Below are 72,089 nucleotides of genomic sequence, written 5' to 3' on the forward strand. Positions count from 1 at the left end.
ATGTGGTGCTGAGGGTCAAAGGGGACTTATCCACGTCCTAGGCTAGTGTTTTAACGTCAGTACAATCTGCCCAGCCTCAGAAGTCTAGATGTTTATTGAGTTCCAGAAGTTATTTTGATAAAGTAGTCTGAGAACTACACTTTGGGTATCTAATTATTACTGTTGGCTTGAACTTTTCTTTGTGCTTTGCATTTCATAAGAAGCTAAAGTTGATTAAAGAGGATGAACTATAATAAATAAACATACAACTCTCAATTTCAGAAATTATCATTTTACTAAAGAAAAAACTAAACATTTACAAGAGAAGATCAAAGGAAGCTGCATTTTTAAACCACATTCAGAAAGTTACCCAAGGCTAATGAATAAACATCATTAAACATCTTTGTACCATGTCAGTACCATTTGGATAAATCCAGTCAACCATCATACCAAAGGCTGAAATGTTTCGTACCTGAAAATCAATCCAGTGCTTTCTTGGTTCATAATTTGTCTATTAAAATATCAAATTGTGGCACTTTCAGAAAACACAACATTTTTTAATAACTTTGTAGGAATAACATTTTGTTAAGCAAAATATTAAAAAGATGACCTAGGTCAGCTGCCAGTCAATATTAATGTTAAATTTTCATAAGATTCATTAATTTATAATAATCTGTTCAAGCAACACTGTTTTAGATATGACTATAGAGTTCTGCCATTTAAAGTGATATTGCTATGACATAATTTTATTTTACATATATACAGATCATGTTATTGTATGTACATGTGAAGAAACTACCCCAGTCATTACATATTAATGGTAGTCTCTCCTGTGAAGGCAGAAAGTTCTTTTTTGACTTCTTGCCCACTGCAAGGAGCATAGGCTGCTATTTTTTTTTCAACAGTTCTCTGTATTCTGGCAAGTCAGAGCTCTCAAACTGTTGTCCTCATGGAACGATGAGTGATACGAAGTATCTGGACTGATAAGTAGTGTCTCTGGTTGAATATTTCAAATATTAACTATACCTTTGATTTCTGTGCTTCTACAAGACTATAGGACCCTTTCATGTTGGCTTTTCTTGCAAGATAAATGATCATTCCGATGGCAGGGATTATTAAAGAGGATGCACAATAGAGCACAAGGAGCTCCGGAGAAAAGTACTCCTTAATGTCTTTCCCTGGAAAATAACAAAATGGATGTGATTAATATCTTGTACAACAAATATAGCTTAATTATTTTTACATGTTTTATTTTTAAAGAGCAACTAGTTATATAAAAGATAAGTGAATCCAGTAATGACAAGAAGCAATGGGATCCTAAATGCTTATTTCTCTGAGTTATTTAGAAAGTGAGATAGTAGTTGCTATGGTCATGATGCAGCCGAAAATATAATTGTTGACATCCACAAACTTGGGCTGGAGCAACAGCACAGTGGGTAGGGCATTTGCCTTGCACGAAGCCAACCCGGGTTTGATTCCGCTGCCCCTCTTGGAGAGTCCGGCAAGCTACTGAGAGTATCTTGCCCGCACGGCAGAGCCTGGCAAGCTCCCTGTGGCGTATTCAATATGCCCAAACCAGTAACAATAAGTCTCACAATGGAGACGTTACTGTGCCCGCTTGAGCAAATCGATGAGCAATGGGATGACAGTGACAGTGAAACAGTGATCCACAAACTTGGATTCAAATAGATTCAGGTGCTATTGTACAACGGAAGGAAGAAATTTGTAAATGTATGTGGGGGACGGGGGTCACGCGAGTGTTGGACATCTAAAGGAGGCAGCACGGAAGGTAGGAGGGTATTTGCTTACAAGAGCAGAAACTAGAGAGGTGTGTTTGCTTTGGGAAAGGTAAATATATACTGAAGACCTGGACTCTGATCAACATGAACTGAAATAACTAGTTCTCCAAGAAAATTCTGGAAACATCTAGACTGATGATTATAGTAAAATACCATATATAATTGTAAATGAAGGAATTATTTCCAATGGATTTTTCAAAAATACATGGCAATGTTTACATTTTGCACCACTGAAGTAAGGAATCTTTATGTTATTTCTTTTCAAAATCTTATCATCACTTGGTAGACTGATACCATTTAGATAGTGTTATGTTTTAGCTTAAATGTTATTCAAAGGGTATGATGTTTTCTGGCCCAGATTGTCATCAACCTAAATTAGGAATTCTAATAAACATTTTATATCCCCTGTACATTCCTTTTATGGCTCCTATCACAACTTGTAATCAAACATTCATTTGTATGATTATTAACTTTGGTTTCCTCCTACAGATTGTTAATTAGATAAAGACATATCTACTTTCTATTTGATTCAACACTGAGAGCTAGTACCATGCTCACTGCTTAGAGTAGTTGGTCACTGTCATCCCGTTGCTCATCAATTTGCTCGAGCGGGCACCAGTAACGTCTCTCATTGAGAGACTTATTGTTACTGTTTTTGGCATATCCAATACGCACGGGTAGCTTGCCAGGCTCTGCCAAGCGGGATCAATACTCTTGGTAGCTTGCAGGGCTCTTCGAGAGGGGCGGAGGAATCAAACTCGGGTCGGTTGCGTGAAAGGCAAACGCCCAACCGCTGTGCTATATTACATACATTTTATTTTTGGCTTTTTGGGTCACACCCGGCAATGCACAGGGGTAACTCCTGACTTCCTGGCTTTGCACTCAGGAATTACTCCTGGAGATGTTTAGGGGAACATATAGGATGCTGGGAATCGAACCCGGGTTGGTACTCAAACAATATTTTTCTGAATATTAATGTACATTTTTATTTCTATATCCTTCCTTCTACTTCAGTCTTTGTAAGTTGGGTGAAGAAAACAATAGTAAACAAAACTTTTAAAATTCATCACTCTTACAAATTTGACAGTTGAAACACTATTTAATATATTAAACGTATAAAAAATGTATCTGAAGGAGATAATATGGCATTTATTCACCTCTATCCTTAAGTGTTTGTACCATTATATGACCTAGTGTAACTATTAAGTTTCTTCCTTTTTGTGGTTGCTATTGTGGAGGACACTCCAAGGTGTGGCGCTGAGGACCAAAAATTGGCCGTCATAGGTACAAGGCATCAAATGCTCTTCCATGTAAGCCATATATCTGGTGGCATATATATATATATTTTTTATTTTTTTATTTTTTTGGTTTTGGGGTCACACCTGGCGATGCACAGGGGTTACTCCTGGCTCTGCACTCAGGAATTACTCCTGGAGTTGCTCAGGGGACCATATGGGATGCTGGGATTTGAACCCGGGTCGGCCGCGTGCAAGGCAAACGCCCTACCCGCTATGCTATCACTCCAGCCCCTGGTGGCATATATTAAGTTTTTATTTGGCACATATAAATATATGCCACACTAAGTGGCATATAATTTGTCTTAGTATTAGAAGGAATGAATGCTTTGACTTTGATGATTATCGTATTTTTCTAAAAAGTTTTGATCAATGGTCAACCAAGTAGAAAAAAATATTCTGGGAAATAAACTTTTTTTCAAATAATTAAATTTAAAAAATATGATGCCTATTGCCTCATTTTCTAGTTTCTCTTGCTAATATGATGAGTGAAAATGACAAATATATATTTCACAAAGATGATGGAAAAGATAATGACATATGGGAAATAATTTTAATGGATAAGTCTTTATATGCCTTTTAATAATAATCATTAAGCACAAGTAGAACTATAAAAAATGTTACAAGTCTGGTTTCTTTGAGCTAAGACTAAGTAAAGCTGGCTGGGAAGCATCAAGGATTAAAGAAAATAGAAAGGTATGAATTTAAACCCACTCATAACAGAGATCAATCCAGAAATCAACCTCAAAGTCATTGGAAAAATTGGTAATATATACACTCCAGTATCATTTTGAGCAAGATGAAACTTAAAAAGATAAATTTTCCATTTTTTAAATTTTGTTCTATTTTTGATAGTCACTTCATTGGCTAGACCAATTCTTTTCAGGATGATCACTGCAGACAGATGACTGAAAATTTCATAGGCAATGATGATATTTCTCCCTTCTTTAATGTTTCTAGAGTAATGAGTTAGTATTATTGTGCTTTGTGGAGATAATAAAAACATGGTAAAATTTGCAATCTTTAGAAATATAACCAGATAAGTAAAAAATTTTATCTGTTTTCTGGTCTAAGTTCTACTTTTCTGTAAAATATTCAATAATTTCTTTTTAAATTTTAAATTTATCGTAGGCACAGTAGTCTACAATACTGTTAATGATTGGGTTTTATGCATAACACAATCTGTCACCACATGCTCCACTAGAGTGTCACCTCCCTCTACCACTGTCCCACAGTGCCCCCCTATTCTGGTCACTCCTAACCACCCTGCATCTAATTCCCTGTGGTAAACTTCCTCCTGGGGGTCCATTTTTTGTTTTTATCATCTTTGGACTGGAGTGATAACACAGCGGGTAGGGCGTTCTCCTTGCACACACCTGACCCAGGTTCGATTCCTCCGCCTCTCTCGGGAGAGCCAGGCAAGCTACCAAGAATATCTAGCCAGCACGGCAGAGCCCGGCAAGCTACCCATGGCATATTCGATATGCCAAAAACAGTAACAAGTCTCACAGTGGAGACATTACTGGTGCTCGCTCGAGCAAATCGATGAGCAACAGGATGACACTGACAGTGATCACTTTTGGGCATTTTTTTATACCTCTACTAAATTTCTTTATATCCCACATACAAGAGAGATCATTTTGTGGTTTCCCCTTCCTTCTGATTAACTTCACTCAACATGATACTTTCCAGATCTATCTACATAGCAGCAAGCTGAGGACTATCTTTTCTTATAGCTGAGTGGTCCATGGTGCATAGTATGTGTCATAAAATGCCAGAGGCTATTAAGAGTTGTCATGAGTTTACTGTTTACTATCAGTTAATTCAAAGTATGGCTTTAAATATACAATGGAAGCTCATTTACTTGCTAGGAGTGGAAAACTGGTTAATAAAAGTTGACATATTTGGTTTTTTCCAATACAATCAACAGATCCCATTATTTATATATTAGAGGAATTGGGAGACAAAGAAATTCTGAACTTTCTCTGAGGCCATTGCCCCCTGACTCTCTCCATCAGAATGAAGATTCTAAGGAACTTTAATTTTTAAAAGAAGATGGTCTAGAATTTCTTTTCTATTATTTAGCACCAAGATTGTCATTATTGATCATTCTCTGAAAAAAGTTAATCTAGAAAATATGCAGTCATTCCATGCTCAGAGACTAATTCTCATCTGGTCGGAAGGAAAAGGATAGACCTTTTTTTTTCTATGTATTAATCTTACTACTTTAGTTTCCTTATAATCCCTAAGGAAAAATTTCAAAATAATGTTTAAACACTAAACAAATGCAATACCTCAGAAATCAATGATGAATGATCAACTTAGAGAAAACAAGTGGGAATTCTGCACTCATCAAAGATTGATGTCAACTCTCTGGCTAAACTCATAGGATGGAACAGCTGTATATGATTATTTTAGGGAGTATTAAGAAATAGCAACAATAGCATAGAATTCAGTTCCATTTTGCCAACTTATTCACCCAACCCTAAGAATTTTTTACAGTCTGCCAAACCATAGGCTTATATTTAAAAATATGCCCCAAACAAGTTACCTTTAACATCAAGTGTTAGACTCCTTAACTGCAAGCCAACCTCATTTTTAGATTCACATTCGTACACTCCTGCATCTCCTAACTGGGCCTTGTGGATAGTGTATGCACCATCTTTAGACTTTAGCACAGTGTCTCCCGTCTCTGCTTTTTTCTTCAGGATGATCCAAGTTTTGGGAATATTTCCACATGTACAGGAGATAATTACTGTGTCTCCTTCCTTGACACTTTCAGAGGGAAAAGCTGTAAGTTGGATGTCTTTTGGAGCAACTGTAAAGGTAATTTAAAAAGCACTTCTGATTGAATGAAATATAAGCCCATCCTATATTAATTTTAATTCCATTAAAAATGGCTGTCTTAAAGTTATTTATGTTTAATATTTGCGTTAACTTTTTGAAGGACTAACTAAAGACCTTTACTATCAAACATTTACTAGATTGTTTTGACATATATATTATGTATATATTTGTTTTGTGGAGCCAAGAATGGAACCCCTGATCTCACACATGTAAGGCGTTTTCTGTACCATTTAGCCACATCCTCCATTCTCACACCCAAATGATCACATTTTTAAAGTGAGACAAGACACACCCTCATTTTTCTTGTGTTCCTTAGTATAGTTCTGTTCTAATCCTAACCAAAGAATTCAAATGTGGAATGTAACATTTTTTGGTTTTATGCAAAAATTTTTCCTTGAAGAACAAAGATCTTTACAGGATTCTGGGTTTAAATATGAATCCTCCCAGATCAAGAAAATTAAACTGTGTAGAGATGACTTTCCTACTATCATTATCAACCACGAATACCATTTACTAGGTATAAGAGCCTGGGCTAAGGACCTGACATACCACATTGCTCATTAATACACAGTCTTTGAAAAGAGGAACCACATCACCATTTTATGTGAGATTCGTGCTAAGTTCATCTATTTTGTGATATGACTGATGATTCTTCTCCAATTAGAGCTACAGTTTCATGATAGTCATCCTAAGTTCTTTCTTTAAGATAGTGGATGAATTTTCTAAGGTTCTTCCTTTAAAAACGTATAAATTATCATTGATAAAAGATAAAAAGAAATTTAGGAATACCTTTGTGGAAATAATAACAACAGGTAACAGAGAAATGATAGCTGCAGTGTTAGAAAAGAATTGGAACCTTCAAAGGAAAAGGACAGAGGAAAATCCAGATTGATCACTTCATGGTTTTGTGTTAAACTACTTAGAACTTCAACCTGTCAACTAGGAATTGTTCTGTTTTCGGTATTGGCTTTCCTTCCCAGAGAAAGTGGCTTGCATCTGACAATGCAATCTATTCTAGTGATTCTGTACTACTGAGTTAAGGAACCAGAGGGCAATGTCAAGACTGCTCTTAATCTCACAATTTACAAGACTTAAGTGTTTTCAAAGGATTGTAAGCAAATGCTACCAGTCCTCTGGTGAGATTAACATAACATTAGCAATCTAATTCCTCTAGAATTGGTTTGAATCCTAAAAAATATTCAAACACATATATTACTTCTTGCTATCTTTATTACATTGCCATAACCCCTGCCTTATATGTGTAGTGAACTCATGACGCAGTTTCTGAACGTAATATCCCAACTTGAAGTGAAAAAAATATTAGGCTAAGGCATTTGGGATGACTCAGAAGAAAGTACATTCCAGCATCTTTCCATGGATACATAGCATACCATCATGCACAATTCAAAGTCCTCAGTGTGCCTTTTAATAACAATTTTGCTTACCAAGAGGACATTCTTCAGAACCAATAACACAACCAAAATTATAATGGAATTAATAACTCATTAATCACAGCTGGCTCACCTTGGACAATTAATTCTACTTCTTTTCTGCTTATTCCAGCAGGGTTAAACCCTTCACACACATAAATACCAGAATCTTCCATTTTTGCAGAAATCAAGGTAACAGTTGTATTCTCTGAAAGAGGCTGCAGATTTCCATTACTTAGCTGCCTGCTCCACAGGACTTTTGGAACTGGAAATCCATCACTAGAGCAGGTCATATTCACAGAACTACCTTCTTCCAGGATGGAGGAGGGTCTCACCAATATGTTCATATCCTTGGGAGGAACTGAAAAGACAGGGACACTTACTAACTTGACCTCTACTACCCTGAGTTCTGAGAAGTTTTAGTAATATTTCAAAACTGGGCTGTGAATTCAGTGGGTTATAACAGTTCATACATTTTGATAATGGATGTCTCCAGCCCCATTTATATTAGGAGATGCAGAATGATAACAGAGTATAAGAACATCATCAATGCCTAATGAAACTGAGTCCTGCTTAAATCTGTTTGGTAGCTGTTGCTACCAAAGAATAGATGATCAAAAGGCACATGAAAAAATGCTCTTCATCACCAATCATCTGGGAGATGCAGATCAAAACAACTGTGAGATATCATCTCACACCACAGAGACTGACACACATCCAAAAGAACAAAAAACAACCAGTGTTGGCATGGATGAAGGGATAAAGGGACTCTCGTTCACTGCTGGTGGGAATACCAACTGTCCAGCTTTTTTGGGAAAACAATATGGATGTTTCTCAAAAAACTAGAAATTGAGCTCCCATCTGACCCAGTAATACCACTTCTGGGAATATATCCCAGAGATGCAAAAAGTACAGTAGAAATGACATCTGCACTTGTATGTTTATGGCAGCATTATTTACAATAGCCAGGATCGGGAGAAAACTCAAGTGCCCGAGAACGGATGACTGGTTAAAGAAACTTTGGTATATCTACACAATGGAATATGATGTAGCTGTTAGAAAAAAAATCATGAAATTTGCATATAAAAGTGGATCAACATGGAGAATATCATGTTAAGTGAAATGAGTCGGAAAGAGAGGGACAGACATAGAATGACTGCACTCATTTGTGGAATATAAAGTAACATAATAGAAGACTAACATCAAAGGACAGTAGAAATAAAGGTCAGGAGGATTGCCTCACAGCTTGGAAGATGATCTCATGTGCTGGGGGGAAATGTAGCTGGGATGAAGAAAGAAGCACGACGTAAATGATGGTTAGAGGGATTGCTTGGGATTATCGATGTGTGCTGAAAGTAGACCATGGACCACACATAATGGCCTCTTGATACCTGTATTGCAAACCATAACTCCCAAAAGGACAGACAGAGTAAGAGCGAATGTGTCTGCCACAGAGACAGGGTGTGGGAAAAGGTGGGGGTGGAGGGAGAGACACTGGGAACATTGGTGGTGGAGAGTGGGCACTGGTGGAGGGATGGGTACTTGAACATTGTTTGACTGAAATGCAATCATTAAAGTTTGTAAGTCTGTAACTGTATCTCACAGCGATTCATTAAAATAATAATAAAAAGAATAGATGACCAATAATAGTTTGCCTTGGAATTCATGGTACAATTAAATATGGCCACACATTATTTGACTCTCCTATGAAAAGATCAGTCTATTTTTTCACTCCTTGTAGCTGATCATGTGACTCATTTTAATCAGTGTAACAAGGAAGAAGAGGGAAATTCTCTGAACATAAGAGTCTGATTTTATCATTAACTTTCTCCAAAAAATGTGCTCTAGTGACTAAATGTAGGTTATATTTCATGTGGTAAGACACAGTACAAAAAAGGGGACTCCTGGGTATCCCAGAGAAGTCCTGAGAGGAAGGAGACTGGGATCTGGTATCTTTTCTTATCAGCCAACACTGTGAAGGCCCACTAGTGAGTTCATCTGATACCATATTTGAATATATGGACTGCCCACCTGACCCCTTCTCAAATAACCAATGTATGGAATTATAAAAGGTAGGTGCTTATTAAATGCTGGGATAATTTGTTTTTAAATTGTTCTTTCAAAATTTAAGGGAATTGCTCCCAAATTGTTTAACTATTAGCCTCATAATAACTATTGTCTATCACTTGGATAAAGAAATTCATACTAAGTTGTGTATCCATCAGGCATATACTTACCATTAACAGAAAGTGTGTGTGTACTTTGCCTTTGTTTGGGTTCAAATTCCATTTCATCAATCTGTAACTTAGCCAGACACACAAGAACTTTTCCAGTATCTTCCATGGAAGGAGTGAAGGTTATGTCCAAACTCTTGGTCTCTAAGGATTTCTTATCTATGTCTTCCAGAAAGTCTTTATTCTTTATAATATGCTCCCCCTTCAGTAGTTGAATCTCTAACCGATCCGAAGGATATACATTCTGAACCTTGCAGCTTACAGTGACTGGATTGCCAGTCACTAGTAGATCACTCAGTTCAATTTCTGGGTCACTAGGGAATGCTGCAAATAAGTGAAAGATGATGTTCGTAAGTGACATTTGACTTACAAATATAACTCGTTAGTCAATAAGAATTAATCTCTCAAATATAAAGGTTTCAGAATGATTACAGTAGTTCGCCTGAGTTAGAATGACTGCAGATCTAGAAATAACATTAAGTATAAATATTTATAATCATATATAATAATGCTTAAAATTAAAAATACTTAACTCATGAAGTCACCAAATAATAATATACTTCTTATTTTTGTCATCTTAATGATGCAGTCTTATTAACAGTTATAGCCTCATTGTTGCCAAGGAACCATCAACTTCCACCATCTCATTTAGTATCTATAGGCTTTAAATTTTTTAATACTTGCCACAATCTATTGTATATTTGCTATGGGCTTCTCCCTTAATATGCATTATCTTGGTCGTCAAAGACACAGCCTGGTTAAGTGATTTTATTTAAATTGTTTCCAGCCAGAAAAGCATGTACATGATATATTTTAAATATTTAATAAATATTAAATAATATTTAAATACTTTGATATTATTTATGTAACATTAAACATTATTTGATATAGTTAGGAAAACTTATGAAACTTAAAAAGACTGAAAGACTTTTATTATTCTTAATTATCTTATAGTTTGCTAAGCTGATATCTGAATTCCTATTTCTCTGAACTCAGAGTCCTGGCCTGGCTTTATAGAATCTCTTGATATAAAATAAAATATGCAAGGTGGTTCTCAATTTAATATTTCAATTTCCAATAGCCAACTTTAGGCAACAAGTTTTAAACATTTCTTATATAATACTTGTAGTTAAGAAAAATAGCCAAAAGAGATTTAGATTATCAAACATTATTTATAATCTATCTTGGGAAAATCAATAAAAATGAATCTAAAATAGTTATCAAGAGCCATGGTAAAATTTTTCCCATAGGTAAAGTGTTGAAGAGATATATCCACTGATATTTCCATATTGCAATAGTACTGATGATTTTCATTTCTGTTGGTGATGTGCCTACATCAGCAAATCCTAAACTCTGGGTAATGTGATAATACAACAGAATTGACCCTTTTTGAAAGAATGTCATATCCCTTAATAGATATACTCTAATTCATTTTGAACAAACTCCTGAGGAATAACACAAGTTTGGGCAAGTTTTTTGTGAAAAATCTCCACAATTGTTCTGCTGCGTAAAACTGAGCAAAGAAACCTTCTTAAAAATAAACTGGTGGGCTGGAGCAATAGCACAGCAGATAGAGCATTTGCCTTGCACGCAGCTGACCTGGGTTTGATTCCCAGCGTCCCGTATGGTCCCCTGAGCATGGCCAGGAGTAATTCCTGAGTGCAGAGCCAGGAGTAACCCCTGTGCATTGCTGGATGTGAAAGATAAATAAATAAATAAATAAATAAATAAACAAACTGGCGATTATTTACCATATTGTCTCCTTTATATGGTATAAACTGAGAAATATGAGCAATGTCAAACTCATCGATTTCAGGTTTTTAGGAATTCTAATAAGGTAAGAATAGCAGCAATAAAAGTGTACCATATGTATGTAGTGTAAATCAACATAAAGATTTCCTGGTTCTGATTTTTACCTAAGCTCCAGATTCTGATCATTCTTTATATACAAATCTAAGTCCCTATTCTCATTTTTTGTTTTGCTTACTCTTGTTCCCTGGCCTCATTTTTTCCCTACCCTCAACTGAATAATTCTGATCAGTTTTCCAGATATGCCTTCCAAGCAAAAGGCTCAGTTCTCATCTCCAATCCATAGACAAAAACTACTCCCAGCCTGATATCTGCATGGTTCTTGACCTTTTTCTTGCTCACTCGTCACCTCTGTGCATTCCATGCACACAAAGGCACATAGTCCAGATGGACAGCAAGAAGCAAGAAGTATGTTCAAATGTATGCTGAAAGAGTACTGACAAGATACCTAGTAAAGATTGGGGATGCCGGGTGTGTGTGTAACATATGCTTAAGATTGAGGACAATTAGGTTGCATCAGAGGTACTGGTTTAGAGATTTAGGATCTTTCCACTATGTTAAATTTCCTTTCTAAACACATGGATCTCATTGTATAACACTGACTTGCATTTTATCTCCCCTCACCCCGCAAAGGAATTGGGGTCAGCCGTTCTGCAAAGCACTTACAGTAGAGTTCAACCTGGGTTCCCTTTTCCAGCTTCTTTTGTCCACACGTCACGGTGCACAGGTAGGAATGTTCGTGCTGAAAGCCCACAGGGCTCAGGGTCAGCGTGGACTTGGTACCCTCACTCGTCACCCTTCCGCCCAGCGGGCTGTCCATTTGAGTCCTCCAGGAGAAAGACGGGGAGTCACAGCCTCTGGCCTCACATGTCAACGCCAGCGAGTCTCCAATCTGAGCCGCAATCTGGGACCCGGGGTAGATCTCCGTGGTGAATGGCTTCTCTGAGGGAAGGAAGGAGTAAGGCAGAGAGAAGATAGGGCTCTTTTCTTCTTTTACCACAGGTAGTCTTTTTGGCTTTCCCTGACCTCCTTTATCTGTGCCAGGCAGAAATTAGCCCTTTTTACCTTGTGATGCTCAGGAATGAAATTAACTCTTCTACAAATGAACTCTAGGCGGACCAGAGAGATAGTACAGCAGACAGAGTGTTTGCCTTGCACGTGGCTGACTTGCGTTTAATACCCAGAAGCCCATATGGTCCTGGAGCATGCTAGGGTGGTTCCTGAGTACAGAGCCAGGAGTAACCCCTGAGCACTGCTGGGTGTGGTCAAACAAACAGATGAACATACAAACTCAAGGGCTAGAGAGATAGTACAGAAGGTAGAGCATGTGCCTCGCACGCAGCCCACCCAGATTCTATACCAGGCACCCTCCAGGTCCTTCAAGCTCACCAAAAGTGAGCCCTGTGAGCAGAGCCAATAGTAATCCCTGAGTAATGTCAGGGCCAAACAAACAAATAAAACAAACAGAAATACAACCCCAAAACAAAACTAAAATATCACTGTATCATTGTATCACTGTCCTCCCGTTGTTCATCGATTTGCTCGAACAGGCGCCAGTAAGGTGGAGATTAGACATGGACATTCGTCCCTGTCATGTGCTAGTATAGCCTGATGGCATATTGGGGGCTCTTTCAGGGTCAGGGGAATGAGAACCGTCATTGTTACTGTTTTTGGCAAGCCACAGGTAGCTTGCCAGGCTCTGCCGTGTGGGATCCTTAAAGATAATGTACAGAAAATGTTTTGAGGTAGATATTTACATCTCCATTCTTGGCAGTCTAATGTAGTCATACTATATTTATCTAATGGAAGTTGTTGAAAAAATCATTTAAGCAAGGGATAAAGAAAATCAAATGGGTCGTTGTGTGGAGGATGGGCGAGTGGAAGAACAGAAGTGATCCCCGGAAGCTGTTAGTGTAGTCTAGATTTGAACTGCCAGGACTTAAAGAAATCAAAGGCAGAAATGTCGTGATACAAATAAAAACATGCATTTCTTCCTGTTGGTTTCTTGGCTGCGAGATACAAGACAGAGGGTGGAGTTAGCTGGCCACAAAGTCAGAGCTGGATTAGATCTCAGTGGCGGGGAGTGAGTGAACTGTGCTAACAGGAGAGGAAGCGTAGAGGAAGTAGGGGGAGAGCAGAAAGAAAACGAACTCAGAGTCGAGTACGAAGGGGAAGCAGACTTCATATTCAGCCCATATCGTCCTGGAGATGCTAGGAGTGGTTCCTGAGTGCAGAGCTAGGAGTAACCCCTGAGCACTGCTGGGTGTGATCAAACAAACAGACAAACATACAAACTCAAGGGCTAGAGAGATAGTACAGAAGGTAGAGCATGTGCCTTGCACACAGCTCACTCAGATTCCATACCAGGCACCCTCCAGGTCCTTCAAGCTCACCAGAAGTAAGCCCTGTGCGCAGAGCCAATAGTAATCTATAGTAATCTCATACAATATGAGAACCAGACTCCAAGATGTTGGGATTACAGAACCATCGCTATCATCTTGAAATCAAGCCCAGGAGTGGGGATGAAAATTTGAAAAACATCAATAAGGGCAGGGGAAGAAAATTGAGATCGTGAGAAAATGTAACCATGAAAATTCAGGTTAAAAAAAACTGTTAAATTAAGTAGAGTCAATCTAGGCTATCAGCTGGTTAATGGTTATATTTTGAGTCTGACCAATTCAGACCATCGATTTGATCGGTATAAATACTGGAAGAACTCAACTATTTCTATCTCTCACCATGACTGTCATCCCATTGCTCATCGATTTGCTTGAGCAGGCACCAGTAACGTCTCTATTGTGAGACTTGTTGTTACTGTTTTTGGCATATCGAATATGCCATGGGGAGCTTGCGAGGCTCTTCCATGGAGCAGGATACTCTCGTTAGCTTACCGGGCACTCCGAGAGAGGTGAAGGAATCAAACCTGGGCTGGCCGTGTACAAGGCGAATGCCCTACCCACTGCACTATCACTCCAACCCAACTCTTTCTTTGTGCCTGGTAACAACAAGCCTCCCTGGGAATGCCCAAAACACAAAGGCAGCACACTAGACAGGGTTCACAGTGGTGCAAGGCACCACAGGAGGCTGGTATTGGTTTTGCAGTGTAGAAGAGTCGTGCACCGTGGAACCGTTTATGAAGTGCCATATTGATTGGGTTCTTATTGCTTTGTTGACCGTCTGGTTCCCTCTTTGTTACTTTATGAATGAAGCTTATATGTACATATTGGAGACTCTTAAAATCCTTCAAGTAACCAACTTGGCTTTCTAATTTGTCAAGAGATGGTAACTGTGATGAAAGTAGAAAAGACACAAATTTGAAGTTATCACATCGTTCCTAAGTATATAAATCCTTGAATAAGGTTATTTTGTTATAACTCTGATGAGAAAAAAATAGAATCCCAACCTAGTAAGAAAAAAACATAGCCAATGTTGAACAAAATGAGCTTATATAAAGACCTACTTCATGTTATTTTGCTTAAAGGCTCAGTTTCCAAGAACTTTCAATGGAATTGGACATATTGTAAAAAAGTCATTTCACCCTAAAACTGATGCTTCAAGTAGCATGACAGAATACAGTGAAAATGGGATCTCACAAGCCAACTCACTTATACCATCCCAAAGTAAACATTTTCAATTGTCACTTTTTAGAAATAATAGAAACTCTTGGAGAGCAAGAAAGCATCCAAGCAACCATTAGACTGCCAAAAATGGAGATGTAAAATTAAAATAAAGAACTCAAAATAAGCTATTGAATCATTCATAAAATGAATATGGGTAAATATTTGTCAAGACAGAGTTTGGCATCTTTTCACAATAATTGAGTCTCTGCTCTAATATGTTGTAATAAAATCCTGTAATAATAGTCAAAAGCTTGAATAATTATATATACATATATACAGGCAGAGCTGGAGTGTTAGCACAGTGGGAAGAATGTTTGCCTTGCATGCGGCCAACCCGGGTTCAATTCCTCCATCCCTCTCGGAGAGCCTGGAAAGCTACCAAGAGTATCCCACCTGCATGGCAGAACCTGGCAAGCTACCTCTGCCATATTCGATAAGCGAAAACAGTAACAACAAGTCTCACTTCGTGTTCTTGGAGCGAGCAGACAACATTGGGATATACTAGCTCATGGCAGGGATGAATGGAGACATTACTGGTGCCCGCTTGAGCAAATCGATGAACAATGGGTCGACGGTGCTACAACAGTGATATATACAGGCAGAATCTCCTGCCCCGGCGCCAGGCTGTCTTCACTAGGGGCCCCCTCGAAGGGGGCGAGTTGAGTTTCCCTCCCCACCCCAGCAGAGCCCCAGCAACCGAAAATCTCCATAACCCAGCCACAGCCATGCTCAAGGCCACTCTCCACATGCTCAGACAAGCCTCATCCATGAAGGAACCGATAGAAGAACCCAGGTATTCGGGACCCATAGCTGAGATCTCCAAGCCTGCTCGGATTGGGACTGGGCCTCCTCCACCCAGAAGCCCACTTTTGCAGTAGTTTGGCAGTCACACCCACAAACCACCCCCAGCTCCATGTAATCTCATAAACGGCCAAGATCCAGAGACTATAAAACAAAGCTCCCAGAAGAGAGTGACACAGTTTTTCCTAGAACCCATAAGGACCCATAATGATTATTAGAGGCCGTCCCAAAAGCCTCCGTCCCTCTCGGAGAGCCTGGTAAGCTTCCCACAACGTATTTGATATGCCAAAAACAGTAACAGGAACAATAACATGCTCTTTGTGTTCCTGGAGCGAGCAGATGCCATTGGGCTACACTAGCATACAACAGGGACGAATGAAGACATTACTGGTGCTCGCTCAAGCAATCGATGAACAACGGGATGACAGTGACATATATACATATATGTGTACATATTATTACACTCAATCCTCACAACAATTTCCTGAACTGGTAATATGAGTTCTCCATTTTCTATTTCTTTTATTTCTATTTCTCATTTCTCATTAAGTACCTCCTTTACCTCCTTTTCTTAGCTCCCCTTTCCTTCTCCATACTATTCTTATTTATTCTTTTGGAGGCTCAAAAGTATTAAGTAACTTGATCCTAGTCTCTAGTGGGAAAATTAGGACTTGAAGTTAGGTGGGGCCAATTCATGAGTCCAACTTTGCAGTTATTTACAGATAAAGTAAGTCATCCTCACATGGAACTAAACAGGATATAAGAGAGATACTGAAAATAAAGATTGCAAAAGTAAGTCTTCTGATTAGATATACCACCCTTAACGGACCAGTGATAGAACTTCTGGGCCCACAAAATAGATGTGTCATTGAAAGTCGTACAGAATCACATTGAGAGCAGAGACAAAATATTTATCTTACAATAAAACAGTCACCTCTAAAGTTTGTTGATGCAATATAAAATATTTTTAAATGCAAAAGACACACAAAAAATCAGATATTCACTAGGGAAAGTTGCACTAAGACAGTGGGGGAGGGGAAAGTGCCTGCCCTAGAGGTGGGCTGGGGAACAGGAGGAAACTGTTGAGGGACACTGGTGAAGGGAAGTGGACACTGTGAGGGGACTGGTGGTAGAACGTTATATGCCTTAAAACTTAATAAAGACTAACTTTGTAACACTGTAATTCACAGTGATTAAAAGATTTTTAACTAAAAACAAAAACAAAACAAAACAAACAAACACAAAAACAATTGAGCTCTACTCCTCTGAAACTGGGAATGACTGGACAAGTCAGGAAGTGACAGCTGAGATTCCATACCCCCAAATCACTAAATTATCTTTGGTAACACCAGGCTAGAGGTGGAAGAAAGAAATCTTAACACATCAATAGTCTAAATTTTAACATTTTTCAGGGTTCTCTTTCATCTGTGTTAGGAGTTACTTGTATGATGTGTCGAATTGTGGTATTGGGGTATCTCACATTGAATGCTTTTGTCAAGTCACAAACTGGTAACGCTATTAGACTTTAAAAGAGTATCATTTAGGACAACGAGCAGAGTGTTCACATTACTTATATACAAGTGTGGGACATGGGAATGTTAAAACAGGACAACTTCCTGTCTGTGAACAGTTCTCAGATCACTCTTTACAGTGGCTGCTGGTCTTACCATGGGATCTTGTGGCCCCTCTGAGAGTCATTCTGAGGAAACAGAAAAGTACTTTCAAAACTCAATTCACTCTTCCAGACTTAAGATTGTTAGTATTCTCTGATGCAAAATGCAAAACAACCCTCCCCAAACCCAGAACACATTTTCTTTTAACAGTAGTAAGAGATAGAGCTTATTATGTACTGGAGTTATTCTAGGATGGACGACCAGCTTTCTATGCTCTTATTCATGTAAAATCTTTACTGGTTTCTTGATAGTGGTAATCCAACACCTAACTGGGATAATCAACTCTGTTGAGATTGGATTTTATTTTCCTACATATTCAACTTGAAATTCCATGTCTTCCTACTTCAAAAATTAGGGTTGCTCATTTCTACATTTAGCTTTTAGATAGTTTGTTGTTCCATTTGTTCCATTTAACAATTAGTCAGTTCTCATTGTGTGACAGGCACCCACATATTTGTTAGATCCAACTATTATAACACGCACACAAGCTTCTAACTTTAAGAAGCTTACAGTTGAAAGGAAAGTTATTTAAATAGATTCATGTTTTAACTTTCTAAAGAATATTTAAATGCACTACTTATATGTCTTTCTTCTCTAGATTGTGATACCCTTCAAGGCAGTTGCCTAAATTCTCCTCCTCCAGTCACACCCTACAGTGCTCAGGGACCATTCCTGATTTATTTTTTAAGTGACCACTGGTGATACCTGGGGGACCAGATGCAGAACTGGGGGTCAGCTGGGGTCAGCTGCATTATAATACAACCACCTTATCTCCTGAACATTTTTGTGTCTGTAACCCGAGCAGCAAGCACAGTTCTAGATTTGGATGAGTGAAGGTTTCTAAATTGTGTGCACAGAACTAAACAGAAGTATCTTCGTGTTTATAAGAAATGTTGAGTGCGCACAGAGGGATGCCCAGTTTTGCTTGGAACTTGGGAAATTGACTTAGTTTGTTCTTGAAAGATAGCTTTGGCTAAGACTTTGCTAGGTGACCAGTGGTGGTGTGGATGCGGGGGAAAAGGGATGTTCTTTCACTGTGGTGGGAATGCCCACTGGTCCAGCCCTTCTGGAAAACAATTTGGGCATTCCTTGAAAAACTATAAATTGAGCTTCCATATGACCCTGCGATACTACTTCTGGGAATATATCCTGAGGATGCAAAAAAAATACAGTAGCAATGACACTTGTACCTTTATGTTCATTGCAGCACGGTTCACAATAGCCAGAATCTGGAAACAACCCGAGTGCCCGAGAACAGACGACTGGTTAAAGAAACTTTGGTACATCTACCCAATGGGATAGTATGTAGCTGTTAGGGGAGATGAGGTCATAAAATTTGCTTATAAGTGGATAGATATGGAGAGTAACATGCTAGTGAAATGAGTCAGAAAGAGAGGGACAGACATAGAAAGACTGCACTCATTTGTGGAGTACAAAATACTATAAGATGAGATTGACTCCCAAGGATGGTAAACACAAGGGCCAGGACGATTGCTCCATAGTTTGAAGCCTGTCTCATGAGTGGGGGAAAAAGCAGCTGGAATAGAGAAGGGATCACTAAGAAAATGATGGTTGGAAGGAACAGTTGGGATGGGAGATGTGTGGTGAAAGTAGATAAAGGACCAAGAGTGATGGCATCTCAGTATTTGTATTGCAAGCCATAATGCCCAAAAGTAGAGAGAGAGTATGGGGAATATTGTCTGCCATGGAGGCAGGGGGAGGGCAGGAAAGGGGAGGGTATATGGGGGATATTGGTGGTGGGGAATGTGCACTGGTGGAGGGATGGATATTTGATCATTGTGTGATTGTAACCCAAACATGAAAGCTTGTAACTATCTCATGGTGATTCAATAAAATAAATTTTTTTTAAAAAAGACTTTGCTAGGTGAAGGAAAGGACAAAGCAATCCGAGAGGAAGGAATAACTCAGGCAGAGGCACTGGAATAAAACTGCAAAGTAGTTCTAAATAGATTTTTTTTAACTGTGTTAAGAAATGTGAATTTGGGGTCTGGAAGGCAGTCAGTAGGAAAATACATGTCGCGTGTGTGTATGCATGTGTGCGTGTGTGAGTGCGTGTGTGTGTGTGTGTGTATGTGTGTGTATGTTATGTTTCCCTAGGCTCTATCCCTGCTACTACTCATTGAATAAATGCATAATTTAAAAAAATGTGAATCCTTATTTGCCTGCAGTTAGGGTTGGGTTGAAGTTATATAAAATGAGCACCTTTTTGAAGTAAGGTAGGTGCCTCTGGAAGCTATGCATAGAATTATTCTGGGAACAGAATGTTAGCAAACTAGTGACTTAAAACACAAACTGGCTATAGTTGAGAAGTTATGGAGTTTGTATTAAAATAGACCCATCTGTGTTAAAACAAGAGTGAATGTCGCTAATTACCTCTATGCAAAAATTTAACTGTGCTGCACCTGAATTTTTATTCACCTTGTAAAGTTGTGTCAAAGACTAATGAGATGATATATATATATACCAACTGGAAAATAGAATTCTTGGAATATATTAGGTGTATGATCAAAAAGTACTGTGAGAGATCATGCTCTATTCTGTTAAATGTGCATTAAATATTTGCTTTTTAGTTATTTCATGAAGATTATGCTTAACATGTATATATATATATATATGAAACACCTGGAACATAGCAGGCATGCTGTGAATGCTGTTGTTTAAGAATATCTTGCAACAGTCCAGCTGAGAGATGATAAACTTAAGCAATGGCAGGAGAATTGAAGGAGAAACATGATACCCTAAAGATCATTTCTGTTTGGTGACATGGAATGGAACATCGGTTTCACAGTAAACCACCTACCATAGTGTACCACTTGGGACTCCATTTTATTTTATTTGGGTAGAAAGGCCATAGCTGGCAGTTCTTAGGGTTTACTCTTGTATCTGTGCTTAGGAATCACATCTGGTACTGCTTGGAGTGGACTATATGTGGTCCTGGGGATCGAACCACATTTGTTCACATTCAAGAAAGTATCGTAACCCCTCCACTATCTCTCTGGCCCTTCATCTTGGGAATCAAAAATACGAAGAAGGAGAGACCAGGGTTGCAAAGTTAATATTCAATGAGGCAATGAAGCAATGATGAGAGATGAATAAGAACAAGAAAAGATGCATTAATCTCTTAGAGGAAATTCTTCCAAAAGTATAAGTAAGATGTGACAACCAGATGGGTCATGAATGCAAAAACACATAAAGCAGAAATTTGGGTACTGAAGCTGTTTCACAAGTGCTCAAATCCCAATGATAGTGTCATCAGTTTTTCTTTTTACATTCTGCTTACCTTGCACAATTAATTCCACCTCTTCTCTGTGTTTTCCACCGGGATTAACTCCTTCACATATATAAATTCCAGAATCTTCTACCCTCATAGCAATTAGAGTGAGAGTTGCGTTCTCAGAAAGGACCTGGACATCCCCATTCTCTAGTTTCTTGCTCCAGAAAAGCTGAGGAGCTGGTAGACCTTCGCTGGCACATGTCATTGTCACTGAGTCACCTTCTTGAAGCTTCCCGGGGGGCTTCACGACTATAAATGTGTTCTTGGGTGAGCCTGAAAAAGAAGAGCATAAGAAATTTCTTGGCCTCATCTTGATGCCATAATAATAACTATTTCTCTTATAATTGTATAACGTGCTCTCATGAATTTGGCAAATCATTAGGTCAAACTAGTATAGAAAATTACCAATCATAAACTAAGTCACTATCATTTATAATTGATAAAACTAGTTTTATCAATTATAAATTGATAAAATTTATAATTGATATATTATAATATCAATTATATTGATATTATATATCACATGAGACAGTCTTGCAAGCTTCCCATGGTGTATTCATATGCAAAAATCCAGTAACAAGCTGGATCTCATTCCCTGACCCTGAAGAGCCCCCAGTGCAACATCGTTAGGAGGGCCGAGTCGAGATGGACTTCTAAGATCTCAGGGAAAGGACAAAATGAGATGTTACTGAGCCCACCTGAGAAATCAGTGATTAACGGGATTTTGTGATCGTGATCGTGAAAACTAGTTTTGCAGGGGGTGGGGCTACAGCTGCATGTGCTCAGTGATTGCTCTTGGAGGTATACTGGGGACCATATGTGGTGCAAGTACTTTACCCACCGTACTATTTCTCCCACCTCTAAACCTTTTTTGATCATTGTCGTTTTCAGTGTCCACAGATATTCAGAACTTAAGAGGGACACTTAACGTGGTCCAGTCTTCCCATCTGCCATCATAGCATCATTGCCACATGTTCTTCTATGTCGGCTACAACACTTATGATGGAGAATAATCCATTTGATTTTTGGACTGTTCTGTCTATTCTAAATATTAGCATATCTTATCTCTGTTGAACTAAAGTTTCTTCTTTGTTATTTGTTTTTACTCATTGGTCATGGTTCTGTCTTCTACTAGGGTACACTAATTCAAAATCCTTCCACAGGACTGTCTTTCAATTAATGATAGCTCTCTTTCCAAGTTGTTTACTCTCTGAGAATGATATCCTTGACTGTTCTTCTATCTTGACTGTTCTTCTCACAATATTGATAAGAAACCTCCATTTCATTATCTTTCAACTAAATATGCAACTAGACAAATGCTTCATTTAAATACAGTATAACAGAAAATGCAGCATGTTCATCTTGAATGAAGTATAATGAGCCAACCCCTACCCAGTGAAAGACTACTTCATATCCCTGGCAGTATTAGGGAACACGGAAACCATTAAACCTCATCTTCTCTCTCCCATCCAATACACATGAATGCAGAGCACATGAGCGTGCACACACACACACACACACACACACACACATACTCACACACAGAGGCAGAGAACACTCACTTTTTGAAACCTCTATACTTTGATACTTCAAGGCATACTGTGAAATTTTGTGCACATGAATGAAAACATTTTATCATTTGAGTCCATTTCCTACTATTCAGAATCAGGTGGTATTATTCTCCTCCAATACGTCAATAAAGACATAAGTGATCCAAGTTCACACAGTTAATGGAGCCAGAACTTAAACACAACTCTTAACCTAAATTCAGTGTTCTGCTCATTAGTTATGTTGTTGATAAATATAACATTTTCAGTGGATAAAATTAATGTAACAACGAGAATCCGTTTCTTCATTCTCAGTAATGAATTTAACTGCTGAAATTTATTACTGTGTATATCCAAGGCTAAATTGTCATAGACTAGAGCGTATTACACAAGCACTTACTATAGACTTGCAGTTTTTTTGTAGTTTCCCTTTCTCTGGGCTCAGAATCAATTTCATCCATGTGTAATTTAGCACGGCAAACAAGAAATTTTCCAATATCCTCTTTGTTAGGGGTAAAGGTTACTTCCAAACTTTTGGTTTCCAGAGACTTTGAATTCATATCCTCCAGAAATTCCTGATTCTTCAGGAGTTTGTTGCCCTTTATTAAATCCATCTCCAGTCTGTCAAATGGGTAAACATCGGCAACCGAACATGTGACGGTGACTGGCTGCCCGATCTCCAGAGGGCCACTCAAAGAGATCTCTGGGTCCTTAGGGAAAGCTGCAAAGGTCAAACAAATAAATACATGAGTGGACTTTTTGTTCCTGATTTATAAAGCTCCTTACTGACTTACTTATTGATTGATTTTGCTGTTGTTGTTTGGGGGCCACACCTAGCCGTATTGTTTATTTCTGGCTCTGTGCTTAGGGATCCCTCCTGGTGGGGGTTGGGGGCCACCTGGGATTCTGGGGACCAAACTCAGATAAGGCGCATGCAAGGGAACTGCCCACTGTGCTGTCACCCAGACCCCATTCCATTACTGATTTAAAATAGAACTGTAGCACTGTAGTACTGTCGTCCCGTTGTTCATCAATTTGCTCGAGCAGGCACCAGTAACATCTCCACTGTGAAGCTTGTTACTGTGTTTGGCATATCAAATACTCCCGAGGAGCTTGCCAGGCTCTGCTGTGCAGGCAGGATACTCTCAGTAGCTTGATGGGCTATCCGAGAGAGACAGAGGAATCGAACCTGGGTGGGCCGCATGCAAGGCAAAAGCCATACCCGCTGTGCTATCGCTCCAGTCCTTAAAATAGAACAAACTTACTCTATCAGAATTCGGTCTTTAAATAGCCTATTGTAGCTCTGGATGGCTTTGAAGAACTGGGGTCTCTTTTTAGAGAGTTTTTTAGTTATACACATATACTATGTATATACTAAGAGTTGCATCTTATTGAAACAAAGGAAAGCAGAAAAGTTAATGCTTATTGAATGCTTGTATAAACTGGTCAGTGTGCTATTCATGTATTATATGTTTCAATAAGCTAATCATCATTAATAATGATGATAATTTATTTAACTTCACATAGCTCTAAGAAAAAGAGGCCTCATATAATAGATATGAAAGCCTGGACACTATGTTTGCATTCCCACCTGGTAAATGGGATTTAAACTCAAGATTTCTATTCTATACTGCTATTAAATATTTATATTATAATATATCAGAGTTTACACGTAAGGAATCTAAGCTTGTAATGTCTTTGTAAAGAATAATTTTGGGGCATGATATAGTAAGAAATAAAAAGAACAACGTTAAATAATTGGCTGCTGGAAATGGTATTTCCAGTAGAAGTTTATCTACATAAGTATAAATGTGCAATATTTAAAATTTTAAAGATTGATTTGATCACTAAAATGCCCAGCCCAATTTTCTTAACAGGCAATCTACTTAAATTAAATCTATAGGGTCAAGGAAACACACTATTTGTCAGCCAATGCTTCCCTTTGCAGGGTTATCTTTTCACTGCAAATCATCATGATGGTGACAAATGGGTCGGATTCAAGAATCTTTGAAAAAAGAATATAAAGGTCCCACTCTAAACAATATTATAATCAAATTGGATTAGAGAAGGGGCTATTAAATGTTATGTGAGACTGACTTTCTTGAATAAAAACTCAAGCAAGATAATTAAAACCAGAAGAGTTTTTATTCCTCTTTCTAAAATTTCCAGCTGTTTGCTATATGTGAGCAAAATCAATGGAACTGGAAATGTTTTGTTATGTGAAAAATAAAAACAGTATTTTTTTAATCTTCCACCAATATTTTTTCCTTCATATTTTGTTATAAATGCACCTATAATCCACAGTTTTCTATAAGGTAATATAAGAACTTGCTACTTTTCCCTGTATATATAAGGGAATCGTTCTATGAGTTCTAAAGCATAAACAGGCATAAATATACACACAACTAATATAATTAAAAGCAGTCTGCAAGGCACTTCCTTGGGAAACATTAGCAACACATGGGAATTATTGCAGAATTGCTTAAAATTACTGAGTAAGACTGGATTCCACTACAGTAGAAGGGAACAAATAAAAGATAGATAAAAGATCTCTTCATGAGGAAATGATCTGAAAGCAACTTTTTTCTTCTCTCTTTTTTTTTTTTTTGGTGTTGAGGTCACACCCTGAGGTGCACAGGAATCATTCCTGGGTGTTGTTGAGTGACCATATGTGGTGCTGTAGATTGAACCTGAGTCAGTCACATTCAGTGCAAGAGTCTGTACTATTCTCTCCAGCCTCTTAAGGAATTCATTTTTGTTTTGTTTTTTGAAAGAACAGTCATAATTCACTGTAACTAAGTGCTTGGTTCCTGGTTAGTTTTTTAGTTCTTTTGCTAACTTTATTTGCTGGATTGAAAGTGGACTGGGATACATTTCGGTAGAATTGTTATTTAGATGTATTCAATTCCATTCATGTGCCAAATGCATTATACAAACAACTTTGAGGTGAAGTGGCTGAGTGCTAGCACGTAGGCTCCAAACAAACAAACAAAAACCCTAAACTTATTGATACCAGAGTCAAATGAGTGAAAAATTTTCTTCAATTTTCCTTATGTTGAGTGCAGAAACTTTTATACAGAAACCCACTGCTAAACAATATAACTTCTTACTTTTTAGACTAATTTTAAGCATCAACCAATAACAGAATAAACAGAAAACTTTTTAAGAATGGAATTCATCAATCATTTAGAAGCACAACCAAAATAGATACATAAAAGAAGTAAACAAATTGAATTTTTTAATATAAAAAGAGCTTTATGAATCTTCATCCATGGCTCAGAAAACTGTAATCCAAAGAGATATAATCTTAGCAATAATCACCGTACTTGGGACAGAGTTAGATGTAAAAAGCAAGAATTTGTGTTCCTGATCTAGCGCCAATTTCAGTGGTCTTTAGGTTTTGTCCTGATTTTTTGCTGCTGTATGTCTGAGAACCTGAACATGAATATCTTTATAAAAAGTTTCTTTAAAAAGTAGCCTTTACCTGAAAGATCATGGTGGCGCAAAACTGGAACTCTAGTGGTGGGTGTGGTGCAGTTGCATTTCAAACATGAAACAAAATTATTAATGGTATTGCAAGCCAGGATACCGCAATCAAATTTTTTTAAAAGATGTAAAACAATGGAGAAAACCCTTCATAAAAACTTGTTTTAAAAAAAAGTTAAAAGAAAATCAAAGATTCTCTCAAATTACTCACAGTAGATTTCCACCGGAATTACTTTTTCCAGTATTTTAGACTCACAAATCGCTGTGCACAGGTACGAGTGCTCATTCCCAAAACTAACTGGATCCATGATCAGGGTGGACTTGGTCCCTTCATTTCTCGTCTTGGCATTCAGCGGACTGTCTATCTGAGTTCGCCAGGACAACGTGGGGGACTCACAACCTGTAGTGCTGCAAGTCAGTGAAACTGAATCTCCAATCTGAGCAACAATTTTGTCTTCAGGAAAGATCTCGATTTTAAAAGCTTGAGCTGCAAACGTACAAGAGAAAACAAATGTATGATTCTTTTGTTTGGTATGCTACATCCAAAATACCATCTGGCTGATCTCTTTCTAAATTGCTTTGAATTAACTGCAAAGTGCTAGAATTCCTGCCAGGGATATTGGAAGCATCTTCACTTAGAACTTGCTTTTTTGTTCTTGAAACCCATTTGTCAGAGTTGTTTTGTTCCTTGCTAAGTTTGATTTCATTACCAAGTGCAGAAAACAAAAGAGATAGACCTTACAAAAGACCAAATCCATTTACTCATTTGACACTGGGGGGGAAAAGAGGGTGTCAAAAAAAAAAAATCAGCTCCAACAATCTAATGGCACATAGCAATTTTCAATAGCACATTTAAAAACAAGGTTAAATTTAGTTTTCCCACTGTTGAAAATTCTAGTACTTTTTTTTTACTCCCCTAGCAAAACTACGCCAGATTCAGAGTTGAAATGGAATGCAAGCATTTGGAACAAATCAAGCAGAACTTACAGGCTGCAAACACCATCCAAAGTATCTTTGAGGCTCCAAAACTCCCGGCCATTTTCCTAGGCATTTTAAGTTGCTGCTGTAATGAGAAGAGAATGCTTCCAAAACTTCTTTTTGTCCCACCTGGAGGTTCCTGGGAAGAATCTTGAGCTCCTAACTGAGGTCGGGGAAGCTCAGTGAGGAGTGAAAGAGAGAGTTTGCTCTTTATAAAGAGCCTCGTTGGAGGAGGGAAATCCCTTCAAGGGGAAACCCAGCACAGAGCCAGAAAAAAAAAAAAAGTGTAACTGACATCCAGCCAAGTCCAGGATTAACCCTTTCAGTTGCTCTCAGTGCTGAAACTACTGTTCTGAAGCTCAGTGCTGAAATTACAGCCCCAGGAGGAGAAATCACTTCCTAGACCATTGAGTTAGATTTTCACTCCAAAAGAATAACTTTGCGAGAAAGACAGAGTAATGCTTAACACAGAATGAGATTTTCTGAATCCAGTGGTGGGGAAAATAAGGAATTTGAAGAAAGAAGATGATTATTCTCTATTTTGTGGTAAGAATAACCACTAAATAGCCACAATGTCACCTGAGCTGATTTTTTTCCCCACTAGAGAATATAGTTTCTCTTATAGAAAAAAAAATGAAAGATCTTGTCTTTTGATGGGTTTTTACAAAAAAGACAGCATCGCTTTGTTTTTGTTTTAAGGGTGTGCAGTACGTGAGCCCAGTGCTACAGCAGTCAGTTGATGTAGTGATGCGGGTTGAGGGGGACAGTGGTTGATCCCCACTATGTTCAGCAGTGCTGGGACGGGTCTTCCAATGCTGAGAATAGAATCAGGTGTCTTGCAATCCAAGGCACATCCACTCCACCCTTTTGAGCTCTCTCCTTGATCTGAAACCTCTTAGTTTTATACTTTTCAGTTTTTAAAATAGTTTATTTGACAACCAACATTAACCTACTAATATGATTTTCTCAAGTGGAAAGTAGCAAAAAATATTCAGTTAAAATTAAGTAATTTTGCTCTAAGTGTTTCACTTAGTTTAACTGCTAGAAAATTGGAAGTGTTTGTAGACTTAAAAAGAAATGTGTGGCAAATAGAAACTTTTTGGACTATGATACTTAACCACAAACATGGGAGAGAGAGAGGAGAGGAGAAAGAGAGAGATAAGGGGGCACAGAGAGAGAGAAAAAAATTGTGTATGGAAAGTGATGATCAATATTTTAAGTCTTTTTCCCTACCTCCAATGAACTAATCTCATAAGACATGTTTTTTAATCATTGTATTAGTTTTTCACATACATAGTTCAAGTCTTCAAAATGCTTTCCCATCAAAAAAGAAACCGGAGTTACTACTTCCTGTATTATACACATGCACATTTACCTCTCACAAGGCACAAGGGATCACTCACTAGTTCCTTGGTGGCTTTAAAACCAATTTTTGTTCATCATTGTATCTACATCTGTCTGCCAATGCATGTACCTAGAGCATAATTTTGTACTTGTTGAATACAAAGAGAACAAGAGAACACAGTGACAAATATTGTAAATAAAAACTATTAAAATATTCTCTCAAATTTCTAGCAAAAACACGTAAATACTGCATGATGCAAATGTTGACTCCTACAACACACACACACACACACACACCAAATTTCACAGAATCATGAGGATGTAGACCATACATAATCCTGTGCAAAAGATTGGCAGCTATCCTGATGTTGTTAGAAAGGCTTCTACACCTCCCCTTAAATATTAATGAGGATGCTGCTAAGGGTCAAGGAGAAAAATTAAGCAGGCGAAACTATTATAAGGCTGTGAAGAGAATTGTGTGGTTTTGCCTACCAAAATCTAAGGATCAGAAAACTGACTTCAGACAGAATTAGCTGGTAAACAAATAATCTGGAGTCCTTTATAGTGTTGATGTCAGGGAAGAAGATTATCAAAACTATTAATGCTGACTGCTTAACTTCAGACAGGGGATTATGGGCTGTTTTTGCTTGTGGTACTAGAGAATAAACCCAGGTCCCTTGCATGCAAGTATGAGTCTTACCATTGAGCTTTACCCCTAGTCTAGACTGTGTAATTTTAGTGCACTTTTCTGAGGTACTAAGTGACCAAATATATATAAAATGAATCACTGGGTGAGAAACATAATACAGGAAGTAAGATGTTGATCTTGCATGTTCCAGACCCTAGGTCAAATCCTTCATACTATTTTTGGTCCCCCAAGTATTCACAGTAGTCATTCCTCAGCAGAGAACCATGAACATCCCCTGAGCACCAGGAAGTGTGGCCCAAACCCACTTCCATCAATAATAATAATAATAATAATAATAATGACAGAATGAATTACTGAGATCAAATCATGACAAATTAAGTTTTGAGTTAGAATAGAATTCCAAATTTGGAATAATGAAGAAAAATCAAGCAGACTAAGTTAGTTCATAATGGTTTTAGCAAAATAGTTTATAAAGTCCCTCGTCATATCTTGAATTGAATGCTATAAAAGATCCTTACTGGTCCTCCCAGATAAATTGATTATTTCTCTTCTGTGACCTCACTATAGCAGAACATACATGCAATGGAACACCTTGACACTTAATTTACCTTTAACATATACATTTTTTTCTGACTTGAAAAAATTGGTATTTCATTTTTCTATCCCAGTATCTATCCCAGAATATTTCTTATAATATTTTTAATAATACTTATTAGAGATTGTGAAACAAATTAGTAAAGAAGAATTCAAATGTAAGGCAATGGGTTAGGTCTAACCAGTCTGGATAACTATCGTAAGATATTCATTTTATTATGTAAAGAAACTTTCCAATCATTCACTTTTCAACAATGAAGTTGCCTTGTGTCTTGAATGTACAGTTGGCTGAAAGTACAGTTGGCTGATATCTCCTAAAAACAAGGCCAAATTCTGCCTAATGTAACATATCTAATTGAGTGGTCATTAAAATGACCTCCAATTTTAAGATTTTATTATTGTGGGTCATGCTATCCACACTTCCTGTCTTAACTTCCCTAATACCCTCACTGTCTCTGTCAAATCCTAAGCATGCCTGATGTTGCATTGAGAAAAATCAGAGATACCTCAAGAATATTTTTTTGTTTTTCAGGCATATCTCATCAATTAATTTAAATTAATTATTTAAATAATACTGAGTGTGTAGCCACTTCAATAATGTAAGACTCTGTGGATTCTATTATGGGCCTCTCTGGAGCAGGACTTTCAAACTTTATCGTTTGAGTGGACCCAAAACTTGGGAGGAGAGTAACATTTCCAGTGGTTAACCATAATTCTGACCGTGGTGGGAGGAGGAACAATTCCTTTCTTGGAGGGAAAAATGACAAACCATGTTTATGATTTTTAGTCAGTTTTTCCTCTCTTTGAGAACCATTCCCTTGTAGAAACTCTAGGGAATCTAAGAATTTGACTGCATTGGGCTTAGAATGTATGCAATAGAAATATTTCATAGTGAGGTTCAGAGATATACAGGTCATGGCTGAGACTGCTACTGAGGCAAGCACTGAAAACCAAAACTGATTTCAATCTCTTACTTTGTCGTCTGTAGCATGCAGTTACCCCTTAGGAACTTAAGTGACTACTCTATCCCCAACACTTATATTTATTTTGGTTAGGAAAACTTGAGGCTGGAGCGATAGTATAGCGGTTGGGTGTTTGCCTTTCATGTGGCCGATCCGAGTTTGATTCCTCCGCCCCTCTTGGAGAGCCCAGAAAGCTACGGAGAGTATCGAGCCTGCGGGGCAGAGCCTGGCAAGCTACCCATGCGTATTGGATATGCCAAAAACAGTAACAATAAGTCTCTCAATGAGAGACGTTACTGGTGCCCGCTCGAACAAATCGATGAGCAACGGGATGACAGTGACAGTGACAGGAAAACTTGAAGTAAGTTGAAGAGCAGGAGGACAAAATCACTAATGGTCATTCCCTTTTTAGGAGTGTTCCAAGGTCCTGAAGGATAGGGGATGTTAAAGTTTCTTGCCTTGTATGTGACCAACCTGGGTTTGTTCGCAAGCATCAAAAGCATCACCAAGAGTAAGCCTTGACCACCATCAGGATGGCAAAACTCTCCCTTTAAAAAAATAAAATATTTTTCAAGAAATCACATGGTATTAACCTCTACTTTTATTTCACTGAAAAGAGAATGACGCAATGAAATAATTGAACTGAATAGGTCCCAAATCATTCGTAATTTTGTTCATGAGAAAAGAGGAAGAATAGATAATAAATAAGCAATTATTAGTTCCCATTGGTTTCCTCACTCAGCTTAATTTATTAGCTATTTATTGAGAAATTAAATACTACTAAGCCGGTGCAATTAAATACTACTAGCCCTGTGCATAAATAAATGAACATGGTTCTTATGAAAAGATTAGAAACTGTCAAAACCAAAACAGACCCCCAAACGGGTATTTAGGGGTCTCCTGCAAACAGTTTGTAAGTAAATGTGTTTTGATGCAAGTTGATATAAGTTTGAAGTTTTCTGAAAATTAAATTATAGTTAGGATCATTGGGTTACAGATGATTTCACCATGGGTTTACTGTGACTTCCTAGAATTTTAAGAAAAATTTTACCAATCTTTCTATGTCTGTCTCTCTCTTTTTGACTCATTTCACTTAGGGGTGGGGGGTGGGAGGGATACTGGGATTATTGGTGGTGGAGAATGGGCACTGGTGGAGGGATGGGTACTCCATCCCATTCAGCATTGTATGACTGAAACACAAGCATGAAGAGTTGTAAGTCTGTAACTGTACCTCACGGTGATTCACTAATAAAATATTTCATTGAAAAATAAATAAATAATAATAAAATAAAATAAATGTTACTTAAAGAAGTAACATTTAATTAAACACATGTCTGATACCAGTGATTGACCAAATGTGACCTGGCACTGTATTCTTATATAAAATGTATAAGAAGAGTGCTAATAAAAAATAGCTTTTACCTTTGGTTCATTTACTTAACATAATTTAGAATCATTTATGCTTTGACTATCCCTGTATTTAAACGCTGCATTTCCTGCAGGACAAAGGTGCTTTTGTGTATTGCTGATCTCCAGTTTGGAATGGCCTTCCCCTACTCTGCTAATCCCCCTCTCTGGCCTTCTTTAAAAACATTACTTACTATTTCCAGCACGTACCTCACTTTCCAAACAGATTTTAACTCTTTGGGTATAGAAGCATTGCCTGTTTTACATGTCATTTGCCTATGAAGTGAAACAAAATAAATAGAGTATTTTAGTTATTAGTAACATTTCATATATATGCAATGTTAGCTGAAGACTTTCGATTATTCCCTGTGAACCTCAGAGCTATGTCACAGAAAGAGTAGGTGGGTGCTTTTAGCTTCACGGTCTGGAACAGGTCATGGACTCAGGAAAATTTAGTTCCTCAAAATCCTACAAACAATGAGTTGGGTCTTAAACCAGCTCTTCTCACTCCCAGAGCAGTCCAGGATGCAGTGCTGCAATTTGCCTAACCCCAGTGTTTTGCAGAGAGATTCGATTTAAAGAGAACCAGAGAGAAGTGAGCCATGATCCCAGTCTGGTGCTATGAATAGAAGAATGTACCCACATCTCAAGTTCTGACTGAAAGCGTCTCCATACCACTACCAGGGCTAGTTTTTGAAGTTTAAATATTGGAAGAACTTATGCTGAGCTTTCAAAAACTTCTGCACATCTTTAAGAAGGAAAGAGATAAATGGCAAATAAGGGAATATGTTTGTCCAGATTCACTCCGATTCACTAAGGTATCATTTACATATTACATTATATTGGCTTCAAGTATACAATATAATTTGGTATTTACATTTATTGTGAAATGATAATCACAGTAAGCCTAGTTAATATCTATCACTGTGTATTTAATATCTACCCCTAGTTAATATCTATCACTGTAAATTTGTTTTTATAATGAGGACTTTTAAGATTTGCTCTTTTAGTAACATCCAAATATATAAAACATTGTTGATAACAGGAGTTACCATGCTGTGCATTATACCCCATGACTTACTTATTCATAACTGGAAGTTGCAGATTTCTTTTACCCATTTTATTTCTCTCCCTCTCCAGCCCCTCTAGGTCTCCCCTCTTACAATTTTCCCCTTTTGCCTTCTCACCCCTCCCCTTGTCTAAACTCTTAAAAAGGGAATTCTCTTCAACTCCTTGAGGTTGAAAAGGAAAATTAATGAAGCCCCCAGCATCAAAACACACTTTTTGTCCATTCTTTTTTTTTTTTTTGTAATTTGTCCATTCTTATAGCTGTATCCAGTCAGTCTTAGGTTTCCTTGGAAACAAGCCCCCACAAGACAATCCCACCACACTGAGGAACTCTAACTGTTCATGTGCAAAATGAGAAACACTAGGAAACCAAAGAGAGGAAAACACTCAGAACAGCCTCCCCCATTCCAAAGTGACGGCAGAGCCTCTGCTTACACTGGTAGAGAAGATTTGGAAGGGACGTTTCAGAGGGCCTGCTTAGATAGTGAAATGTAAATATGTGAAAGGCAAAAAGGAGCAAGTGTCCCGAAAGAAAATTATTCTAAGCTTTAATTTTAGGTCAATTAATAAAAGGCTTATTTGAAAACTCATGATTCACATTGAGCCGAATTATTGTAGTAAAAATAAAAACACATACATCTCTTCTATGTAACTAGAATGTAGACACACTCCTCCCCTACAAAATATATCACCTTTAGAAATATCTTTTTTAAATGTGATTATCATTTAAAGTTATGTGCTAAACTAAGCTACCAATTTTCAAAATTGGAACATAAGATTATTTTTAGGCACCTATAGCCATTTGAGAACTGTAGCTTAACACTGGAATACTAAACTGCTTACAAAAATATTTTGACATTTGATGGTACCTTGAGAGGCAAAAAGAAAGAGTAGCAAAGACACCTGAGTTCCTACCTCTGTCTGAAAATAAAAATGGTAATAATCTAGAGCAAAAGTCTTAACTTATAGAACTAAATCTATCTCTCCCCTCACCCTCTTATTCTATTTTTTAAGTTGAGATCATGTTGGTTTACAAGACAGTTCATTTTTTCAAGGTACAGTTTCAAACCTCTTTGCAATAATATCATATACTTCAACCACTCAAATTAGTAATATATTTCCACTACAGTCCACTGACCTCTTCTTCCCTTTGATCTCCATTTTCCTCTTTACCTTTCAGGGCAGTGGCCACGTGTTCTTTTGATGTCCCGTGAAATCAAGCCGGTAACAGCTCTGGTCCAGCGGTCATCTCCAAATCGAATTATGTGTCCAGCCCATATGATTTTTGACGCCTTGGCAAATGAGACAGTGTCCCTGATACTCGATCGTCGAGGAGGTCAGAACTCCGGATTTCCTCTCTCACTTGAGTGAAACGTGATATTCCAAGCATAGCTCTTTCGATTCCTCTTTGGGAGACCTGAATAGTGTTCTCATCCTGTTTTCGTAGGGCCCAGGTCTCTGAGGCATATGTTAGTGCAGGAAGAACAGAGGAGTTGAAAAGATGTGCCTGGAGCCAGAGGTTCTTCGTCCTCTTTTAACCATTGCTTTTTTTTTTAAAATTTTATTGAATCACCATGAGATAGTTACAAGCTTTCATGTTTGGGTTACAATCACACAATGATCCAACACCCATCCCTCCACCAGTGCACATTCTCCACCACCAATATCCCCGGTATGCCCCCCCCTTTCCATTCCTCCCCCTGTCTCTATGGCAGACAATATTCCCCATACTCTTTTTCTACTTTTGGGCATTATGTCTTACAACACAGACACTGAGAGGTCGTTATGTTTGGTCCAGTATCTGCTTTCAGCGCACATCTCCCATCCCGAAGAATTCCTCTAGCCATCATTTTCTTAGTGATCCCTTCTCTAGTCCATCTGCCTTCTCACCTCTGCTCATGAAGCAGTCTCTTAACTACTTCTTCAACACTCTTGAAGGTGTTCCACACCACTCTTTTTCTCTTGCACAGCTCAGGTGCGAGGTCATTTGTCATGTTGAGTTCTTGACCCAGGTACACATAGCTTCTGCATTTGGAACTGTTTGTTCTGTTAAGAGCAAATGGAACACCAGGAACTAGTCCATTTCTCATGAACATTATATTTGTGAGATTCAGCTGTAGTCTGACCTTTCCACACTCACGGTCGAAGTCGGCCAGCATTAATGCCGCTTGGCTAATGATTGGTGTTATTAGAACGATGTCATCATCGAAGCAGAGGTGGTGTAGTTGGTGACCGTCTATCTTCACTCCCATTCCTTCCCATTCCAGTCATCACATGACATTCTCGAGGGTGGCACTGAAGAGTTTCGGTGAATTGGTGTCACCCTGCCAAATCCCTCTCTTTACATCAATGATCATTTATTTGTAGAATGGTGAGATCCTGGCGGTGAATCCGTAATACAGCTCGAAGAGGATCCTGATGTACTGAGTTTGAACTCCCTATTTGGCTAGGACTTCGATGACTGCTTCAGTCTCAACAGAATCAAAGGCCTTCTTTAAATCAATGAACGATAGACAGAGCGGCATCTTGAACTCTCGTGAAACCTCAATGAGCTTGGTCACTGTGTGGATATGGTCTATCATGCTGAATCCTTTTTGGAACCCGGCTTGCTCTCATGGTTGTCTTTCGTCTAGTGTTCGGCCAACCCTATTCAGGATGACTCGAGTGAACAACTTGTAGACAACGGACAACAGGCAGATTGGGTGATAGTTGCTGATGTCATGGATGTCTCCCTTCTTGTACAACAGGATGGTCCTACTGGTTTTCCATTGGGACGGAACCTTGCATTCAGACAGGTAGCGTGTGAAGAGCTGAGCCAAGGAACACCTGGCCACCTACCTACAAGATGGTCAGACCCTTCTTCGTCAAGACCCTGAATGAAGGGTTTGAGGCTCTTTGTGATCCTGGAGTGAGGAGACACCACTGGGCTACACTACACAGGACAGGGACAAATGGAGATGTTACTGGCACCCGCTCGAGCAAATCCTCAAGCAGCAGGATGACAAGTGATACAAGTGATACCTTTTAGGGCATCAGCTCTGTGGTCTGAATATAAAGGTTTGTTTTCATTGGAAATTACCTTCCTTTTATTTGTCTCTTTATACACAACCTTTGAGTGAGAACCTCTGGTATTTTCCTTTCTCCTTGTGGCTTATTTTGCTTAGCATGACTACTTCAGTTCTATTCATGTTTTTGCAAAAGGCAAAACCTCATCTTTTCTTACAGCTGACTAGTAGCACATTGTACGTACATACCACAATTTCCTTATCCACTCATCTGACTAAACACTTGAGTTGTTTCTAGATCTTGGCTTTTAGAAATATGACTGTAGTGAAACTAGAAGAGCATGTGTATTTTCAAACTAATCCTTTTGTGTTACTTGGCTAGATAGCATAGAAAAGAGTTGGTGAAAATGTGGTAGATTCAGCCAGGTTTGGCTATAGGAATACAGAGTCTTCATGGTGTCTTAATAAAAGCTGGGAATTTTTCAGGTGAAAATGATGGAGAAAAAGAGGGACCAAGGAGGTAAGGGTGAATTTATCCACTATGTTCAGTAGCATACAGAAGTTACCAGAGAGTATTATCAAATCAAGCCAGGCTTTCATCAGAATCAATGAACACAGAGCCAAGAAAAAGCCCTGAGCACAGCTGAGTGTGACACTGTCATCCCGTTGCTCATCGATTTGCTCGAGCGGGCACCAATAACGTCTCCATTGTGAAACTTGTTGTTACTGTTTTTGGCATATCAGATACGCCACGGGTAGTTTGCTAGGCTCTGCCGTTCGGGCAAGATATTCTCAGTAGCTTGCCGGGCTCTCCCAGAGGGGAGGAAGAATCGAACCCGGGTTGGTCGCATGCAAGGCGAATGCCCTACCCGCTGAGCTGTCACGCCAGCCCTTCATTAGAATAATAAAATATAAAAAAGGCATATTAAAATAAAGATTTTGCATTACTAACCTTAAACTCTAGAGGGCATGATGAAAGCCTGAGGGAGATTCAGAATTGACCCAGAATTATAAAGTATAAAAGTCACGATGAGTCCAGAGTTTTGACTTGTCCAGAAGCATTATCCTGATGCTTTCTTAAGGCTCATGCCTATTTATTACCACCTTTCATGTCTACCTCTCAGTGATCTGATGAAGATAAGTGAAGGAAGCAGTTCTTTTGGAAGTAGTCCTTCCAAAAGCATGTTGAAGCTGGGATCTTCGAAAGAAGAGCAAAATGGAAGCAAATGATCTTCATAGTATAATGAAGGAGTTTTCTTTTCTATTCTCTAGCAATATCACTATCACTATCCACCCTTCTTGGAGAGCCCGGCAAGCTACCGAGAGTATCCCGCCCGCACAGCAGAGCCTGGCAAGCTACCCGTGGCGTATTCGATATGCCACGGTAACAACAAATCTCACAATGAAGACGTTACTGGTGCCTGCTTGAGCAAGTTGATGAACAACAGGATGACAGTGCAACAGTGCAGTGTTAATAATACAAACACCACTGCCTGACAAGCTAAAATTCCTAATTAACCTTGCCTACCATTCAGTTTAAACATCGAATGTTCAAAGATAAGTCATAGACAACTATTGTAATATACTTCACATTTGTTAAAAGTTCTATTACGTTTTAATTCTTCCGTATATTTTATTTCATGTGAGTCTCCTAACAACCCTAGGAAGTACACAGGGTGAATAATTTTCTTTCTTTCCATGAGATGAAAGAGGAGGCCATGGGTAAGAGAGCTAACGGGCCTACTCCCAGGCACACAACAAGGTCATGGAGAAAGTTAAGTTTCCTAATTCCGTGTACAGTGCTCTTTCCGATCTGGCACACTGCCTCCTTTCAAAACAGTCTCAATGCTTCTCAACCCCAGGCCTTTTTTGGTGTTCCTGTTCCAGTGAAATCAAAAAGCCTGGGTTAGATTACTTAGGTGTCACCCTTTCCTGAGATAGGGTATCATCAGATGCAAACTACTTCTGTCATTTTCATCCTGATTTCACAGAAGCCAAGTTTTGGCTTCTTAACTCACACTCAAAGTTTACTATCCTGTTGAGAAAGTGTGTTTGCAAAAAGTAATGTCACACAGTAAATTAACTAATTCAAAAATTCCTTACTTTCCATCTCTGTATGTTTTTGTTGGCACAGAGTGTAAGCTGTGGAAATTCCAAGACTCCCATATAAGAAATTAAAAGTTTGCTAGTGATTTGCCTTATTATAGCTGAAATAGAACTTAGGGAGTATATCCTGTTTTTGAAGCTGTCTGTGCCAGAATAGGGTTAGTAGTAAGTGATAAAAGTATTTAAAAGGAAATTGTAGCACAAATATTACATTGTTCTTAAAAAGATTAAAAACTTTTTCTAAAAATTCCCTAGGTATGCTTTTGAGAACCTCAAAGGGAAAAAATAAAAGGGTCTTAAAAGAAAAATAAGTAAATGAGTAAATATATAAGGAAAGTACTGAATGTAAAAATGGAATTAGGTGGAATAGTAAAAGATTTACTATTTAGAGGATTCTGGAATTTAGAATCAGTGGGCTCTAATATTTCCTCCATGCAGGGTCTGACACTATTAGATAAAAATTCCATTATCCATTAGGCAATCTGATTGGGGAGGGAGAAGGGGAATGGTTTTGTGTGTGTGTGTGTGTGTGTGCGTGTGTGCGCACACTTACCAGGAGTTAGTAGGAAAAACTAAGCAGTTGGCACTAGTATATTAGTCTCAGAACTATCATTAAGCTTTTCGAGTCAATGTTATAGCATACTTATTTGAGATTAGCTAATTAGACAAAATTAAGTAGCCATAAAAATGAAGCCATATGCAAATATTGACTTCAGAAAGACCACTGTAAGGATCTAGTATTAAAAACTCCAAGAAACATGAGATGTTTATTATCTAAATATTAAAAATCAACTAGCTCTCAAACACAGAATCACAATGTATTATTATCAGTGGTGTGTTTTACTGATAAGTTATTATTAAAAACAATATGGTACAGTTTGAAAAAATTTCAACAAAGTGCATTAAAGAGCTATAATAAATAAGATTGCAGCAAGTAGTTCCCAATACTTAAGTGCTTACACACCTGCATATTAAGGTATTTTCACGATTGGGTGAAGAGGTGAAGTCATAGCCAACCTGCAATAATTTTCTCATAATCCACCCACTACTTCATAGTGAATAAGATAATGGACATTCTGCTAATTACTATAGTTGTTGCAAATCAAAAAATACGCTTATTTCTGTTTGTAAATTTATAAACTATTTGTGAGTCTCATCCCAATCCAGGTGTGTGACAATAAAACTCCATCCTATTCTAAGGTGATGGAGTAAAGATTGAGTCTCTCTAATTAAATCTCCATTTGATAAAAATGATACAATCAAGGACCACAGGAATTGCAGTGAGCAACAGCAGAAATGGGACTAGAAATTAACTCCTGAGAAAGAGAGCTTTATCATCAACGCTAATGATAACAGAACATCAGCCTTTAGAGGTATACATTGAAAATCACTGTCACTGCCACTGTCATCCTGTTGCTCATTGATTTGCTCGAGCGGGCACCAGTAACGTCTCCATCATGAGACTTGTTGTTACTGATTTTGGCATATTGAATATGCCACGGGTAGCTTGCCAGACTCTGCCCTGCGGGCAGATACTCTCAGTAGCTTGCTGGGCTCTCTGAGATGGATGGAGGAATCGAACCCGGGTCAGCCGGGCAAGGCAAATGCCCTACTCGCTGTGCTATCGCTCCAGCCCCCACAATTTAAAAAACAATTTTTAATTAACAATTTAATTAAAGCTCCATGGTTTGGAAAATTATCGACAGTGTAGTTTTACATATATATAACGACTTAGCACCAATCCCACCACCAATGTCAACTTCCCTCAACCTGTGTTCCCACATTCCCTTCTGCCCCCACCAGCCTGCCACCTCAACAGGCACATTTTAAAATTTGCTGGTTCTAATTTGGATCTCGGCTGGAACGATAGCACAGCGAGTAGGGCGTTTGCCTTGCATGCAGCCAACCCGGGTTCGATTTCTCCATCCCTCTCAGAGAGCCCAGCAAGCTACTGAGAGAGAGTACCTGCCCTCATGACAGAGCCTGGCAAGCTACACATGGCGTATTTGATATGCCGAAACCTGTAACAAGTCTCACAATGAAGATGTTAATGGTGTCCACTCAAGTAAAGCAATGAACAATGGGAGGACAGTGTTAGAGTGCTACAATTTGGATCTCATGTTTTCAGTGTTACTGTGTTACCACTTCTCCACTTCACCAGTATATCCAAGGTTCCTGACCCCTGCTTTCCCATTACTTCCTTTTCTCATCTTCCTTCCCCCCAACCCCAAACCTCCCACCAATCTCTTTCCTTCTCTGTTTTTCTCCATTATCTTCTGGGCTCGGGCTGGAGTGATAGCACAGCGGTTGGGTGTTCGCCTTTCACACGGCCGACCTGAGTTCAATTCCTCCGGCCCTCTCGGAGAACCCGGCAAGCTACCGAGCGTATCGAGCCCGCGCGGCAGAGCCTGGCAAGCTACCCGTGTGTATTGGATATGCCAAAAACAGTAACAATAAGTCTCTCAATGAGAAGACGTTACTGGTGCCCGCTCGAACAAATCAATGAGCAACAGGATGACAGGGATCTTCTGGGCTAGGAGTAATCTCGGCATCCCTCCTTCACAACACTGCATTCCCTAATCCAGTTACTCTGTGTACTGAGATAAGTGGAAGCATCCTGCTTGTCCTCCTTCTGGCTTATTCACTCAACATGATATATCCCAGTTCCATACAGGCTGCAGCAAATTGAACAATTTTTCTGTTCCTTGCAGCTGTATAGTATTCCATTATATGTACAAATACGACATTTTTGTAATTCATTCATCTGTCATTGGACATGTAGATTTAAATATAAATTATTTTTAGTAAGCCCATTGCATTTCTGCAGAAAAAAAAAAGTATGGCTGTTTTGAGGAAAAGGACTAAAAATAATTCTTTAATGTTTAGATATGCTGCAAGAACAAAAACATCATATTAAGGACATTGAATTTGATTTGTTATAGAAAAAGAGATATATTCACATCAAAAATATTGAAAAAAATAGTACTTGGAGTCACTGTACCTCTTTTATTTGGGTCACTTAAGAAATCCATTATCTTACTTTATCTGTTATATTTACTTTATTTCAGGGAGATGAAATAAAGGAGATAATAAAAAAAAAGAGCCCCAGCAGCCAAAGACCTCCGAAACCCAGCCACAGCCATGCCCAAGGCCCCTTTCCACACATTTGGATGAGCCTCGCGCATGAAGGAACTGGCAGAGGAACCCAGGTGTGCAGGACCCGGGACTGAGATCTCCAAGCCTACTCAGATTCGGACTGGGTCTCCTCCACCTAGTCCCCTTATTTTCTAGTAGCTTGGCAGCCACACCCACAAACTGCCCCTGGCGCTGTGTAATCCCATCAATGACCAACATCCAGAGAGTATAGAGCCTAGTTCTCTCTCTCGGAGAACCTGGCAAGCTAGAGTTTCCTGCCAGCACTGGAGAACCAGGCAAGTTCCCCGTGGCATATTTATATGCCAAAAATAGTAACAATGATGGGTGTTATTACCTGACCTGAAAGAGCCTCCAATGTAGCACCGTTGGGAAGGGCGAGTAAAGAGAGGCTGCTAAAATCTCAGGGTGAGGATGAATGGAGACGTTACTGGGCCCACTCGAGAAAATCAATGATCAACGGGATGACAGTGACAGTGAATAAAAAAAGAAAGTTTACAGTTAATAAAAAGAAGAAAGTTGCTTGATAGTTTTCCAGTTTTATAGTTACACATAGTATAAAATAACAAATCTTGACTTAATTACTCCTTTCTAAAGAAACCTTAAGCAAGTTGGTTTGCCTTTCATTGTATCTCGAGTTTTCCATGTATAAAATGAAGATAAAAAATAAATAATACCATCAATTCAAATTAGAACTATGGTTAAATGTTACTTTACATCAATGAGAATCCTTATATCCAAAATATTGAAAATAAACATTGGCATGATGCATTGTTATGGCACAGCAATAAGAAAAGAAATATAATCACAGGAATCAAAACTAGAAAGGAAGTCAAAATAACAAGTCAAACAGCCAAAACTATTTGCAGGTTAATATAAAACTCTAGCATATTCACAATGTATGGAAAGCACCTGCATTGTACAGATGCAAACTAATGGGGTCAGGACACTCGTGTATACATAAAATGAATATACATGATTTAATAAAATTACCATATAAGATAAAATACATAAAAAAGCCACCACAGCTATTCCAAACTACATAATAAACACTGAAAACCTAAAAATTCCACCAAAAAAGCTTTTAGAAACAATCAATAGAGTAAGGTGGAGAGTCACAAAATTAAAACACAAAAAAATCTGTGTCATTTCTATATGCAAATAATGAATTTGAATAAAAATAAAAATATAATTTCTTTTGAAATAGACTCCAAAAATATCGAACACTTAAGGATCAATAAAAGAGCTCAAAGACTTGTGCAATGAAAACTACAAGTCACTGCTAAAAGAAATAGAAGATGACACCAGGAAAGATGACAGATATTCCCTATTGGTAGATTGGAAAAAATGAACATCGTCAAAATGACCTTCCTATCCAGAGCATTGTATAGGTTTGTACTACAGCAAGGTGCAGTCACTGTCACTGTCATACCATTGCTCATTGATTTGCTCAGGTAGGCACCAGTAACATCCATTGTGAGACTTGTTATGACTGTTTTTGGCATATCCAATATGCCACAGGTAGCTTGCCAGGCATTGTGCAGTACCCATTAAGAATCCAAAGATGCTCTTCAAGGCTTAGAACAAATTCTATTAAAATTTGTATGGAATCAAAGAGGACATGAGGAAATGGAAACATATCCCCTGCTCATGGATAGGGAGAATAAACATTGTCAAAATGGCAATACTCCCAAAAGCATTATACAGATTTAACGCGATCCCTATAGGGATACCCATGGCATTCTTCAAAGAAGCGGAGCAAGCAATACTGAAATTTATATGGAACAATAAACGCCCACGGATAGCTAAAACAATTCTTGGGAAAAAGATGATGGGAGGCATCACCCTCCCCAACCTTAAACTCTACTACAAAGCGGTAACAATTAAAACAGCATGGTACTGGAACAAAGGCAGAGCTACAGACCAATGGAACAGGGTGGAATATCCCCCCACACAACCTCAAATGTATGATCATCTAATCTTTGATAAAGGAGCAAGAGATGTGAAGTGGAGCAAGGAAAGTCTCTTTAACAAATGGTGCTGGTACAACTGGACAACCACATGCAAAAAAATGGGCTTAGAACTCGACCTGACACCATGCACAAAAGTCACATCAAAATGGATTAAAGACCTCAACATCAGACCACAAACCATAAGGTACATTGAAGACAAGGTCGGCAAAACCCTCTACGATATTGAAGATAAAGGTATCTTCAAAGATGACACGGAACTAAACAATCTAGTAAAAATAGAAATCAACAAATGGGACTACATTAAACTAAAAAGCTTCTGCACCGCAAAAGATACAGTGACCAGAATACAAAGACCATCTACAGAATGGGAAAGGATATTTACACAATACCCATCAGATAAGGGGTTAATATCAAGGGTATATAAAGCACTGGTTGAACTCTACAAGAAGAAAACATCCAACCCCATCAAAAAATGGGGCGAAGAAATGAACAGAAACTTTACCAAGGAAGAGATACGAATGGCCAAAAGGCACATGAAAAAGTGCTCTACATCACTAATCGTCAGAGAGATGCAGATCAAAACAACCATGAGATACCACCTCACACCACAGAGACTAGCACACATCCAAAAGAACAAAAGCAACTGCTGTTGGAGAGGATGTGGGGAGAAAGGGACCCTTCTACACTGCTGGTGGGAATGCCGGCTAATTCAGCCCTTTTGGAAAACAGTATGGACGATTCTCAAAAAACTAGAGGTTGAGCTCCCATTTGACCCAGCAATACCACTGCTGGGAATATATCCCAGAAAAGCCAAAAAGTATAGTCGAAGTGACATCTGCACTTATATGTTCACCGCAGCACTGTTTACAATAGCCAGAATCTGGAAAAAACCCGAGTGCCCTAGAACAGATGACTGGTTGAAGAAACTCTGGTACATCTATGCAATGGAATACTATGCAGCTGTTAGAAAAAATGAGGTCATGACGTTTGCATATAAGTGGATCAACATGGAAAGTATCATGCTAAGTGAAATGAGTCAGAAAGAGAGAGACAGACATAGAAAGATTGCACTCATCTGTGGAATATAGAATAATAGACTATAAGACTAACGCCCAAGAATAGTAGAAATAAGTACCAGGAGATTGTTTTCATGGCTTGGAGGCTGGTCTCTCATTCTGGGTAACTCAGGGAAGGGACCGCCAAGTAAAATGTGGTTGGAGGTCATGTGGGGGAAGGGTGATGCGGGCCGAGTACAGACTAGATACTGAACACAATGGCCACTCAACACCTTTATTGCAAACCACAACACCTAATCAGAGAGAGAGAACAAAAGGGAATTCCCTGCCATAGTGGCAGGGTGGGGTGGGGGGAGACGGGACTGGGGAGGGGGGGAGGGATGTTGGGTTTACTGGTGGTGGAGAATGGGCACTGGTGAAGGGATGTATTAGCGAACTTTGTATGGGGGAAACATGAGCACAATGATGTATGGATCTGTAACTGTACCCTCACGATGACTCTCTAATTAAAAATAAACTAATAAAAAAAATTGTATAGAATCATAAAACTTTTCAAATAGTCAAAGTAATTCTGAGGAGAAAAAAAATGCTGGTATTATATTTTGTACTACAAAGCTATAATAATCTAAATTTTGCTATACTGGAATAAAGATATACCTACAGACCAGTCAAACAGATTTTAGTCCTGAGTAAAACTCCCAGGTTTATGGGCAGTTAATCTACAACAGGAGAACTAAATACATGAAGTGGGAAAGAGAAAGTCTCTTTAGCAAATGGAACTGGGAAAATTGCCAAAGTATATCTCATTTAAAAATGAAATTGAGGGGGGCTGGAGGAATAGCACAGCGGGTAGGGCTTTTGCCTTGCACGTGGCCTACCCGGGTTCGATTCCCAGCATCCCATGTGGTCCCCTGAGCACCGCCAGGAGTAATTCATGAGTGCAGAGCCAGGAGTAACCCCTGTACATTTCCGGGTGTGACCAAAAAAAAAAAATAAATAATAAAATTGGAACTGTATCTCATAGATCTCACAAAGTAAATCCGAAGCAAATTAAAGAGCTCATGGTTAGACCAGAATCCATAAAACATATCGAGTACAGAATTTTCCAGAAAATAGACCTCAGAGATATCTTTAATAAGATAACCACAGGGACAAATAAAAAAAATAAAGAATGGGACTGTATTACTTTTTTAAAAAAATTTTATTAGTCAATAACCATGAGGTACAGTTACAAACTTATGAACTTTCATGTTTGCATTTCATTTACATCCCTCCACCAGTGCCCATTCTCCTCCACCAATGTTCCCAGTATCCCTCCCACCACTACCACCCCAACCCCACGACCCCACCCTGCCCAAAAACAGATGAATGGTTGAAGAAACTTTGGTACATCTACACAATGGGATACTATGCAGCTGTTAGAAAAGATGAAATCATGAAATTTTCATATGAGTGGATCAACATGGAAAGTATTATGTTGAGTGAAATGAATCAGAAAGAAGAGACAGACATAGAAAGATTGCACTCATCTGTGGAATATAACACCCAAGAATAATAGAAAAAGAACCAGGAGGTCTGCCCCACAGCTTGTATTACGTTTTAGAGCTTCTGTTCAGGGACTGGAACGATAGCACAGTGGGTAGGGCATTTGCCTTGCATGCGGCCTACCCAGGTTTGATTCCTCCACCCCCTCAGAGAGCCCGGCAAGCTACTGAGAGTATCCCCCCACCCCCCGGCAGAACCTGGCAAGCTACCCGTGGCGTATTCAATATGCCAAAAACAGTAACAACAAGTCGCATAGTGGAAATGTTACTGGTGCCCGCTCAAGCAAATCGATGAGCAACAGGATGACAGTGATACAGTGATATGTATATCTATATTTTTTGCAACATTTAGTACAACCAAGGTATGGAAACAACCCAAATGCCCACTATGGACAAATGGTTAAAGAAATTGTTAGTGGATACACATGGTAGAATACTATGCAGCTGTAAGAATGGACTGTCACTGTATCCCTGTATCACAGTCATCCTGTTGATCTTCAATTTGCTCAAGTGGGCCCAATAACATCTCCATTTGTCCTAGCCCTGAGAATAGACAAAATCATAAAATTTGCTGTGATCTGATTGAATTATACCATATCATGTTGAGTGAAGTCGGTCAGAAGGAAAGAGACAGCTCTAAAATAATCTGTCTTTGATGGGATTTAAAGATTCACAGTAAATTTACAACATAAGGACAAAGGCAATAAAACTGGAGAGTTAGTCCACACAACTGAGTTTGCATGGGGTAGGGAGGTGTGTGTATGGAAGGGGGCTTTTCAGACCTTGGTGAAGGGAAGAGGGTACTCTGGTGGTGGGTGTAGTATTCAAATATGCATGCATAAAACCATTACTAACAGTATTTCAAATCACAATGCCTCAACAAAGATCTTTTTTTAAAGCTATGGCGTATATACTCAGTAGAACACTAGCCTACCATTAAAATAGATTAAATTATTTCGTTTCCTAAAATAAATAAAACATTAATTGATGGTGTTGAGTGAAATAAGTTAGCGAAAAATATAATTTCTGGATGGCTAAATAATCAAACTGGAAAAAAAAACTAATAAAAGTCATAGCTATTTCCTGGTAGGTACCAGAGGGAAAGTGAGAGAAATTCGCAGAGGCGTCTTTGTTGGTAAGATGCTCCAGAGTAATGCTCCCGAGCTGGTGAGATGAGTCTCCAGGCTGGTTCCCAGAGCGCTACTCAGGATCCCTTCCCCCCAATAAAAAATAAGTCACAAAACTATAAAATATAGAGCCAGATTTAATTTTTCATTTAAAAGAATAATAAGTAACACCCACCTAACATATTGCTTCAAAGTTAAACGAGGTGACACAGAGCTAATAATACATTTCCTGGTAAACATATACCCACACACACCAGCAACAAAGAAAACGGTGAAAAGGGCAAACACATACAGTCACTCATTTCCTCCATTCTTCCTCTTCTGATTGAAAACTGTACAAAGTATGATTCAGATGATTGGCTTAAAATAATAAATGGCTCTTGTACTTTGGAGAGTGTTCCATCACTTTTCAGTATAAGCCAGGTAGAGAAAAATCATTTATAAGAGAGTCTCTTGCCCTCGTGCCTGGCTGTCTTCCCCAGGGCCCCTCGGAGGGCATGGCCTCAGCTTCCCTCCCCGCCCCGAGCAGCGCTACCAGCAGCCAAAGACCTCCAGAACCTAGCCATAGCAATGCTCAAGGCCCCTCTCCACACGTTCATATGAGCCTCACACATGAAGGAACCGGCAGAGGAACCTAGGTGTCTGGGACCCAGGGCTGAGACTTCCAAGCCTGCTCAGATCGAGACTGGACCTTCCCCGCCCAGATTTCCCATTTCCCAGTAACTAGGTGGTCACAATCAGGGACTGCCCCCGGCAATGTGTAATCCCATCAATGGCCTGCATCCAGCAAGCTCCCGGAAGCCTATAACCTACTTATAGCCTACTTCTCCCTCTGGGAGAACCTGGCAAACTACTTGGAGTTTCCTGCCCACATGGGAGAGCCTCGCAAGGTCCCCATGGTGTATTAATATGTCAAAACTAGTAACAATGCTGGGTCTCATTCCCTTGACCTGAAAGAGCCTCCAATTCGGCATCGTTGGGAAGGACGAGTAGAGAGAGGCTTCTGAAATCTCAGGGCTAGGATTAATGGAGACATTACTGAGACCGCTCGAGAAATTCCATGATCAACGGGATGATGATGATGATGATGATGATGATGATGATGATGATGATGATGATGATGAGAGCTGTAATATAATAAACATTTGGAGTAGCTGGTGTGTGTGTGTGTGTGTGTGTGTGTGTGTGTGTGTGTGTGTATACGATTACTGGAAAGCAATCTTCTAGATTTAAAAATAGAATTGACAGGCGTTATGGGAAAGGTTATACATATTGCAGCCCAGGAGCAAGGTTGATATACTTGTGGTCCAGAGGATAGGACCACTGCTTCAGCACTGGGTAACAAGGCTCTACAGCAGTGTTCCTCCTAGTATCCCAGAGCGGAAGCAGCAGCTGCATGAAACTTGGGAGAAGTACAATTCTCAGAACTGACCCTAAATCTACGAAATAAGCAGCGCTGGGCTGGGGACCAGAAATCAGTGATTTTGATGCTGCTAAAGTATGAAAATCACATTTTCCAAGGTACTTCCCAAGGAAAGCATAAAATTCTTCTTATGCTTTCTTTCCTAACCAAAAGAAGGATAGGAATTCATTTCTGGAGCCCAACCCGATTCTTTGCGCAAAACCTACATATGTTTTAACAGTTTTGCATCAAAGATGTTAAACAAAGGAAATACGTGTCAAGATGGAAGGAAACATATTTCATTTCAAATAATTGGAAAACATGTGGAACAAGAGGATATTATTCTAAAACCTAACTGTAGTTAGCTTCCCCCCACCTAATTTAATAGTTTAATAAAAATTTGTACAAAACCTTGGCATTTCTTTAGTCTGCTACTGCCCAGAAGAGCAGTTATATTCTTGAGTGCAAGGTGTTGTTTGCATCAGAAAACACAATTACAACTCAGGCCTCTGACCTAAAATTTGCTGACTCCTTCTCAGTAGACCAAATTACTATCTTACATCTTGAAAAAGAAATGTGGCAAAAAAAAAATGGCAACTGAGGGTAACTAAGATAATTTTCTTCTGTAATGTACCCGCTCAAGCAAATTGATGAATGAGATGATGGTGCTACAGTGCAGTGCTACTACCTCTCTACTCCTTAGTTCCTTAGACAATTTTAATTTAATTTATCACTATACCCAATTTCCTCACACTTGCTTTCTAGACTCTAAAAAAATTGTTTAAGCAATATATTATATACACATATATATTTTAAATATATTTGCTCAAGGTATTGAAATTCTGTAGGTACAACTATTGTCTATAGTCACAGATGAAATTGTCTTGAAAATCACAGGGTTAGGTGATAAGTGCATGGGTCAAAACTGCTGAGGTGGAGGCGAAGGGAATCAGAATCATTTAGGGAAAAGCTTGTAGTGTTTAATTTCTCCGAATCTCCAATCACACAGACCTACAACTCAGAAGATTCAAAAAGGAACCTCCTTCTCCCCAAATGAGATTCAGTGAAAGCTCTTGGAGAATTTTCCCATTGGAAATTATAGAAAGCATTTTCCCCTATAGAACACTTTGCTTTAGCATGAAGTTCAAAGCCCCTGTAAAAGATAGAAATGTCTGTGTAAGAATGTCTGGAATGACTGTATCAGGCTTTCATGGGGACTGAGAAACTTGAGTTGATAAGAGATAGTGCAGTGTGGTCACAGGGGCTGTCATGCCACGGTATCAGAAGAGTGTGGGAGCTGTGAATTAAATTACACATAAGACAATATGACAGAGAATTAAAAAATACGAGTGTGCTAGCACTAAGATTATTGGTAAGCCTTCACAAAGGTTTGTGGGGTATCTATCATCAGGTCACTGTGCTCCCTTTTCTCTTCCCAGTAATGCTAAACATCTTTGTCCTTTTCCCATGACATGGCATCTGTCTCATATACAAGGGGTACAAATACAAGCCCATTGCCAATTCCCTAATGGATCTTCAGTAACCAGGCATATTGGAAATTCACTGCTAAGATTTATGCCAGAAACATGTTCTAATTCTGTTATCTCTGATTTTGGTGGGCTTCTGGATTTTATTTTGGAATGGGTAATACCCAGTGGTCCTCAGGGTCTTCTGGTGCTATACACAGCCATCACTCATGGGGACATCTCATCAATCATATTGTCTCCACGAGTGATCCTTGAGTATAGAACCAGGAGATCAAACCTAGGTCAGTGCCCTAACCGCTGTACTATCTCTCTGGCCCCATTGTTCCTGATTTTAATACAGAGGTAATAAACCAGAAAACAGTTTAATCAGACCACTAGACTTGTCATCAATGAAAGGCAGCCACATTATCAAATCTATCTTTGAAAGTCACTAATGAACTATACCTATAAAGAACTTGAGGAGTAGACAGGAAATGTAATGCAAAATATCTATTGCTTCTGATTTCAGAGTAGGATGGGTTGGGGGAGGTTATGTGATGTTTTACAAAGAATAGCAAAAAATCCTGTAATAGAAGAAAAATCTCTTTAAGCACTGAGTTACAGTAGGGATATCCCTCGTGTGTGTGTGTGTGTGTGTGTGTGTGTGTGTGTGTGTTGGGGAAGAGGTGGGGAGGGCACACCTAATAGTGCTCAGGACTTACTCTTGGGTCTGAGCTCACAAATTACTCCTGGCTGTACTCAGGGGACCATATGAAATGCCGTGGATAGAACCCAGGTTGGCTGCATGTAAGGCAAATGCCCCACTCACTGTACTATTGCTCCAGCCCCTGTAAGGATATGTCTTTATGTTTAACTAACTCCTGCATTTATTCTCCTTATATATCATAATGATGATAGTAATATCAATTTCACATGAGGAAAAACACAAGACAATTGAGCAATTGGAATATATTCTAGAGCAATTGGAATATATTCTAGATACATGGGTTTTATCTTCAGATTACTGGAGGCAATCTAGAGTAACCTTGGTACACACCACTGGGGAGTGTCACTGTCACTGTCACTGTCATCCCATTGTTCATTGATTTACTGACTCAAGCCGGCACCAGTAACATCTCCATTCGTCCCTGTCACATCCTAGTGTAGCCCGATGGCATATTGGGGGCTCTTTCAGGATCAGGGGAATGAGGACTATCGTTGTTACTATTTTTGGCATATCGAGTACGCCATGGGTAGCTTGCCAGGCTCCGCCAGGGGAAATTATAATTAAGTAAATTGATCATAGAGAAAATTAACACATTGTGTGATGGTTAGAAGCAAGGGTTTAAAGGCACACAGCAACATGGGTGAATTTTAAACCTTATTGTCCTGAATAAAAACATTTTTCAAATAGAAATGTCTATAAAACGTACTACTTTCTATACACAAAACCATGTGCATTTTGTGAAAACACAGGAAAGCAAAGCAGAATAGTTTTTAAGACTTTCTAATTGACTGAGTTTCTGTGATTCACAATTCTATTTCCCATGTACAATTCCAATACCCCACACCCATCACCAGTGTGCTCCCTTCCCAAAGACCCTAATGATCTCTCTCCCCCTTCAGGACCCCCAATCCAGCAATTCATTGTGTGGATCAGTTCGCCTGAAAAAGGGTAAACATTTTATACATTCTGGAAAATATATGCAACAAAAATAAAGTGAAAAGTGTTTTTAAATGTAAATAAATTCTTGCTTTGACCAGTGATGATAAACTGAGGAAATCATTAACCCAATTCTCTACATTTTATTTACATAAAGGGGGAGGGAATTATAGGAGTAATATTTGTTAGAAGCTAATTGTTACCTCCCACTCTAAATTCATCTCTTCTTTTTCAAATTTTCATTAAAGATTTCTCTTTTGATCCTAAGTCATCAACTATAGCAATTTCTCCTTAAAACAAGCAAACAAAAAAACCCTAATATGGGGCCGGAGCAATAGTCTAGCCAGGTAGGGCACTTGCCTTGTACATGTCTGACTTGCTGATCCAGCTTCAAACACCAGAACCTCATATGGTCCCCGAGCCCTGCAAGGGGTGATCCCTAGGTATAGAGCCAAGAGTAAACCCTGAGCAACACCACGTGTGACTACCCACTACAAAAAAAAAGTAAAACCAATATGAGCAACTATGTTTTTGTATCCCATTGTCTTATTCATTTAAAGCCACTTTTATTAATTAATTTAAAATGCTTAAAATAAAATATTCTAGGGCTGGAGAGATAGTACAGCCCATAGGCCACTTGCCTGGCACTTGCTGACCCAGGTTCAATCTCTACACCCCCAAATGGTCCTCTGTGTCCACTAAAAGTGATTTCTGAGCACAGTCAGGAGTAAGCCTTGAGCACAGCCAGATGTTTTCGGGGAAAACAAAAACAAAATTAAAAAAAAATTTTTTAAAGGAATTTGGCAGAGCCTGGCAAGCTACCTGTTATGTATTCGATATGCCAAAGACAGTAACAACAAGTCTCACAATGCCTGCTTGAGCAAATCGATGAACAATGGGACTACAGTGTTACAGTGCTCCACTTTATGGCATAACTCAAGGTCAAGGAATATGGGGGAAATCTTTAGGATCATGGAAGATAGCTCACGGGCACCAGGTCTTAAGTATCAAAGGTCCTCAGAGATCCATGAATGTGGATTGAGATATGAGTAGGATATCATGTTAAAATGCTTATCACATGTGGCTGGTAAACTTCTCTCTTTGAAAGTTAAACATTTTTAGGTCAAGGTGATTCCTTCAACTATTCTACCCCAACACACTAACGATATTTTTTAGTAAATGTGTCTACCTTAATTTATTTGATTTTTTTTTTTGGCTTTTTGGGTAACACTCGGCCATGCACAGGGGTTACTCCTGGCTCTGAACTCAGGAATTACTCCTGGCAGTGCTCAGGGGACCATATGGGATGCTGGGATTTGAACCCGGGTCAACCACATGCAAGGCAAACGCCCTACCCGCTGTGCTATCGCTCCAGCCCCCAATTTATTTGATTTTTTAGTTGGAAAAAACTAAAGGAGAAATAAAGTAGCATTGAAAGATTTAAATAATCAAGATTTGGGGTTAATTAAAAAAAAACAACAACCTGTTAAGGTAAAATATAGCTTACTCAATGCAATGCCCAGGGAACTGCCCAGTAAAATCTCTCCCACCAGGCACGACACCCCGCCTACCCCCAAGGCCATGAAGGAGTTACAGTGAGAGGCTCTCTTTTATGGATTAACAAAAGGGCAGGTGTTTGTAGGTGTAGTGCGGAGGAGGCTTCTGACATTTTTTATTCTGAGGACTATGTTTAACTTGTCACCTTGTCATCTTTCTTCTGTGTTCCTTATGTTCCCCCTTTAACATTTTCACCTTGTTATACTGACTCTGGTTTCATGAGATGCTAAGGGTCATCAAGATTTCATAGCCATTATCAAGACCTGTCATTCTGACAGACAGCTTGTCCTCTTTGTTAAGTTTCAGATGTTACCGACATATTCTTTTTGCTCTATCTTGATTACTCATTCTCCAAGTTCTTGTGAAGCAATTAAGGAGCATAGTACTTGGTCTCCCCTCAAGAGGTTTATCTTCCAAAATAGCTTCCAAAAATAGTTTACAATAAGACCTTAATGCTAAGAGTATTCGTACTTCCTGTTCTCTCTCTCCTTCTCTCTTCTCTCCCTCTTTCTCTCTCTTTCTCTTTCTCCCTCACTCCCTCCTTCCCTCCCTCCCTCTCTCTCTCTCTCCCTCCCTCCCTCTCTCTCTCTCTCTCTTTTGTGCTTTCGCTCTTCAGAAGCATTTCTAAACTAATTCTTTGACCAGAATATTGTGTGACTGCCAAGAAACCATAGATATTAAGTTGAAAGCTACTCAATAAATATTTTGGTATATTTGCTTAAAATTGTTTGATTTAATTCCAGTCAATTGTAAGAACCTAAATTCTATTATAGCTTCCAAATCAGAATAAAATTTAGCATTCTTTACCTGGATTTACTATGGTCTCCTGGTCTTCTATAGTAGCACAATAGGAAAATTCATCTCAGAGACTCATAGCAGTGTGATGTCTGCCCAGGATAGGCTCTTTGATCGCTGGAAGTAGCCACAAGAAAGATAGAAAAATTAAAGGTCCTGAAAGTATGCCATTTTGCTTCTAAAAATTTACTATTTCAAGCCATGGAACTAAAGAGAAATATTGGGTTAATGACTAATATTCTAAAATACTGAGATGACCGGAGAGATAATACAGCAAATGAGGCACTGGCCTTGCACATGGCCAACCTGGGTTTGATCCTCAGCACTGCATATGGTCTCCTGAGAACTATCAAGAGTAACCCTAAGCTAAGAGCCAGGAGTAAGCTCTGTGCACAGCGAGGTGTGGTCTCAAAACCAATGCGATATTAAGAGCCATTGGCTATCATTGTATAGTTTTCTATCATCTTTGGAAACAAAAATCATTCCATAAATACACCTCTAAATATACAACCTGTTGGAAACCCTCTTGCTCAAAATATAATCTTAATCACCTCCTTTCCCTCAGGTATATCTATCAGGAGAGAATGGTGCACAACAATTGTACAGAAAGTTAAGTATATAAACAACAGTGATTACTTTATCATTTTCTTTTGATTTGACAGTTTCTTACAATGTAATCTAAAATCTATATTTTGGATGTTACTACAAATGGCATGATAGCAATGCATAAGTTGCTAGCTTTTCTCCCACCAGCCTTTATGTCAGCACAGTGAAATCGATGTCCTGTCAAAGTTATTATTGTTATCACTATAGCAACCATTGCTCCCAGTGACTATCTTCGTAGCACTGTTGTCCTGTTGTTCATCGATTTTGCTCGAGCGGGCACCAGTGACTGTACTGTTTTAAAATTTAGAACACATCAATGTAAAATACTATCATAAATATATACTAAATGTGAATATTTCTCATTGTTCCCACCATCCATAGAGGTATATAAAGTTTAAAAGTGTTTTTTCCCCCATATTTTCCAATGAGGAGGCTATTATTCAGAGATCATCACCAGGGGTCATTCGGCCAGGAAATCAGAGCATCAATGTGGACCGCCTAGCTTCCTAACACCAGCATTGAGATATAACACTCCATCCACCAAATAAAATACACACAACATAAAATGTTAGAACCCAGTGATGGAAAGACACTCTCAAATGAGTTGCAACTAGAAAGGGAAATGGCCTTTTAGTGCTTAAAGAGGTGTTGGAGGGCGAAAGGAAGTAATTAGAGCTGCAGTCAGTTTTCATTGCACCTCAGAGCAGGAGGGAAACTCGAGTGTCATAAACGCAACAAGGCGTCTAGGTCCTGAGTCCTCGGCCAATGGCAGCCTCGAATGGCACTTTGGATGGCAGCAGCTGCAGGATGCTCGACTTCAGGGGAGATGTATGGGCCTGTTTTCCTTTCCAACACAGGCAGCTTTGTCAAAAGGCACAAATCGAAACCATATGCTGAAACCTGCCTTTCTTAGCAGAAGTGCAACCGGCCCACTGGCCAGCAATGCCCTGACTTTCTAGGCTGAAAAGAGCAATGCATAATGCATGGAGGCCAGAGGGAAGGAAGAGTCCTAGCAGCCGGATTCTTGAAAGATGCTTGTGCATCTGCAGAGCATCGTCCCTGTGTTAATAGAAGGGAAGACTTGTTTATAATTGCTGGAAATCCTCCCATTCCCAAACCGTTTCCCATATTTCAGAATCTTCTTGGGCAAAAAAAACCCGTTTCCCCTCACCCTTGCTGCCAGCTTTCTCTTGCTTTTTCATGGCTCTGACTACAAACCTGTTTTTCATCACTGATACTGGCAGAATATAAACAATAGCCTTTGTTTTGTGGCCACTGCTTTTCAACCTTCATCTCTAATTGTTGAAACTCTCACCTCAGCTAGGGAATTATGAGATGGAGAGAAGTTTAGTGTGGAAGACTCCGGGAGTTCTTCTAGGTCTGTGAAATCTGATAGCTGATGTCCGCTCCTGTTCTCCCTGCATTACAAAACAAATGAGTGGGCAATCCCTTTTCACTTGCCAGCTATAAACTCTAAATGGCTCCATTTACCAGCAGTGTGTTTAGGAAGGAAATTTTGTAGTTACTCTGTCAGAAAAAAAAAAAATTCCATTAGGGTTAGGTGGACTCTTATCAGCGACAAAAAGGAAATTAAAACTTTTCCCCCTAAAGACTGCAGCTCTGCTGTTTTTAAACCAGAAGAAATTAAACTAGGATTAGGAGAAAATCAAACACAAATGGTGAGATTTTTGTTATTAAATAACATTCCATCTTTGACCTTTAAGCAAAGGTAAAATTTGAGAATAAAATAGTCTTTGCACATGTCTCTTTAACTATAAAAGCAAATGCTCTCCACATTATGGATGTCTTAAGAACGTCCATAAATTGGTAGTGTTCAGGAAGAAAATGTTTATTTTCTTCAATCAGTGGTGCCTGGTGGCCTTGAATGCAAAGTTATGTTATTCACCTCTATGCAGGGGTTGGCGTGTAGAGGACCAGGAAAATCACAGATGTTTTAAGTTACTTCTTGAATATAGTTAGTGGTAGGTCACTACTGTGAGATCTGTGTCCCGGGAAAAGAATGATGAAATTTGCTATGTGATCTTGTGTGGGCACCAGTCATGGATGCACAGTAACCCAGGAGTATTTCCCACACCTTCAGTAAATGGGGATGATGTAGGCAGGTAGATAAGGAAAGGCCCTTGGCAATGAAACTTAGATTAACAAAGTCTCTTGGAAGGAGAATCCTGAGACTGACCCACCCTGTGGATACAGAAAACGACATGATAAAACCTTCAGCAGACCCTGAGGAGGTTGGACCCCTCCCCATGAAGTTCCTGGAATTCTATTGACCTCTCCCTTAATCAGATTAAAATGTGATCCAGCCTAAAGAAGACCATCACCACTCCCAACCTCCCTGGTAACCTCCTTAGCAACGGACTTTTACCTGGGGAAAAAGCCCCATGTGGGGACAGGTTGAAGAAACTCTATAAAAGACACCTTGAACAAAGGAAGGGCACACATATGCTGCCTGAGCCCATGTGCTGCTTGTGCTCACGTGGCCAAACACATTCGGTGCCCAAGCACATGTGTCGCCCACATCTCCCCTCTTGAGATGTGTACTTTCATGCTTTCGTGTCCAGTGCTAGGATGTGTGTAGAGCTCTCTCCACCCTTGGAGAAGCCCGTGTTCTCTCATGAGCGTGTTATTCTTGCTATTCTCTTTCCCACTTATCCCTTCCTCCTTCCCTCAAAAACTTCTAAATAAAATATGTTTACTTCACTGCTTGTCTACCTCTGAAATTCTTTTCCACAAGCGAGACAAGAATCCAGTAACCCTGGATCCCGGGTGGTAGAGGCTGGGGAGAAAATGACCGTCTTTCTCCTCTCTGCTTCACATAAGTCAGCCGTGGGGCCCACCGACATCAGGGATAGCAGTTAGCAGTTCTGCTTGTAAAGAGCTTGAAAGTTGTGGGTCCTCCTAACAACAAACAAAAAGCTCAGAAGGCTGGAAAAAATCAACTCATCTTCAATCCATCAGAGAGAGGAGAACATAGCAAAGCACAGTCCCCAAGGCTATAGGAACAGCCTGGAAAATAAGGGGAGTCTGAGCTTCTCAGATCAAAGGCTGAGCAGCAGAAGTGATCACAGAATTCTCACTGAGGTAGAAAAACCTCAACTCTAAGTGTTGCCTTGGTAGAGATTCAGTAGGTACTCGGAGTTCAAAATTCTGAAGGAAATCAACTGAGGGTGAGGTTGGGGCACAGAATAGTCATTTGGTTTTCAGGAGCTCAACCAGGTTTCCACAGTAAAAATATGTTCCTGCTTTAGACAAAGGTTTAGGGAAAGAAGCAAGTTTGAAATATGCCATCTAGCATATTTAAGAAAATACATTTTTTCCCCATTAACAATAATGGGAAATAACAGTAACAATAACAGTCACAAAAATGGGCTTCATTCTCCTGACCCTAAACTCAACATGGATGAGTGGAGATGTTACTGGTGCCTGTAGGTAAATAAACAGGAAGCTTGGGTTTATTTGGGTTACTCCCATCACAGTGCTCCCATTCCTCTGTGTTTATTTGTAACTTCTTTCTTTGTGCTTTGTTCACTTGTAGATATTGTTTTCCTCTTCTCCTTAAGTCCTTTGTATAGTTTGTTCAGAGCAATGTCCTTTTTGTATGGGCACAGGAAGACAGTAAATACTATGCTTTTGTAACGTGGGAGTTAATTGACTCTTAGTGATATTTACCTCCTGGGCATCTGTTCTCTTGACTTAAGCCTCAGCTGCCCTTACTTCCTAGCACCCCCAAAGGCAGGGTCCCAATGAGGGACTGGATGGACCCAGGGTAAGCGGTGAGTTATGTGCTACCCTGGCATTGAGATGGGCCTGGCCAAAGTGCCATAATGCTTAACTATAAGTTAAGAACTTGGTCATGGTCAAATTCTGTCATGATCCAAAAAATAATAAGTAGATTCAGACCCTGCTAGAGTTAGGAATGATTAATCTGGCCTGAGAACTGTAGTCTGAGTCTGTGGTGAGATGTTCCCAGGAGAGCTGCCCTACAAGTCTCAGAGTATCTCTTATTGTGCCCATACAAAAATAACTTATTAAGATGTTAATTAAGATGCTAGGAGAAGACAATATCCCTAGGTGGTGTTTCTGCTCTTGAGCCTGATGGGCAGTCAGAAAGAGCTTTCTTATGTTGATTTGTGGGCCCAGAGTGCAAGGGGTAGAGAGATAGTGGGGGAGAAGCAAAGAAGGGGAGTCAGGAAGTCATTGGAAGAGAAGTGGTCAGAGTCAGAATCCAGAGGTCAGAGTTAGAGGCAGAATCCAGAGAGTTGGGTGGAGGAATGAGGGACTAGGAAGGAAGAGTGTGTGAGATGGGAGAGACGAGAGATTGAATAAACCACAACTAATCAGCAACCAGATTGGTCCTCCTTCTTCCTTCGCCTGTCCATTGCCAACAGCCATCCCGATCCAGTCCATATACAGCGGCTCGAGAGCACCAAAGGTGGGTGGTGAGAGAGCTGGCCGGAGAGCCCTCGAACACACACCCTTCTGCGTGCGTATTTTATACAGGTGCCTGCTCAAGCAAATCGAGAGGCAACGGACGACAGTGATACAGTGATATTTTTTTTTCCCAAAGGGTCTTCAATTAAGGAACACTAGCTAACCACAATATTATTAGTGCCAAACTGACCCAAAGCAAAGAAATATTCAAGTCCAGACATCTCTAGTCTTTATCTGCATGAAAGAACCACTTGGCTCCAGTCCACTCCTGCCACCCTGCCCCGCTTAAAAGTACCTACAAGAGGGGACTTCAAAGCACATGTGAGGTTTACGATTCAGACGTGAATCACTACAAGGTGGAGGCTCTCCCATCCACTGTCACACACTCAAGGCCAATTTACATCAGTTTCTTTTACCTGGAACATCAAGTCCAGCTATTTAGAATATATATATACATATATATGTCATTCCTTTTGATGTTTCACAAGACAAAAACATGCGATGTTCCATAAAACACTAAGAAGAGAAACAGAATAAGCCCCAGGACAAGGCTCAGATATGACAGTGATCTAGAGTTTTCAGACTGAAAATTTAAAAAACTTGTGACTGAGATGCTGCATTGTAGCACTGTCGTCCCGTTGTTCATCGATTTGCTGGAGTGGGCACCAGTAACGTCTCCATTGTGAGACTTGTTGTTACTATGTTTGGCATATCGAATATGCCATGGGTAGCTTGCCAGGCTCTGCTGTGCGGGCGGGATACTCTCGGCAGCTTGTTGGGCTCTCCGAGAGGGATGGAGGAATCGAACCCAGGTCGACCATTTGCAAGGCATTTGCAAATGCCCTACCCACTGTGCTATGTCTAAGAGCTATAATTAGTGATGAGATGCTAAGAGCTATAATTGATTGAGTAGGTGGCAAGCAAAAACATTAGCAATGTTAGCAGAGAGATGAAAATCCTAATAAAGAACTAGCAAGAAATGCTAGAGATTAAAAAAAATATAATTCTTCCACCTGAATGAAAACTGACTTTGAGGGGATTATTAATACACAGTATGTGACTGAGTAAAGAATCTCTGGATAAGAATATGTTGCAGTAGAATCCTTAAGATTAAAAAGTTAAAAATTAGGGGCTGGAGCAACATTCCTGGAATCAGGGATCACTCTGTGCCCAGACAGGACTTATCATCGCCCGCCTGGCAGCAGGAGGTCACCAGGCTGTATTCCATGCTGGAATATTCGCCTTTTCCCGCCCAAGACAACTTAAAAGCCACCTTCCCAGGGCATGGCTATGCCTCAGCCTCACCTGGGGTACATAGGAGCGCAGTCCAATAAACTTCTCCAATTTCCTTCACTTTATTCATCTCTGTCCCTCTGTCAGCGCCGAGGTTTCCCAAATCCATTGCTTAGTAGAAATTTAATTTAATTTTGTATATATTTGGTAGGGCATTAGCCTTGTCTGTGGCCAACCCCAGTTCGATTTCTCCATCCCTCTCAGAAAGCCCTGCACGCTACTGAGAGTATCCCGCCTGCGTATCACTTATATATAACTTATATACAGTTATATATAAGTGATACGGTTATATATAAGACTTTTATGTGAACTACCACTGGGCTTTAGGGGTTACTGCTCCACTAACTATTAAAGATCCCCATACTCATCTCTTTCAAGTTACTTGTCCTACTTTTCCAAGTCTTCTCTGTCATGGCCTAGTGTGGGTTGCTTCCCTGCCCCACCCCATCTCTCTCAGTTCCTGCTTTCTGGTCACCAGGTCGGATGGTCCAACTCTTTTAATAGCGCTGGCATCAGTCTTTTCCTAAAATACTCTGGTTTAGTTGGGCAGAGACAGACCAAGAGGTGAAACCAGCTCAGATTCTGAGAAAAGAATCTATAAGGGTTGTGTAAAAAACAGAAATTTGAAGGTCAGAGAGAGTGTGCAAGGGTAAAGGCACTTGCCTTGCATAACACTGACCAGGGCTGTATCCCCAGCACCATGTATGATCCCTGAGCAGTGTCTGAGTACAGAGCAAGGAATAATCCCTGAGCGCTGCCAGGTGTGGCTCATCTCCTCCTCCCTCAAATGAAAGACCAGTAGACATTTTATCCGTCAGTACTCATCTTGGAATAATATTACCGCATTGGTTGAAAGAAGTATTTTTCAACTGAAAAATTGTTGAAAGGAAGTTTGAGACTTTTGTGGGGTCTGCATCAGTAACCAGAGACTATAAAACCAAGCTCCCAGAAGGAGACATCTTATAACCTAATTCTCTTGGAGAACATGGCAAGCTACCGAGAGTTTCCTGTCCGCATGGGAGAGCCTGGCAAGCTCATCATGGCATATTCATATGCCAAAACCAATAACAATGATGGGTCTCATTCCCCTGACCCTGAAAGAGCCTCCAATGTGGCACCAGTGGGAAGGATGAGTAAAGAGAGGTTGCTAAAATCTCAGGGCGGACAAATGGAGACGTTACTGAGACCGCTCGAGAAAAATCGATGATCAACAGGATGATGATGATGATGATAATGATAATGATGCATCAGTAATAGTACAGTCATTAACCTACCTTAGGAAGTAGTAAGTACTGTTTAAAGGTAGGACTCTGTGCTAAGAGGTTATTAGCACGGAGTCCTTTATCTTGACAAAAGCACATAGGAAATTCTGGGTCAAAAAGGAGAAATGTTGGTTTTTACAGGAGGCTAATAATTAGCCTACTCAATTTCCCCACATATTAGTCTGAGCAGGAGTCCAAGGCACCAGGTTTTCTTGCTGCTCCTGAGGTGCTGATGTTCAATTCCGAATGTCCCTCCTGCCAGCCATCCTCCTCGCTGCTGCCTTGGGAATTTTCCGAAGCACAAGTCCAACCTTAGTGCCTTTGCTTTAAAATTCTAAGATTGCTTGTGGTTATCTTAGCGTGAGTTATTCTTCCCAGCCCCTGAAACTTGGAGAGCCAGAGAAGAAATCCACTTAAATTGCAAAGCCACGATGCTGCCATCTCAAATCTCGAGTTGGTGCAGGGCAATGAGGATGGTGTAGAAGAGGTGAAGCTTTTGTGCTTGGCTGGTTTGGGTGTGTTTAATTTTTTTTCCTTTAATTTTTTACCGCCAGTCTTTGCTCAGATAGTTCCTTTCCTTTCCTCTGAATTCCAGAATAATAACCTCTCATCTTGCAAGTCTCAGTTTGTCTTCGTCTTTGTTGAAATCCCTCCAGACCAGCTCCTCATCCAAACCCCCACCCTCACCCCTGCCCCTGCCTCTATCCCCTCCATTCTATCTATTCTTCCTTTCTAAACCCAGGCAAGGGCAGAAAAAACAGAAAAGCTTGGATTGTTTCCAGATTGAGTCCGGGACCCTTGGCAGTGTGGGAATAGTTAGTGTCAGGCTTTCATTATAAAAGAAAGTAGATTCTCTGGTTACACGGAGGGGCTGAGCGGCGGCAGCTGCAGGGTGCTCCATGCCTCATGCAACATGTGGGCGGGGGGGGGGGGGGGGAGCAGAGGGAAGGGAGGATGGGCTGATTCCCCTGTGCTAAACACAGGCGTTTGAATGTCTCCGTTGAGCATAGGAATGCCCATTTATCTTTTCCTCTTCCTGGATCCACTTTTTCATTTGGGTGCAATCAATCATCCTTTGGTTAGGGAATGTATGTTCAATATCGGATGGGGTACCCTGCAATTGGACTGAAGGTAGATGAAGATTTTCCTTGTGTATGAAATCTCTCTGCTTTTCACAATATGACCCAAGAACCTATCTACCCTGAAAGTGGCTGGTCTGAAAATTATTTTAAAAAAATGTTTTTTTGCCATCACATTTAAGAACTTTGTCTGTCATAGCGATTATTTCTTTAACAGTTTCCAAGGGTCAGGCTGACGTTTGTATCAGCTAGCCCTTGTAAGTGAAAATGAATGGAATTAATGACATTTTGGGGAGGGACTGGAGAGATAGTCCTGAAATTTAGGCTCTTGTGTTGCACGTGGCAGGTTCTGGTTCAAATCCTGGCACAGCCTGAGCCCATCACATGTGATTCCTGAGCACCAGAAGTGAGCCCTGAGCATTGCTGGGTGTGGCTCCAAATCAAACAAACTAAAAATATAAAACATTATGTTGAGGGACCAGGGCTAGTACAGTGGGTAGGGCACTTGCCTTGCACGTGGCAACCTGAATTTGATCCTCAAGTCCCATATGGTCCCCTGAGCATTGCTAAGAAGTAACTCCTGAGTGCAGAGCCAGGAATAACCCTGAGCATTGTAGGGTGTGGCCAGAAAACAAAAACAAGTAAAGAGAGGAAAATAACACATGCTTTTGAGATGCTAATTTTAATCCAATTCAAAGCTATTAAATGACTATGAAATTAGTGTTTCAATGAGAATTTATAGCCAGGTAATGTAGCTATGAACAGTCTCCCTATGCTCCTTACTCTCCATTCTACCTCTAACTCTGGCCCTATAGTCAGAGTCCTTCATTATTAAACAAGTAATTATGCAATCCGTGTCTATTGACTGTGTGACCCCTCTCTTGAAAGGAATGTTTACTCTATGCTGTTTAACAGCGACTTTTTTCTATGAGCTGGGGCTTGTTTCAGTGGAAGTGGTGAGACACTAAGATGGCATGGTCAAATGTTTTATTTTTTTAAAATCAGTTTTTAACGAAAGAATTGAAAGAAATTTAGAGCAGTATGATGTGGTGGGGGGAGAGAGAGAGAGAGAAATGTTCAAGAACACAGACTTTTCTACAAAAGAAATTAAAACAACCTGATTTTTAAAAAACTTTATTATTTTAGAGCAGCTATAGGTGTACAATAAAATTGAGTGAGAAGCTCAGAGATTTGCCACATACCTGGTAGGTACACTTACACTTTTATATCATTATGCTTTATATCATTTGCTATTTTTATCAGTATGCTATTTATCAGGCTGGAGCAATAGCATAGCGGGTAGAGCATTTGCCTTGCATGTGGCTGGCCCGGGTTCAATTCCTCCATCCCTCTCAGAGAGTCCGGCAAGCTACCAAGAGTATCCTGCCTGCCTGGAAAGCTACACATGGCGTATTCGATATGCCAAAAACAGTAACAACAAGTCTCACAATGGAGAACGTTACTGGTGCCCGCTGTAGCAAATCAATGAACAATGGGATGACAGTAATGACAGTGATACAGTGATGCTATTTATCATTATGCTTGTGAGAGTAATGAATGGAGGGAAAAAAACGAGAATTTTTTGAAGCCACAGATTAAGCTATATTGACACATCATAACCGTCCGAAGTCCTAAAGGGTCACTCTTGGTGTTCAGTGGATCTGTACAAATCTTTAAAGATATATGTCCTTTGTAATAGCATAATTTCACTGCCTTAAAAACCTTTTTGTTCTGCCTATTCATCTTTACCCTGTCTACCCCTGCCAACCATTGAATTTTTTTTTGTCTCCAGAGTTCTCCCTTTTTCAGAATGTCATATAATCTGAATCATACAGTATGTATAAATGTAGCCTCTTTAGAAAAGTGAGTTTTTTCTTCTTTTTCTAACTTTTTATTTGAAATGTTTTTTAATTAAAAAAATGCTTTTTGAATTTTTAGAATGTTGCATTTTCCCTTCTTTTTTAACTTTTGATTTATCTTGATTTAACAATATTTTTTTTAAAAAAGTCTGTTAATACGACCACATCCTATTAAAGATTACGGTATTGATGTATAAACTTACTGGACCCCACAACCAACAGATTAGCCATTACTTTTTCACAATATGCATTTAAGACTCCCTCTATTTTTATGACTCAGCATGATTCAACAACTTACTTCTCTTAGCAATGAGTAGCATTTTCATTGTCTGGATGTACCGAACAATTTTTTTAATTTATTCAACTACTGAATGAGAGCTTGGTTCCTTCAAAGTTTTGATACTTATGAAAAATAACTGCTATAAATATTTCATCAAAGGTTTTTGCACAGACAATGTCTTCATTTCCTTTGGGTAATGATGTGCCATGGAGTCAAGTAAAATTGCCTAATCATGTTGTAAGAGTAGATTTGTCTTGTGAAAAATCACTAAATTCACATATAAAATGACTATCCTGTTTTCTACTATTGCCAGCAGTGTATTAGAGTTTTGGCTTTGGTCAATATTCTTACTAATATTTATTGTGTGTGTTCTGGAGTTCTTGTAGTTGTGATAAATGTTAGTAGTATCTCAACGTTATATAGTTTAAATTTTTATTGAAGTAATATTGCATTTTTCATTGTATGTTTCATGTGCTTACTGTAAAAAATCAATATTTAGATATGCCACAAAAAGTCTATCTTTCACCACATAATTGGTCCATTTTATGGTCTCTCCTTTATCTTTCCTTTCTAACCACTAACTTTTCTCATTGTCCAAAGATTTGTTGTTTTATTTAGCTTGACCACTTGTTTGAAATTTAACTTTTTGATGGCATGTAATGTGAAATATCTTTTTATGATCATTTTCCATGTGCATATCTTCTTTGATGAAGCAATGGTTAAGTTCTAGAATCCATTTTTAAATTGTATCTCTTGACTTTTATATTGTTGTGTGGTCTTCCCTTATTTTTTTTAATTTCTAATTTTTTATAATTACTTTTTTATTGAGGAAACATTGGCTTCTAAGAATGTTTATGTTCACACATTTTAGGGGTGCAACCATCACAAAGTATTGAGTTTAAAGTGATGTGTGTATGTGTGTGTGTGTGTGTGTGTGTGTGTGTGAAATGAGTTCTTTATTAGATGTGTCTTTTGCAAATAGTTTCTCAAAATCTCTGGCTTGTCTTATAATTATTTTTATCTTGGCTTTCCTGTTTTGGTGCCTGGCTGTCTTTACCAGGGCCCCTCAGTGGGGGTGGGTTCAGTTTCCCTCCCCACCCCAAGCAGAGCCCCGGCAGCTGAAGACCTCTGGAACCCAGCCACAGCCATACTCAAGGCCCTTCTCCACATGCTCAGACAAATCTCATGCATAAAGGAACCGACAGAGGAACCCAGGTGTGTGGGACCTGGAGCTGAGATCTCCAAGCCTGCTAGGATCGGGACTGGGCCTCTTCCACCCACATCCCCCATTTTCCAACAGCTAGGAGGTCACACCCCCCTCCTCGCCATGTAATACCATCAATGGCCAACATCCCAAGACTATGAAACAAAGCTCCCAGAAGCACGGCCTCGACCTCTTATAGCCTAGTTCTCCCTCTCAGAGAACCTGGCAAGGTACTGAGAGCATCCTGCCTGCAGAGCAGAGCCTGGCAAGCTCCCCATGGTGTATTCATATGCCAAAACCAATAACAATGATGAGCCTCATTCCCCTGACCCTGAAAGAGCCTCCAGTGCGGCACCGTTGGGAAGAACAAGTAAAGAGAGGCTTCTAAAATCTCAGGGCTAGGACAAATGGAAACGTTACTGGTGCCCGCTTGAGCAAATCAATGAACAATGGAATGACAGTGATACAGTAATACAGTGATCTTGGCTCTATGTTCCTCAATGCTCAGGAGCTACCCCCAAACAACCACTAAGTGACCCTCAAGCTCAGTACTCAGGGGTCACACCCAGTGGTGCTCAGGGCATCATGCAGTTCCAGGGATCAAACTCCAGGTGTCCTGTGTGCACGACATGCGCAGCAGCTGTTCGAGACATCTCGCCCTCCAGACCTCATCCTTTAACTCTCCTTATTCCTATGTCTTCTCGGGCAGAAGATTGCAATTTAAATAGAATTCACTTTATCAATGATTTCTTTCATGTATCGTGTCTTGGTATACTAAAAGGGCCTCGCCATACTTAAAACATCTAGGTTTCCCCCCAGATTATCTGATAGGAATTTTATAGGTTGGGGGTTTGCATTTATGCCTCTAATCCATTTTTTTTTATTTTTGTAAAGTGTGAGGTCAATCCAGATTTCTTTTTTCTTTTGCATATGTATGTCCAATTGTTCTGGTACTATTTGTTTGTATTGCCTTTGCCACTTTGTGGAAGATGAATTGTCTTACATTTATGGAAATAAATTTCTGGTTTCTGTACTTGATTGCTCCATTTCTCTATTATTTTTCATATTATCCTATTATTTTGATTCCTTAGCTTTTTCCTTGATGACTTAAATTATTGACCATAAGTTAGTTTTTCACAGCATGGTACTGGAACAAAGGCAGAGCCGCAGACCAATGGAACAGGGTGGAATTTCCCTACACACAACCCCAAATGTATGATCATCTAATATTTGATAAGGGAGCAAGAAATGTGAAGTGGAGCAAGGAAAGCCTCTTTAACAAATGGTGCTGGCACAACTGGACAACCACATGCAAAATAATGGGCTTAGACCTCGACCTGACACCATGCACAAAAGTCAGATCAAAATAGATTAAAGACCTCAACATCAGACCACAAACCATAAGGTACATTAGGACAAGGTCGGAAAAACCCTCCAAGATATTGAAGATAAAGGTATCTTCAAAGATGACATACATACTTGGCCAACCAAGTGGAAACAGAGATAAACAAATGGGACTACATTAAACTAAAAAGCTTCTGCACCGCAAAAGATACAGTGACCAGAATACAAAGACAATCTACAGAATGGGAAAGGATATTCACCCAATACCCATCAGATAAGGGGTTGATATCAAGGGTATATAAGGCACTGGTTGAACTCTACAAGAAGAAAACACCTAACCCCATCAGAAAATGGGGCGAAGAGGGGCCGGAGCGATAGCACAGCGGGTAGGGCGTTTGCCTTGCATGCGGCCGACCCGGGTTCGATCCTCAGCATCCCATATGGTCCCCCAAGCACTGCTAGGAGTAATTCCTGAGTGCAAAGCCAGGAGTAACCCCTGAGCATTGCTGGGTGTGACCCAAAAAAGAAAAAAAAATGGGGCCAAGAAATGAACAGAAACTTTCCCAAGGAAGAGATACAAATGGCCAAAAGGCACATGAAAAAGTGCTCTGCATCACTAACCATCAGGGAGATGCAGATCAAAATAACCATGAGATACCACCTCACACTACAGAGACTGGCCCACATCCAAAAGAACAAAAGCAACCGCTTTTGGAGAGGATGTGGTGAGAAAGGAACCCTTCTACACTGCTGGTGGGAATGCCGACTGGTTCAGCCCTTTTGGAAAACAATATGGACGCTTCTCAAAAAATTAGAAATTGAGCTCCCATCTGACCCAGCAATACCACTGCTGGGAATATACCCCAGAGAAGCTAAAAAGTATAGTCAAAATTATATCTGCACTTATATGTTCATTGCAGCACTGTTTACAATAGCCAGAATCTGGAAAAAACCCGAGTGCCCTAGAACAGATGACTCACTAAAGAAACTTTGGTACATCTATACAATGGAATACTATGCAGCTGTTAGAAAAAATGAAGTCATGAACTTTGCATATAAGTGGATCAACATGAAAAGTATCATGCTAAGTGAAATGAGTCAGAAAGAGAGAGACAGACATAGAAAGATTGCACTCATCTGTGGAATATAAATAACAGAGTAGGAGACTAAAACCCAAGAATAGTAGAAATAAGTACCAGACAATTGACTCCATGACTTGGAAGCTGGCCTCACATTCTGGGGAAAAGGCAGCTCAGATAGAGAAGGGAATTTTACACCAAGTAAAATGTGGTTGGAGGCCACGCGGGGGAAAGGTGATGTGTGCTGAAAGTAGACTAGAGACTTAACATGATGGCCACTCAACACCCCTATTGCAAACCACAACACCCAATTGGAGAGAGAGATCGAAAGGGAATACCCTGCCACAGAGGCAGGGCGGGGTGGGGGGAGATGGGTTGGGGGGTGGGAGGGAGGCTGGGCTTATTGGTGGTGGAGAATGGGCACTGGTGAAGGGATGGGTTCTCGAACATTGTATGAGGGGAACACGAGCAATATGAAAATGTATAAATCTGTAACTGTACCCTCACAGTGATTCACTACTTAAAAAATAAATAAATTTTTTAAAAAGGAGAAAAGAATAAACATAAATCCAGTAATAAATAAATAAATAATTAAATAAAAAATAAGTTAGTTTTTCAGCTTGATTCCTCTTTATTAGTATTATGTTGGCTATTCCAAGCCTTTGCTTCATTATACAAGCGTTATAATTAGTTTCTTAATATCCATAAAAATAAATCCACAGAATGATGATTGCAGTTGCATTGAATCTATAGGCCAATAGATGGAGAACTGACATTCTGAAAATAAATCCACAAACATGAGCATTTCTCCAACATTAGGTCTTTGATTTTATTAGTATTTTATATTTTCCTTATATAGTTCTTATAAATATTTCATTTTATTTATACCTAAATATTTCATTTTGGGGATGCTTTAATGTAAATTGAATGGCTTTTACTTCTGGATTTCACTGATTAATCATTGGCATATATAAAAGCAACATTTGTGTGTGTCTATTAACCCTTATCTGCTCTCTTCCTATAACCATTTATGACACAGTCATGTCAAATACCAAAACAGATTTATATATTCTTTCTCACTTTTTTTTATACTACTATAGTAGCAAGAACTTCCAAAATAATGTTGGAAAAGAAGAGATAAGAGGGGAAAAATCTTGCTTGTGTCTGATATTAATGAGAAGACATGAATTTTCTCACCTTAAGTTTGGTGTTACTAGTTGCATTTTTGTTAATGACTTTGATCAAGCTGAGAAAGTTCTCTTCTATTCCCAGAATAATTTGTCTCCTGGCTGACCTTCAACTCTGCTAGGGACTGAATCTCACAGATTTTCAGGTCTAGGTGAAAGCTAACCAGGATTCTTTAACTTTCTCTAGTTTCCTTCAGGTTTTGACATATATTCTGAACACTTGTCAGTTTTATTGAGCACAAACACACCCAAAAAAAGTAGACCCGAGGGGCTGAAGCAATGGCACAACAGGTAGGGTGTCTGCCTTGCATGTGGCCGACCCAGGTTCGATTCCCAGCATCCCATATGGTCTCCTGAGCACCGCCAGAAGTAATTCCTGAGTGCAAAGCCAAGAATAACTCCTGTGCATCGCCAGGTGTGGCCCAAAAAGAAAAAAAATGCAAACCCAAAATGTCAGTGGAAGAAAAGCATTATAGAAAGCCATATCCATACGCTGTATTTTTTCCACATAATCTGCAATTTCTATGTAGACACATATCACTTAAAAATTAAACAGTGAGGTAATATAAGTTTAGATCTCAACATAATCTCAAGAGTAATTGTTTCCTGGGGCCAAGTGCAATAGTACTAGGACCTTTGCCTTGCATGCAACTGACCCATGTTTGATTCCCAGCATCTCATATGGTCCTCCAAGCACTGCCAGGAGTAATTCCTGAGTGCAGAGCCAAGAATAACTCCTGTGCATCGCCAGGTGTGGCCCAAAAAGAAAAAAAATGCAAACCCAAAATGTCAGTGGAAGAAAAGCATTATAGAAAGCCATATCCATACACTATATTTTTTCCACATAATCTGCAATTTCTATGTAGACACATATCACTTAAAAATTAAACAGTGAGGTAATATAAGTTTAGATCTCAACATAATCTCAAGAGTAATTGTTTCCTGGGGCCAGAGCAATAGTACTAGGACCTTTGCCTTGCATGCAACTGACCCATGTTTGATTCCCAGCATCTCATATGGTCCTCCAAGCACTGCCAGGAGTAATTCCTGAGTGCAGAGCCAGGAGTAACCCCTAAGCATCACCAGATGTGACCCCAAAAGCAATAAAAAAGAGTGATAGCTTCCTTCTCTATGCTTGTATTATTTTTCCAAATGTATTTAAAATGCATATGTTATTTTAAAATCCACTACATTAAAGAATCAGATAGTTATCAGGTCTTAAGCTGTAGAATATAGACAGAAATGTGTTCTGAAATATCTCTTTCCTCTAGATAGTCCATTTTTATTTCCTTATCCAAGTACTTTGCTACCTTCTAACCTGAGTAGGTTAATTATGTAGTTTAGTTCAATACTTTCCAGAGGATCAAAAGGGAAGTCTCTTGCCACAGAACATGCCACATAAACAATTTCTTCAGTGATTTTAACCTTCATAACAAATATTTCTCTTAAATACAGCACAAAGGAAGTGACAGGATGTCCAAGTAAAATATGCAACAATGGCAAGAAACTTGTTTGTGAAACTAGCCCCCCAATTCCTGACAAACATAATATATTCTCTTTTGCCCTCCATTCTTCTTACTCTTGTTTTAATTTTAATTTTTTTACTAGTCCTCTACTCATCTCTACAGCATCCTTTAGAATTATTGGACAAAAAAGAATATAAACCAAATGATCATCTAGAGATAGTACAGTGGGTAAGGCTTGCATATGGCTGACCCAACTGACCCAAGTTCAATTCCTGGCACCACATATGGTACCCTGAGCATGGCCAGGAGTGATTCCTGAGTGCAGAGCCAGGAGTATACTTTGAGCACATCCTGATGTCCAAACCCCAAAGCAAAATGAAAACCAGGTGATCATCTAATTAGAATAATGTCCCTGGTGTAAAATAAGCACTTAAGAAGTTGAAGAAGGGGGAACCGGAGCCATAGCACGGCGGGTAGGATGTTAGCCTTGCACGAGGCTGACCCGAGTTTGATCCCCGGCACCCCATATGGTCCCTCAGGCACTGCCAGGAGTAATTCCTGGGTGCAGAGTCAGGAGTAACCCCTGAGCATCGCTGAGTGTGACCCAAAAGGCAGGAAAAAAACCCAAAAGAAGTTGAAGAAGGGGACGGAAGCAATAATGCAGGAAGTAGGACATTTGCCTTGCACGCAAATCCCCAGCATCCTGTATGGTTCTCTAAACACTGCCAGGAGTGATTCTTGAGTGTAGAGCCAGAAGTAACCCTTGAGCTTTGCCAGGTGTGACCCAGAAAGCCTCCCTCAAACAAAAAAAGAAGTTGAAGAAGGGAGGGAAGGAGTTGAAGAGAGGCAGGGTGGGAGGGACGGAAGGGAAGAAGAAAGGAAAGAAGGAAGGAAGGAAGGAAGGAAGGAAGGAAGGAAGGAAGGAAGGAAGGAAGGAAGGAAGGAAGGAAGGAAGGAAGGAAGGAAGGAAGGAAGGAAGGAAGGAAGGAAGGAAGGAAGGAAAAAGGACAGAAGGAAAAAAGGAAAAAAGGACAGAAGGAAGGGGGGAAGGAGGGAAGGAAGAAATGAAGGAGAAAAATAATCAGGTTAGGGAGAGGGCTCCGAGGGCTGCATCATATACTTTGTATGAAGCAGGCCCAATTTTGGTCTTTGATTCCTGGCACTACATAGTCCTCTGAGTACCACTGGGACCAGTCATCACTCTGCTGAGAGTAGCCTCTGAGTTTTTATATAAATGTGATCCCCAAACAAAAACCAGAATAGTTAATGAGTTTCATATACACTGAAATAAGTATATGAATATCATCCACTGCTAAGCAAAAGAATATGTAAAAGTTACATTTCCTCCCATCAA

At 39.5% G+C, this 72,089-nt stretch overlaps 1 protein-coding gene and 1 long non-coding RNA gene across 2 annotated transcripts; one reads left to right on the forward strand and one right to left on the reverse strand.

Annotated features, from left to right (window-relative positions):
- Positions 1–255: 255 nt before the first annotated feature.
- Positions 256–27,028, reverse strand: VCAM1 (vascular cell adhesion molecule 1). Its single transcript, XM_055145481.1, has 9 exons — positions 26,803–27,028; positions 26,027–26,302; positions 22,730–23,050; positions 20,789–21,055; positions 12,060–12,335; positions 9,588–9,908; positions 7,445–7,711; positions 5,625–5,891; positions 256–1,157 (listed from the first exon to the last, which is right to left on the reverse strand). The coding sequence occupies exons 1-9, from the start codon at positions 26,864–26,866 to the stop codon at positions 1,000–1,002; spliced, it is 2,217 nt and encodes a 738-aa protein (XP_055001456.1). The 5' UTR covers positions 26,867–27,028; the 3' UTR covers positions 256–999.
- A 5,410-nt stretch (positions 27,029–32,438) lies between these two features.
- LOC129406833 (uncharacterized) lies at positions 32,439–41,685 on the forward strand. Its single transcript, XR_008631288.1, has 4 exons — positions 32,439–32,567; positions 33,998–34,153; positions 35,185–35,874; positions 40,997–41,685. It is a non-coding gene; the product is annotated as an uncharacterized LOC129406833 (long non-coding RNA).
- The last annotated feature ends 30,404 nt before the right edge of the window (positions 41,686–72,089 follow it).

The sequence above is a fragment of the Sorex araneus genome, chromosome 8 (genome assembly GCF_027595985.1).
Source record: "Sorex araneus isolate mSorAra2 chromosome 8, mSorAra2.pri, whole genome shotgun sequence".
Lineage (NCBI taxonomy): Eukaryota > Metazoa > Chordata > Mammalia > Eulipotyphla > Soricidae > Sorex > Sorex araneus.

What these genes read in the sequence shown, in the direction of transcription:
- VCAM1 (XM_055145481.1), bottom strand. Translation starts at nt 26,866, where the DNA reads ATGCCTAGGAAAATGGCCGGGAGTTTTGGAGCCTCAAAGATACTTTGG. An exon ending in AAAAAAACTGCAAGTCTATA is followed by an intron (nt 21,056 to 22,729) that starts GTAAGTGCTTGT and finishes CTTCTTTTTCAG; the next exon opens with GCTCACCCAAGAACACATTT. An exon ending in GGTGGAATTAATTGTGCAAG is followed by an intron (nt 12,336 to 20,788) that starts GTAAGCAGAATG and finishes TCCTTCCCTCAG; the next exon opens with AGAAGCCATTCACCACGGAG.